The 72,089-nt window shown below is 31.6% G+C and overlaps 2 protein-coding genes across 2 annotated transcripts; one reads left to right on the forward strand and one right to left on the reverse strand.

Annotated features, from left to right (window-relative positions):
• Nucleotides 1-14,963: 14,963 nt before the first annotated feature.
• On the reverse strand, nt 14,964-22,081 carry LOC126886944 (protein C19orf12 homolog). The gene is made up of 3 exons (XM_050654116.1): nt 21,941-22,081; nt 21,053-21,247; nt 14,964-15,357 (listed from the first exon to the last, which is right to left on the reverse strand). Exons 2-3 carry the CDS (start codon nt 21,216-21,218, stop codon nt 15,095-15,097), a joined length of 429 nt encoding a protein of 142 aa, XP_050510073.1. The 5' UTR covers nt 21,219-21,247; nt 21,941-22,081; the 3' UTR covers nt 14,964-15,094.
• Nucleotides 22,082-22,513: 432 nt separating this feature from the next.
• On the forward strand, nt 22,514-55,982 carry LOC126886945 (retinol dehydrogenase 13-like). The gene is made up of 6 exons (XM_050654117.1): nt 22,514-22,845; nt 22,907-23,078; nt 27,691-27,945; nt 43,931-44,099; nt 47,455-47,662; nt 55,822-55,982. The coding sequence occupies exons 1-6, from the start codon at nt 22,754-22,756 to the stop codon at nt 55,913-55,915; spliced, it is 990 nt and encodes a 329-aa protein (XP_050510074.1). The 5' UTR covers nt 22,514-22,753; the 3' UTR covers nt 55,916-55,982.
• Nucleotides 55,983-72,089: the final 16,107 nt, after the last annotated feature.

Here is a 72,089-nt window from a genome sequence, read left to right on the forward strand (position 1 = left end):
CTTCCTTGTGCATTTTCTTCAGTCGTATCGATCGACAAAAATTTAGATACTACTTCCTGCGGTGATGTAAAGTTACCTGCTTCCAGTATTAGCTTAGCTTTCTCTGCATTAGCGTTTCGTTTCATTGTTGTTACTACGGCTTCCGTCGTATATTTCTTTGCTAAGTCAAGTGGCATTCCTTCCGCTATGTATGCTACTTTTAATTGTTCTGCTAACTCTTCCACTTCAGATGCGTACACTGCTGCATCTCTATGCCCTTGCCTTTTTTTGGCTAATTTGGCTATTAAATTCTTCGGATTATCACCTTTTAATTCTTTCTTTAGTACTTCAGCTATCCGTGGAATCGTATCTTCTGTGGTTATTGGGTTCCTAGCCTTATTGGTGAGTCGCGTTTTTATTAGCGTTACAGCTGTGTCTTCATGACCTTCTGCCAATTTTCCAAGTAGTTCTAATGCGTCTAAAAATGGTTGTAATTTCCCTGCGCTTCCATCGAACTCGTTGGGCAATATCTTGCTTGCGATATTCAAAAATTCATTGATTGTCAAAGCCATGTTTAATATTGTTATATCTTGTTTTATGTCACCTTTTTCCTCTTTTATTTCGTCGTTAATTATTTCTTCTTCTCCTTCCTCGTCGCTTTTTCCTTCTTCTATTTCCTCATCGCTTTGTTCCTCTTCAACTTCCTTGTCGATTGGTTGATGTATTGAACTTGGAACCACTGTTCTCACATTTACTGCTTGAAATGATCGTATAACTTTGTCTCTGATTTTTCCAAAATATTTGTTGCACGATTCCCTTTGTTTGTCCGAAAGTGCTTCCCAGTTTTTCCTAGTCAATTGTGTGAACTTGTTATAAGCTTTAATTAGCTGTGTCGTCACTTCTTCCTTTATGTTCTTAGATTTCGGAACTTTTTTCTTTAAGACTCTTCTGCTTTGCCTGTCTATTTCTTGTGCAATTTCCTCAACTATTTTGACAAAATCTTCCCAAGTAACTTTGTTGCTACTCATTTATACATAATTTTTTTTCTTTTTTCCAGCTTCTGCACTTCTTAGCGAAAATATAAATTCGATAGTCTTACGGTGTATATAGATATGTAGTATATAGATATATAGTAAAAATATAGAGATAAAATAATAAGTCAATATATGGTAAAAATATGTAAAAATTGCAGTAGTAATAAAAATTCAAAAATAAATAACGTTATATTAACCCTTGTAAATAAGTAGTTAGAATAATAATTTAAATGTATTGTGCATATAGCGTATATTTGTTATATCGTATATTTATTTTGATAGGTATATTTACGATAGCAAATATTAAGATCATAAAAAATTGCAAAAATGTACTAAAAATCAGTAGTCAAATAATAAATGAATAAAAGTCAGCAAGGATAAGGTATACGTTGATAAATATGTAAAAAAAATCATATAAAATTGTATCATTGCGTCCTATAATAACTTAATATGAGGGTAAAAAAAATCTTTTTATATTGATAAATATTGGTAATAGAATAGAATAATTAAGTAAAAATAGGTAAACTTGAAACATATATTAATGTAATTAAGGTAGCACATAATGTTTATACTTTATACTTTATATTAATCAGGAAATACCATAAAAATAGCTAATATGGACTTACCACTTTTACGCGTCTTTGTTCGTATCACAAGTCCTCGCTGCACGTTCCATAGCATTGTCCATTTTCCATTGTCCCACGATGTTCCATCTCCATACTATTCCATTTTCAGCTCCGCGTCGGCCTGATGTCTCCATCCATTTTACATATACCACACTGTTGTCTAAGGTGGTCTAGGTGCCTGAACATTGACGTGTTTCTTCATACCTGTCCTGTTTACCAGTCCTGAGTTCTTCCCTGGTTCTGGATCGCCATATGACAGCCCTGGGCACTAAGGCTATCTTCTCCCGGTGAGGGTGGTTATCCCTTATCCGAGGGGTGGAATAATTGATACGCTTACTTGTTGAGTTGGTTTATTTACACTCGCATTAGTATAAGCTGGTAGCACCGCACCCAAAGAACATCTCGTGTAGAAAAGAGACACTATCCTTAATGTGGAAATATTACGTCTGATCACCAAAATAGAATGACGAATGTCTAATAATAATAAAGAATTCCCTTGTTATAGTTTAACTGTTTATATATTTAGAAATGCTTATTCAGCATCGACCATGAAAAGTGTTTATAATTGACTCTGCAATTATTAGTGAATCGTGATCTTGGCTAACAATATTTATATAATCGAATGAAGGTTGTAATATTGTTATGATGACATAAATAACTGAAAGTAATTATCGTAGATAATTACAGGGTGTTTTTAAGATATATCTACTGAGTACAGATGAATTCTTGTACAAAAGTCTACAACTGGAAAACATATGTATGTAGTTTTATTTTCTTATAAATTAATAAATCTATTAAAACAAAACAAAAGCAAGTTTGACATTTAATAATGCGTTAGTTAGATGGCTCTATACTCGAGTTACTTGGGAACAAAAAAAGAATGAAGAAAATTGCTCCATGGGATGCATTTTTTTAACGTATACCTACCGATTTTGAACTTTGAGATTACATTTTCTCCAACCTAATTTTTGATCGAAATTTCGCTATTTTTGTCAATTTTCACTCGTAATATCGATAGTTTTTATTATAATATATGTTATGAGTATTTTAAAGATATGAACATTGGTTTTGGAAAGAGGACAAAATTAAAAAGGTGATAGTTCGACAATTATAATCCTATTATTTATATCTTTGCCGTAAATATCGGTCAACTTTCACCGGTTGTACCGGTCACTTTCCAATACCATTTTCATAATTAATTTAATTTAATATTTCCCGAGATATTCTATTTGTTTATAAGCCAAAAAATTGTTTAAAATTTTAAAATATTCCTGAGGCCGCTTAAATAGTCCAATTTTATTTCTGTAAAGTACATTAGATAGGTACAGTGTCTCTTTATACAAAAATCATAGTTCTTCTTATGTATCATAATTATTGTGGTTGTTATAGCGACCGTAAATTTTTAATTAACAATTCAATTGTTGCTAAACTGTTTATTCAATTTCCATCGGCTTCTGGAATTATAATCTATATGAAAACAGCTTTTACCAAGCAAGGGCGGATTCAGGACCGATTTTCGGGAGGGGCCATGAACATTTTTTGGGGAGAGGTACCGGGTAATTTTTAAAAATTAGGGTTACAATGGTGAGTTTTAAGGCACTTTTCACACACTTTTACCGTGTATGAGAAGTGCCTTAAAATTCACCATTCCTGCCGTAGTACCAATTCCTACACATTTCTTCGGATCCAAGTGCAGTTTTTTGAACAAGTTTAATACTATTTTCCCAATGCTTCTCCTGTCTGTTCTCTGTTCTTTCCCTCTTTCTTGATTTTCACTAATTATTTTTAGGTTCTCATAAGCGTCAATGAACTTGACAAAGTCTTCACGAATGTTGTTATTGTGTATGTATCTCAAATTTAGAGAAAGCTGTTGCACGTGGAATACGTCGGTAGTTTCGTCAAATATGACAGACAGTAGGTACTTTAATATAATAATTTTCACTTTGAACCTGATTCATTATTTGTTCAATTATTTCTTCACCACAACATGTTATTAATTGCTTTTGACTGGCGCTACTAATGTATGTTGCTTCGGAAGATGCTGTGGATAGGTGTTATTTAAGAGTCTTATCTCCTAATGCGATTTTAAACCTTAACAATAACAGAAGCAGAAGGCCATCATCACGATGGTATCTTAGAGGTATATTTAGGACCCTACTATTAGTCGTAGTCTTTCTTTATTTTTTTGTATCTCTTTAGACCTCTGAGAGTCTATCTGGTTAATGACTGACTTTTGAGGGTTGCGATAACTTTGTAGAACATCCAGCTCAACCTGAACGCACTCCTTGTGGTATGTTGTTCTTTCATGGGTTTGTATGGCTCCGTCTTTCCTCATGAGTTTGGTGAAAGATGTTAAAGGTTTTGTGACAAGGCTTTGGGCTGTCATCCCTTTATTGTGACCATACTTTTCATTAGAAAAATAAAACACAATACTTGTAAAACAATTCCTTTTGACTGTGCGAAAATACTAACCAACTCCTTTGTTCTAAGTGCAAGTGACTTTTTTATTCTTTGTGTGTATAGAATATGGAAATTGATACGATTTTGATGACTGTAAAGGTCGTTCTAACAATTGGCATAATATATTTTTTTAAATTCTCGGAGGGGGCCATGGCCCCCTTCCTGGATCCGCCCTTGTTACCAAGTTATTTAACTTTTGATGAACAATTATTTATCTAAAATTTTAGTTGAAAATTAAAGATTTTGTTGGAAAAACCCGCATTTTCCGGGGAAAATTTTCGTCGAATTAAATCGTGAAAAACACGTCTCTATGCAGAATTTAATTGCGGTGAATTTTTATTTGAGCGTTTTTGGTGTAAAGTTAAAATCTTTCGAGTTATAGAGCAAAAATTGAAAAAAAAACACTATTTTCGGGCGCCATTTTGTTTATAAAAAAGAGCTTTGCATACCTATATCTGGACCTCGGAGGTAAACTACACTATTAGTCCAGGGTAATAAGGTTTTTTCCATGACACTCGAGCAGCCAGGGTACTGAAGCGTTTTTTCGACAGGTAATACCTATGAGAACAAATTGTGACTATTTCCTGCGTAGGATCTGGCGGCCATTTTTATTTATAAACAATTTAATGTCGAAAAACGGCACTTTTTCCGATTTTTTTCAAATCAATGGAAAACAGTGCACCTTCTGGTTACATTAGAACAAAAATCTTCGAGAGCATAAAAAAACCTTTAAAATGACGTATTACAAAGGTTGATACACTTATTTATTGTTAATATAATTGAGAAAAAAGGTCTAAATTTCAAAAAAATTAATTTTGCAATAACTATTGTAAAAATTAGTGTACAACTTTGAATTTTTTGTCAAATGAGGGTTAATTAGTGCTTAACACGTGACAAAAATTTCAAAGCGATTCATTTAATTGTTTATATTTTATTCAAATTGTTTATCCCAGAGAGCTTTTTTTTGCAATAACATAAGTCAGAAAAACAGAATGTTAGAACCACTCTGCAGGTGTCAAATGTAAGAGCATAAGCTAAACTTTCAAACCTGTTTAAAAAATGTTAATAAAGAGTGCACTTATTAGTAATAAATAATTATGAAAAATTCTCGTTAATTTTTCCTTATAAACAATTTGAATAACTTTCTTGTTATGGCCGGTACAAACATTTTTTTTGCACATTCTAAAAGATGGCATTTTTATACGAACTTAGGAAAAAATAAGTTAGCCTAGGTCAATTAGGGCCAAAGTTAGCAACATTTTTTTAAAAATCCACAGCTAATTTGTTTATGATAAATAAGAATCGAAAATAGCGCTCTTCCACTTTTAAAGACACGAAGTATTCAGAAAAAATTTTGGATTTATTTGCTCTTTAAGGGAGTCGTCAATAAAGCTTCAAAAATGAAGTAGAAGCATAAAATCCGTGCGACCTAAAATTGAAATATCAACTTCAAAATCCTACAATTTTTTGTAACTTGGGAACCAACCAATGGATTTTAATGTTTTTTTTAATTTGTATGTACTTTTAGCGTACTTTACAAATATGGAGTCTGTTGATTTATAAATTATTTAATAAACAATTTAATTTGTTTAAAAAATTTTTTTCAAAAAAAATTTTTTTACCGTATTTTAGGTGAACAACTACAATGTTATGTATGTAATCATTGATAAAAAATTGTAATAAATATATTATTACTACACTCACCGGCACAAAATTCGGCCACCCAAAATTTTTGATTAAGTTTAATAGTTTATAACTTTATTATTTGTGCTCCGATTTTTAAGATTCTTACACCAATTTGTAGATACATATATTGATATCGTTTCGTATTTTTCCGGTAACAAAAAAATTTGCTTGCGTGGCATTATACAGGGGTGAATGGAAGCGTTGTATTTTATACTAATTTTAAAAAATTCTGTGGAAAAACGGAAGGGCTCATTTTGTGTCATAGTCCTGTCATATTATCCCAGAGACATCACTAAAATTTTGTTTTTTGAATTATCCGAATATCTCTTTTCGTGTAAGAGCTGTACCATTTTTTGTAAATAAAAACACTGATTGACTCATAAAATAGAGGTTGGATTGATAAGATTAGAATGGCCCGCATGCAGCCCAGATCTCAATCCTGTTAAGCATTTATGGGATGAATTAAAAAGAGCTATTCGCCGTTATCCCAGGCCTCCAGAAAATTTGGTACAGTTATGGCCTTGGTAGAGGAATATCGGACTATTCCCCAGGTAATATTATTTTTTATTCATATAAATATAAAATCTAAGACATAACAATGATTTGATAAACAATGAATCAAAAAAATTACTGCAACTGTAAGCAAACTTATAGAGTAAAAGTCACACTTTTATAGAAATTTTTCTTTTATTATAATAATATATACAGAGAGGGCTAAATTATGGAATAAATTCATTTTCTCTAAAATCGACGACTTTGAAGAAAAATCCCGAAACAGGTCGATTTTTATTTTTAAATTACAATTTTTTTGGCATATATTTTATACTAGTGTCGTCATTAATCTGAGCTTGATGACGTAATCGATGATTTTTTTAAATGGGAATAGGGGTCATGTGACACCTCATTTGAAAGGGTGTTCAATTGTCTATTCAGTAATATAAACAATTATATCCTTATTTATACAGGTTGACCAAAATAATAATTTTTGGATTAAATTAATTGACGCAAAAAGAAGAATGTATGTAATTTATTTAACTCAAAATACATTGTACTGCTGCCAGTAGATAAAAAAAATTATTTCACAAATAAACATTTCTTTTCGCTTAAATTAAATCACAGACAACCTCTTTGCAGTTTTAACATTTAATTTGAGCGAAAATCAATGTTTATTTGCCAACTAAACATTTTTTTCAATTTTCTGACAGCGACAGAAAGTATTTTGAGATAAATAAACTGTATACATTCTTCTTTTTTCGTCAATTAATTTAATTCAAAAATTATTTTTTTGGCTACCCTGTATAAATAATGATATTGATGTTTATATTACTGAATAGAGAATTGAACACCCTTTCAAATGGGGTGTCACACGACCCCTATTCCTATTTAAAAAAATCATAGATTACGTCATCACGCTCTGGTGGATGACGTCACTAATATGAAATATATGCCAAAACATTGTAATTTAAAAATAAAAATCGACCTGTTTCGGGATTTGTTCACAATCCTCCATTTTAGAGAAAATAAATTTTTTCCATAATTTAGCCCCTCCCTGTATATATTATAATATACTCATAACAATTTTTTATCAATTATTATATACATAACATTACTTGGTAGTAGTGCACCTAAAACACGGTAAAAATTAAATAAATTGTTTTTTTTTTGTTTAAATAAATTAAATTGGTTATTATAATTTATATCAACTGACTCCATACTTGTAAAGTACGCTAAAAGTACATACAAATTAAAAAAACATTAAAATCCATTGGTTGGTTCCCAAGATACAAAAAGCTGTAGGATTTTGAAGTTATTATTTCAATTTTAGGTCGCATGGATTTACATACTTCATTTCTAAAGCTTTATTGACGACTTCCTTGAAAAGCAAATAGAGCAAAACAATTTTTATGAATACTTCATGTCTTTAAAAGTGAAAAAGCGCTATTTTCGATCCTTATTTTTTATAAACAAATTAGCTGTAAATTTTTAAAAAAATGTTGCTAACTTTGGCCCTAATTGACCTAGGCTAAATTATTTTTTATTAAAGTTCGTGTAAAAATACCATCTTGTAGAATATATAAAAAAATGTTTGTGCCGACCATAACAAAAAAGCTATTCAAATTGTTTATAAGGAAAAATTGACGAGACTTTTGCATAATTATTTATTACTAATAAATGCACTTTTTATTAACTTTTTTTAAACAAGTTTGAAAGTTTAGCTTATGATCTTTTATTTGCCACCTGCAGAATGGTTCTAACATTCTGTTTTTCTGACTTATTTTATTGCAAAAAAAAGCTCTCTGGGATAAACAATTTGAATAAAATATAAACAATTGAATAAATCGCTTCGAAATTTTTGTCACATATTACGCACTACAGAACCCTCATTTGACAAAAATTTCAAAGCTGTACATTAATTTTTACAATAGTTATTGCAAAATTAATTTTTTTGCAATTTAGACCTTTTTTCTCAATTATATTAACAATAAATAAGTTTATAGGTCTGGATCCCGCGTACGAAAAAAAAGTTGATTAATAGCAAGCTGAAAATTTGTTAATAGATTAAGGGTGTCTAGTCGGACAAACTTTGATATATGGGAACACTGAAACAGGGGCAGTTTTAATTGTGGAACAGGTTAAAAATTTGGAACGGTCATACCACGAAAACGGCAAATTTATTTTGTCCGACAAAATAGACTTAAACTCTCCGAACAGAGATTAAACTCTCATGCAAAAATCAGACTGCTATTTATCACCTGTCATTTGACATATTCTACATGTTCCACTCATTAAAACGCCCATTTGGTGATAAATAGCAGTCTGATTTTTGCATGAGAGTTTAATCTCTGTTCGGAGAGTTTAAGTCTGTTCTGTCGGACAAAATACATGTGCCGTTTTCGTGGTCTGACCGTTCCAAATTTTTAACCTGTTCCACAATTAAAACTTCCCCTGTTCCAGTGTTCCCATATATCAAAGTTTGTTCGACTAGACACCCTTAAGCTATTAACAAATTTTCAGCTTGCTATTAATCAACTTTTTTTTCATACGCGGGATCCAGACCTATTATCAATCTGTGTAATACGTCATTTTAAAGATTTTTCCATGCTCACGAAGATGTTTGTACTAATGTAACCACAAGGTACACTGTTTTCCATTGATTTGAGAAAAAACGGAAAAAATGCCGTTTTTCGACATTAAATTGTTTATAAATAAAAATGGCCGCCAGATCCTACGCAGGAAATAGTTACAATTTGTTCTCATATGTATTACCTGTCGAAAAAACGCTTCAGTACCCTGGCTGCTCGAGTGTCACGAACAGGGTATATTTTTGCCTTATTACCCTGGCCTATATGTCGACATGGCGTTGTTTTGTTTTTATTCTTTTAACTCACTCAGCTCTCCAATAGCTTTCTAGAGGTATACTACACTTGGTACAAATCACCACGAAAACGAAATTACCAAAAAAATAAAACACTATGTTCAAATAATTTGAGAGGTAAAAAGCGCCATGTAAACTGGGTGCTTTTACCTCACAGTTACTAACTGAGTGTTGATCGCAAACAACACTATGTTGACTTAGTGCACTGAGCACCTAGCGACAAACGGGTCATAAGTAACTGTTCTTCTTAACAGAAATAAATCTCTTTGTTTTTATCTATTCTTTTTTATAGTTACCTAGTTGTTTTCATAAAAATCGTGGTTATTAATACATTGTAATAAAAAATCAACAAATATTGTGTACTTTCTCTTAAAAATTGGTGTTTCTATTTCGAATGGTATTATGCTAATTATACACATAGTTTTAAAAGTTATGCATCACTTAAAATTATGCTAAATTAAAAAAAATATAAAAGAAACAGAAATAACAACAAGTATTATTAAATATGTATTATTATTTTGTTGAGCCACAATATGTCAACAACAAATTGCCAACATTGTTGTTATTTCTGTTTTCTTTCAAGAGTCAATAAGTACATATATTGGTTCATTAATAATAATGTTTTATTTGTGATACAATATAGACAATTAAATAGACAACCAAACAACATACCTTGTGTCTGGTACATACATAAAACCTATTTAGTATTACAATGTTATTACCTCATAATAACAATTTTTTTAATCTTTTTTAGTGCGTCTAATAATTTGGCCAGAGACTGTATACTACGGAAAAACAGAATCTCTTCAGATTGTTATCAGATGTTGATGTTAGCGTTTAGTGAATCGTTTTCAAGAATTCTTCAACTTACTTTTATTTTTCTTTTTATAATACAAATCACTATATACAATCATAATTTTACAACACTATATTTTTCGGCAAACTTTTGTAAATTTAAACCAGACTTTTCAATTTCTCAGCTATTATATTTTTATTATGTTTTTTTAGCGACAAATGTTTCTTATTTTATGACATCCTTCCTTCGTGTTACCCACCACCGACCGTAATAAATTATTATGCAGGTTATTTTTAATCTCATTTTAGATAAATACGATAAGTAATAAAATAGTATTGGGTATTTCGCAATATTGGGTATTATCAACAAGTACCCATAAAAAATATTTTGGCCGATATTAACTGGTAAAGTTCTATGAAGTGGGTTTTAAAAATAATGAGATTATTTGGCCGCGTCCGTATTATATAAATGGCCGTTAGTACAGGTTGCCGATTTTGACAGGTGGCCGTTAACACAGGTTTTACTGTAATAACATTTAACACAATTAAAAATTTGTTTCATGAGAAGTACCTAGCTAATTTTTTTGGGCTTAAATACCTTCAAATTCAATAAATATTTTATAAATATAGATCAAACCTATCAGCGGTAAACTGCACTATGTCACTGTAAATTACCATTAATTACAGTAATTAGGGCAAATTTTAACGTTTTATTAGTTGGATTGCATAAAGTAGTTATATGTTATGATTAAAATACGATCGCATTGTCTTTCAGAGCGAAAGGTACCTAATTATGGGATATATAAGATTTTTAAAACATTCAGAGGTAAACTGCACTATGTCACTGTAAATTACCATTAATTACAGTAATTAGGGAAAATTTTAACGTTTTATTAGTTGGGTTGTATAAACTAGTTATATGTTATGATTAAAATATGATCACATTATCTTTCAGAGTGAAAGATACCTAATTATGGGATATATAAGATTTTTAAAATATTCAAACTGCTCTACTGAAAAGTTGCTTAAAATGACATAGTGTAGTTTACCTTCGAGGTCCAGATATTATTAATATATACAATCATAACATTCGATTCCAGCAATAAAATTGCTGGCAAATAAGTTTTCCTTGTATTTTGGTACGTAGGCACGTTGTGTGAAATTTTCAGATTTATATGGTTTTTACCTAGGTACTTTCTGGGAATAACATACAACAGATAAGATTATCACAATTAGTTAGTAATCTTTCTTGGATCACTGCAAAACAGTATTATCATAATCAATAATATTGCAACGGAAAAATATTTTTGTATAAGTTATATAGGAAGATAGTTGATTCTATATCATACATTAAATAAAAAATAGTATAAAATCGTTTCTGTAAAAAGTAAATCGTTTTGGGTATTTTTATACAGGGTTTCTCTCTTGTGATATTATATACGAAAATACTATTCTATAAGCTTACTTAAACCATTTTAAAATATGTGTTAGATTTTACAAATAATGTTTAAAATATATCAATAAAAAGTGGATTATCAAAAAGTAGTGAGGCAAAAAAGTTTTATTAACCCGCCATTACACGCGCTATGAGGGAATCCCTCACCATATTTGTTTATAAGCAATGAAATTGTGTAAACTAATACGATAACCTTAAGCACCCAGGAATGCCTTAAGCATGGTTCATGAGAGGGTATGAAAAAGTTATAGAATATTTCAGGCGGCCAGTGTGCTGTGTGATAGTTGAAAGAAGACACATCCCTCTTCAAGTGAGGGAATTCCTCACTGCGCGTGCAATCACGGTGAAATCACGTTTTTGTTATCTCAAAGAAACTTTTAGGTTTTTATTTAATATTTAGGTTGGTTTAATTAAAATATTATTGTTTGGATTAGGTTAGGAACAGTGGCACACCGAGGGGGGGTTTGGGGGTTAAAATCCCACCCAGAGCATATAGAAATATATATAAAAGAAGGTAGGAAAGTGTAACTTGTCTTTCACAAATCATACAAAAAACTTTCGGTGCCCAAGCAAACCCCCCTCCCCTCAGAGGAAAATTCTAGGTTCGCCACTGGTTAAGAACCCATTTTTAAATTTACCTATTCCAATTGGGAAATAAGCCACAATATTTAACTTGAAAAATTGATTTTATTGACGTTTCGAATTCCACCTCGGACTTCGTTATCAAAATATAAAATATTAATAGTTAATTACATAAATGCCACAAAGCAATAGCTTCAGAACAGTTGTAAATTTTAATTTGTATTTTTAGTAAAATGAATTCGCGTAAAGAACGTTAATTTCTTCAGTGGCTTGCTAAAATTGAAAATTAAGAAAACTTGCTTTTGATCTATATTATTTTTACTTTTGTTTTGTTAAATTAATAAAAAAAATTGGTTTACGAGACTTTCTATAATATGTGAGTACAACCCATTTTATATTTATACATGTTGACATTCATTCTTTCTCGAAATAAGTCGAATTTATGTAGGTGAGGGCGACGCTCATACGCGTGCAACCATGTCACAATAGAAGACGCGTGTAACGGCGGGTTAACTAATGGTACCGACGGTACCTACCATAATAATAATTTAATTGGAACATAAATATTTGGTGGGCTTTAAGGGAACCAAACCCTCAAAAAATTTTTAAGGGGTGTATAAATTTTCCTTTTATTTTTTTAAAATGTTCCTGCCATCAAAATGCCACATTTATTCTCAATAAAAATATTTTCGATATAATGGAAAAAAATCGATTTTTTCTTATCGAAGCTTAGGTTGACTCGAACTATTAAATTAAAATAAAACTTCTTTATTATTCCTCTGTCTAACGAAGAATACTCATGAATGGGTGGTCCACTTTCTTATACTTTCTATTTTCTTATGTCTTTTCTGTTTCTTGAAGTAAAGGTTCACAAACACTATATGTACGAACACACAATGCAATTCTTCTTCTTCCTGTACCATGTCCTTTCAGAACGTTGGTTACCATCATAGCTATCTTAATTTTATTCACTGCCACCCTAAATAGCATGCTTGTATCAACACCGTATACCAATCTTGCAAGTTCTTCAACGATGAGGTTCTTCTTCGTCCTGAACTGCGTTTGCCTGCTATTTTTCCTTGCATGATATTTTGTAGCAACCTATATTTGGGACCTCTCATTACATTTCCGAAATACTCGAGCTTTCTCTGCTTGATGCTTTTTATGATCTCAGTAGTCTTGCTGAGACGTTCTAGTATTGTGGAGTTTCAAATCTTCTCCACCCAGGAAACTTTTAAAATTCTTCAATAGCACTACATTTCGAAAGCCTCAAGGCGATTTAGATCGATTTTATTCACAGTCCAGGACTCGACACCATAAAGTAAGACCGAGAACACGTAGCAGCGAAGTAGGCGGATCCTCAATGCCAATTTTAGGTCTCTGTTACATAACACCTTGGACATCCTTGTAAAAGTGGCTCTAGCCTGCTCTATCCTAGATCTAATTTCGCCGTGACTTTCTGTGTTACAATTTAATTGCTGTCCAAGGTAAACGATTTTATCAACTTGCTCAAGTTTGTTATTATTTACATATATAGACGGTTTTATATGCTGTTGTTTACTTATTACGAGTATTTTGGTTTTCCGTATTTTCATATCCAGACCTGCTTCCCTACAACTCTCAACAACACTGTCAAGTAGTGTTTGCAGATCTTCTTGACTAGAAGCTAGGAGTACTGTATCGTCCGCATATCGCATAATTGATGACTTCACCGTTCACAAGTATTCCTTCTTGTTTTTCAGAAAGTGCTTTTCTGAAAATTCTTTCGGAGTAAACGTTGAAAAGCAGGGGTGACAATAGGCATCCCTGCCGTACTCCACAGTGCAATAAACACTATTAAATCTGAGGTCAGTAGAAGTTTTTCTTCTTATTTTATAATCAAGAATTCTATCTGGTCTTTCAATAATCTTGTTCCGTCCCTCTCCACATATTTTTTCTTCTATATATAATTATTAATTTATATCCTAAGTTTTTATCATTAGGTATTCATTTTTATTTTGTTTAACCATGTGTGTATGCTTTAATTAAATACCAATACGGTCCTGTAGGCCCTACCCGAAGCTCAGGGCACTTAAGACAGAGCTTGGCTTGCCATGCAAAACGCGCATTCTTCAGATATGTATAGACTTTCAGTGTGAAACGACACAGTGTTATATAGTTCAGAAACCACACAAGTGCCAGAAAACAGCCAATCCAGCCTAGTCGACTAGGAAGAAGAAGACGAACGACGAGCGAAAAAGATACCGTACATATATCATACACACAATTAAATTAATTTATTAGTTTTGCTTTTAACTCTTTTCAAAATATCAAATAACACCAGCACCTATAAATAAATGTAAATGTCTTATTTCTAATTATTTGAATCTATAGGTACAAGTCTTGTATCAGTTTGTTGGTCTGTTTTATGATATTGTCCCAAAAATAGATTACAACCGGTTCCACTATGTATACCTAAACATTTTTAGTTATTCTTCTTTTCTTGATGTGAGAATGGTTCTATCATAAGCATAAATTTCCAACGGATTTATTCTTCTAAGTTTAATATCTGTGATATGTTGCTATTATTATGATTATATCATCCAGGTAAACTATTATTTATACACTGTTCGAATTTAACACTGCTGTGCTTGACAACTTTTAGGCCTGCATCCCGCGTACTAAAAAAAAGTTGATTAACAGCAAGCTGAAAATTTGTTAATAGCTTAACAGTGTCTAGTCGGACACACTTTGATGTATGGAAAGACTGGAACAGGTTAAAAATTTGGGATGTCATACTACGAAAGTGTCCCATATATTTTGTCAGACAGAACTTCCAATTGATTTGTTACCTTTTCATTAAACTCTCATGCAAAAATCAGACTGATATTTATCACCAACTGGGCATTTTAATAAGTGTGACACGTGGAACATGTCAAATGACAGGAATTATGTTAGGTGATAAATAGCAGTAAAAGTAAAACAGAAACTAAAAGTTTCATTGTATATTTATTTCAAAAATTAAATATTTGAGCTATTTATAAAAATATCTACAGTTTTCTCAGTCCACCACATAATAAATAATCTCAATTTTACAAATTTACAAAATATATAACAAACATCATTGAACCATACTTAGATTTAGCTCCTTCAACAAAAATACTCCCAATTCTTTAATAACCAACTCTTTTACAGAACCAGTGGATAGGACTAGAGTTAGTAAAGCAACACAATCTTGAGGCTTGATTCTGGAAAGAACTGCAGACATGTTTGAAATGAGTATTGCCTGTTGTCTGGGAGATAAGTCGTTTCTTATAATATCTGCTACTGATCTAAATTTATTTTTAGCACAAACTGCTGCTGTTGCAGATCCTAGGGTTCCACCTAAAAAATTATGCTATTTTAGAATCATCATTCATAATGGTAGGGGAGCCCAAGCAGGGATTTTTGCAGTTACTCAAGCAAGTCAGATTATAACATGGGGAGAAACCTTATATTATACCCTCTAAATGCACCTCTACCATATTATTGGCTCTTAATTCAGGGGAGTTCGTTAAGGGGGGAGGGGGGGGGCAAAAAAAAACTATCCTTAGAAAAACTCGAAATCGTCAGATTAAAATAAAGTATGTTAAGTATATGCAAAATAGTGTATATTTCAAAAATCTGATTTGAGGTTTGTAATGGTAATATATATAATATATAATATAATGTAAGGAAATGGGTGAGTCACAAAGTTTCACAAAAAAGCGAATATTTCGCGAAATGAACATCAGATTGAAAAACTAAAAAATATGTTTTCAATATTTTTCAAAAATTTATCGAATGATACCAAACACGACCCCCCACGGACGGGGTGGGGATAAATTTAAAATTTTAAATACGAACCCCGCAAAACGCGAAATAAACATCAGATCGGAAAACTGCAAAATACATGTATTCAATATTTTTGAAAAATCTATCGAATGGCATCAAACACGACCCCCCACATAGGTGGGGTGGGGGTTACTTTAAAATCTTAAATAGGAACTCCCAATTTTTATTATAGATAGATTTGGATTCTTTACGTAAAAATGAGCAACTTTTATTCGAAACATTTTTCTGAATTATGGATAGATGGCATTATAATCGAAAATAACGATTGTAGGAAATGAAAAATTAAATTAAAAAATGGAAAATCCCCCACTTTATGGAAAACTGAACTTAGCTTTTTTTGGTTTTAGGACCTACTCTTCACAACCCAATAGGTCCCCATAAAGCTCGAGTAACTGCAAATTTAGCATACTTTCCTCCCCTACTATAAATAATAAATGAGTTACTATTTATGAATGAATGAAAGTACAGTTAAAATAAACAACATAGGGCCGGTTGTTCGAACGCTAATCAACAATGATCACTATCAAATATTTAATTACTGTCACCAAAACTGTCAATGTCAACTTTTATTGGGTTGCTGAAAACATAATTGATTAAAATTATGAGATTAGTTAATCAATTAACATAACAATTATTAACATTATTTATGAAGTAATTTCATAATTGTAATCAATTATGTTTTTAGCAACCCAAACAAAGTTGACATTGACAGTTGGTGAGAGTAATTAAATATTTGATAATGATCATTGTTGATTAGCGTTCGAACAACCGGCCCATAGTATGGGATCTAAATCTTAGTTGATCTTCACCGATTTTCTTTCCGGATGAAACATTTTTTTTATTAAATTTCATACATAGACAAATATGACTCACATGGGGTGCCTTTCAAAATCTTGTCTTAGCTATCCTTAACCCTTAAACGCCCAACAATATGTAGATTCCATGTATGCCCAAGGGTGGGTAAAAAATGTCCACCTCGAAAATTGCTAATATATTTATTGAGAGTTGTTACAAATGTTGGAAATGGTAGGGGAGCCCAAGCGGGGATTTTTGCAGTTACTTGAGCAAGTTAGATTATTACATGACATTATTATAATGACATACAATAAATGTCATTAGAATATAAATATTTTTCCCTTAATCCACGACGATGTGCTGGCCAAATATCCAAGTAGGTGGAGGCCAATAAACTAAAGAAGGAGAAGAAGAATATACCTAAATATAACCATAATCATAACTATACAGTGAGCACGTAAAGGTTGGAATAAATTCATTTCCTCGAGAATGGACGATTTTGGAAAAAAATCCCGAAACAGGTCAATTTTTATTTTTAAATTACGACTTTTTGGCATATATATCATACCAGTGACGTCACCCATCTGGGAGTGATGACGTCATCGATGATTTTTTTAAATGAGAATAGGGGTCATGTGATAGCTCATTTAAAAGGTAATTCAATTCTCTATTCAGTAATATAAACATTAACATAATTATTTATACAGGGTGTCCAAAAAAATTTTTTTTGGATTAAATTTTATTGAAATAAAAAGAAGAATGTATGTAATTTATTTATTTCAAAATACATTTTACTGCTCTCAGAAAACAGAAAAAAATGTATATTTGAAAAATATTCATTGCTTTTCGCTTAAATTAAATGTTCAAATTGTCACGAAGACTGGTGGGTAGCTGCTTTAATATTGAATTTAGCAAAAAACAATATTTATTTGCCAAAAACACATTTTTTCCTGTTTTCTGATAGCAGTAAAATGTATTTTAAATTAAATAAATTACACACATTCTTCTTTTTATGTCAACAAATTTAATTAAAAAAAAAATTTTTTTGGGCACCCTGTATAAATAATTATGTTAATGTTTATATTACTGAATAAAGAATTGAATTACCTTTGAAATGAGCTATCACACGACCCCTATTTTCATTTAAAAAAATCATCGATGACGTCATCACGCCCAGATGGGTGACGTCACTAGTATGATATATATGCCAAAAAGTCGTAATTTAAAAATAAAAATTGACCTGTTTCGGGATTTTTTTCCAAAATCGTCCGTTCTTGAGAAAATGAATTTATTCCAACTTTACGTGCTCACTGTATAATAAAACTATGGAGACCTGTAAGAAGGAGTGGAAACGCAATGCATCGTTTGTGGGCTAACTTTTCAACCTCTAATTCAACTTTCAGCAATCGCCGCTAGAGGCGCAAGTGTTCGAATAGGTGCTACAAATACATTAGCTCTTATGGACTTATTTAATATTTAACTCATTTTATTTTTGTTTTTAGCGTAATTAGACATTAATTTATTGGTGGATTGTAGCTGAATATGTTTTATGCCAAAAACAAATTATTTTAACCTTATAACATATAGACGTGTGGTAAAAAGTGTATTCTTTTTATACCATTGTAGATGGAGATGTGACATCAAATTTAAATTTGTCATTACTTTAATATGTAGGACAGCTTATTTTGAAGCGGAAATATTTTGTCACATTATCTAACTGCCACATTTTTATACCAATGGTATTTCAACTGCAAATTAATTTTTTAATATCTTTGTAACTGATATCAAAAAGTTTGTTAGTTGAAAAAATTGACTTAACTGTACGTAATTGTTTTTAAAAAGTTTAAAAAGTTATTTAAATAATTTGAAGTTTATTGATCAATTTTTTTTTAATTATTCTTTTTATCAAAATTGAAACTGCTTTTTCTTTTGAATACTATCATTTATCTATATTCTGAAAGCTTACCTATCAGATGTTTAAATTTAGTTAATAAAAATATATGTCTATAAACTATGCAGACGATAGTCTGACTTTTATAAAATTAATGTTAATTTTTGTGAAATATTTTGTCTCAAAAAATGCATTGTTTCGACAGAAAAACTTTCCAAGATCCTCCTACTATTATCACTATAATTTTCAGGTTAAAATAAAAACCAATAATAGGGACAAATTTTATTTACACCGAAGGAAATAACATACAAACGAATAGGTATAATCCATGAACGTTATAAATAACATAAAGACAAATATTTATAAAAAGTCTTTATTAACTTCATTAAGTTCCCTTTTGAATTTTTTATCGGAACGATAACTCGATATAAATCCCGGTACGAAGCAAGTTCTTTTAGTGTAAGCTTTCTTGGCACTCATATTTAAATAATATTAACCACCAAAACCAATAATCTTATATTAACTACGAATAATTAATTATTTTCGAAATTTTCACATTCACTCCAATGCAAAAGTAGCATCTATCTCTACGCCACCGCCGCCCTAGCGAGAAACCAAGCAAACAGGCAAAATCGTGTACAAAAATTTCAAGGTCGTCCTATCTCGATTCCTCTCCTCTGTGTAGGTCTCCATAAATAAAACTATGTGACATCATGGGTCGTTTGAACTATGTTATACCGCAGAAGACTTTAAATTTGTATTTCTAAGTTATTATAAGTTTTTAAAGCATGAAATTTTAGAAATCTCATTTTTAAACAAAACTGAAAATAACAAAGTTTCTTTTGAATGAAATATTTGAAATTAAAAATCACACCAAATTTTCTCTTTTTTTTTTGGCGCTCAGTACAGTGGAACCTCGATAACTCGGATTAATCGGGACCGCGACCGATCCGGGTTATCGAAAATCCGAGATAGCCGGAGAATATGGTAAAAATTAATAAAATACGGTATACTTACAGATAAACTCCGTTAGAATTGAAATAACATGAAATATATTTATAAATATGCACAGTACCTACTCATTAAAATTACTAAAAAAAACACCAAACCCAAACGTAAGCAAATGGAAGCGAACAATACAAGACACACAATACTAAAGACCATTGTTTATAAAAGAATTTTTTAAATAGTCTTTCCTAAACAATGCTGACAGTTTGAAATAAAAAGGAATAGATACTACAGACAGGTGGCTGTTGTTTCTGCGGTGTGTGCTATGAGTCATTTTTAATATCGTATAGTTCAAATTACACACATAAGTACACATTATCTCTCAAATATTATATTATATACATTTTTATTGTTGAAGGGTTTGTCTGATAATTAACTATTTTGATTGGAAATAAGCCACAATTAAATTGAAAAATACAAAATATTGAAAATCAAAATGTTTATCTGATGAAAATCGGTCCGGGTTAGCCGGACTTCCGGGTTATCGGGGGCCGACTTATCGGGGTTCCACTGTAATAACGTAATTTTTCATTCTGCGTTTGCATTTTTTAAAAATACTTAAGTATTAGTTTTCTCAGGATTCGAAAAAAATTAATGCATTTAAAAAGCATTGGAGCCGAAATTCTCTAATTGTCAATATAGAAATTTAATCTAAATTTCAGGGTTTATTTTATTATTTATCTGCAGTGTCTTCCCACATTTTAAGATTAGTTAGGTTGAGATAAAAATGTTATGTTATAAAAGTGTGCACTGATAAATTGTTTATATTTTAGAAACATAAATATCATTGCAAAAATAGAAATGACAACTCTGATAATGGAAAAAAAACAAAGTTCACAAAAACTTGTTTTCTTTAAATGTGTTTTTAAATGAGTAATAGTAATACAGTAGAACATCAATAATCCGGATTAGTTGGGACCGGACCCCATCCGGATTATCAAATTATCCGGAATATCGAAATTACATAAAAAAAGCCAGTATACACATTAAAGTACAACAAACGTTTTAAAATTGTATGTTTTCTCTTGTACAGTAAAGTGTCTAAAAATAGAGGTGAAATTAATCAAAACATTTTTTTTATGTTTAAACACTGTATTGTAATTAATTTATAATAGCAGCATGTGTACAGTAAAAAACATCAGACATTATTTGGGCTTTTAAAAAATGTGTAAAAAAATTTTTGAACTGCGGTAGAGGTTCGTTTTTCGCACCTAAGTTCTTAATTTATTTTAAAGGAATCAGATATTTTTGCTAGATACAAATCCGGATTATTGACGGTCCGGATTTTTAACGTCCGGATTATCGACGTTCTACTGTACCTACATACTTCACTGTCAGGATAGTTATTCATTATTAAAATTAGTAATTGATAATTTGATAACAAGACTCCCTATTGCACTGATTAGATTTAAAAATTACACCAATAAGTGCACAAATTCCACAATCCACTCTAATATTAATATATATTTCAAAATATACATTAACCTAAGGACACATTGATATATCACTTACCTATTGCTATTCCAATTGGACCTCCTAATAAAGCACCTGCTAGAGCTCCAAAACCAGCTAGCAATCCAGCTTTTATTGACTCCTGTACAGTAACTTTAAGCTGTTCTTGTTCAGCAAGAACATGACACATTTCTACAATTTCTCTATCATTGAAAATACCTGCCATGATTACAGATTGTGACTTCCAGCAATCGGCTGTAAGTATGTAAAAAGTTTATATTATATATTACCTATAAAAATGCAAGTACTGTTTTATCTTTTATAAATCTGTGTGTTTTACTTGTTGATTTCTGGGAATACCATAGAACTTTAGAATTAACAATATAACAATCAGAATCAGAGACGATAAACTACATAGTACATAGACAGAATCGTTTTTCTTTGCTTCCTATTTCAGTGTTGCCAATGCAAAAATAAAAATTATCCGAATGTTGTGAGTCAAATATCCGAAATTATCCGATTCTAATTAAATGGCATAATTGACATTGACAGTTGACATTTGTACATTGGTCGATGACCTTGACTTGACACAATGTCATATCCAATATGGCGACGAGCAGGTTTTTATGTTTTATTATGGAATATTATGTTATTAATTAACTATTAAAATTATTAATTATTCATATATTTATATAATACAATATAATTTTATAATTATATATTTTATATGGAACAGAGTATACTACAAAAGAGTTGCTCCGCCATATTGGATAGTGCGTTTTTGTCAATGGAATCGAGCCCATGCCCATCTACTTAACCGTATGTCATATCCCCTGTCCCCCATATCACTGTAGATGACAAATAATGGCAATGACAAGAAAACGTATTTGTATGTTGTAAGGTTAATAGAAATCTATTTATTGAAATAAAAAGCGTAACAAATAATACCTTGAATTATCCGAAATTATCCAAAAAATTGTTCAATCCGAAAATTATCCGATGGTCCATGAAATTATCCGAAAATCGGATAATTATCCGGACATTGGCAACACATTCTATTTTTACTTTTTTACTTTCTTTCTCTCTGTTGCATCATTTTTTGTCATTTGTCAAGTTGTTTGTCAAAATGTGTTGTGGTCAACGAACTGTCAACACTGATGGAATCGCCATGAAGCAAATTTAATGGCGCCAGGATGAGATACAAGATAATCAGGTAAAGGAGGGAAGATAATCGCCAGACAGTGCTCAGGTACGTTTAGTTGTAGCCAATTTTACCTGACAAATTCTCTGTCTCTCTCATGTCTCTCTAGAAGTGCTAGAACCTCTCTCTTGTATGTTGGTGCCTATCTCGCTTCACTGTTGGAATGGGACGGGGCCATTCCATCAGTGTTGACGTTGACAGTTCGTTGGTTGTGGTGTGGTCAGTTATTTGTTTTGACACAACTTCAGACACAACAAATGCTGCCAACACTGCCAACAGCCAACAGTTTAATTTGATTTTCCTTTATTTTGATTTGTTTTTCTTCTAATTTTTTTTATCAAAATAAAATTATTATATCATTCATAAAATAATGTTATTATAATATAATGTTTTTACGTGGGCGTTTATTTTCTGCCTATGTAACTAAACAAATTTAAAACGGTAACAGAACAGAAGATTCTTGTTGAATGAAGTTGACATAACCATAACCTCAAAGCGGGTAACATTTTTGTTTTTAAACATTTTAAATTTATGAATTTGGGTATAAATCATACTAAAATATGATCATCAAAAGCATATCTAAAAAAATTCCTACTACAGTTGTTGTAGGTTCAGCCCTCGCTGGTGGTTTCGGATTAGCCTGCTTAATTAAGTATTTATTACAGATTTTTCAATTTCTTATTGTTTATTTTAAAACTGGCTATGCATTTTAGGGAATATGTTGGTGGTTTTAAATATCAAGGAAGAGATACGTCTGACGCAGAAGGTAAAGTAATTATTATAACGGGGGCTAATACGGGAATAGGAAAGGAAACAGCATGGGAACTGGCAAGAAGAAATGCAAAAGTGTATATGGCTTGCAGGGATATGGCTAGGTGTGAAGCAGTAAGTTTTTAGTTGCTTTACGTATTACTTACTCGGTGGTACTACAACCCTTTGTGGGTTTTAGCTGACTCGAAAACATGCCTCCACTCTTCTCTGTCTTGAGCTATCTCCATCCAGTTCTCCACAATCATAGTTTTTAGGTTTCCTGCTATATTGTCTCACCATCGGAGTTGAGGGTGACCATGTGTAGTGATGTGGACTGGGAATATTCCCAGTGGGAAGGAATTTAAAAAATGGGAATATTCTCTCTGTCATTATATCTTCCCAAAAAGTGAAAATTTATTAAAAATGCTGCTTATTTTCAACCTTTTAGCTGTTTTTTAGGATGTATGTGTCTCAGTGTTTCAATAAAATTGTACTTTTAAGTGTTGGCATCTGAACAAATATAGGTAATAAACTTCCCAAAAATCAATATATTTATACAAATAAATTTACTACCTAAATGATTTTATTAAATTACGTTTGAAGTTATTTTACCAAAACCTGGCGAGTACTTCTCACTTTACCCAGGTAATCCTAGAATTACCCCTTTACCCACATATATATATATATATATATATATATATATATATATATATATATATATATATATATATATATATATATATATATATAAAATGATGTTGGATAATCGAGTACAAATATAAAAATAAATAAGCAAAATCATTGGCTAATACTCGTAAAGTGAATGTGAATTTAGTTGGAAATATATAAAATGATGAAGGGTCATCATTCCATACATTTCTGTGCAACTATATACACCGGTGTTGCCAAGGAGGTAAAGCAACCTGAAGAAATTTGCCAAGGAGGTAAAGCTACCTGAGGAAATTAGTATTAAATTATTTTTATATTTGTACTCGATTATCCAACATCATTTTATTTAATAATGTTATGGCTTTTCATTTCCTCAGGTAGCTTTACCTCCTTGGCAATGTTAGTTGTAGCCTTGCGACTGCGGGTCTTCTAACAACCTGACCAAAATTGGTAACCTTGCTCCTGTAGTAATCCTTTTACAAGTTAACAAACAACTTTTTTAACTTGCTACACTATACTGACGAAGCCCAAATAGGCCGAAACACCGGTGTATATAGTTGCACAGAAATGTATGGAATGATGACCCTTCATCATTTTATATATTTCCAACTAAATTCACATTCACTTTACGAGTATTAGCCAATGATTTTGCTTATTTATATATATATATAGTATTTTTACTACAAAAGCGATATTACGTAGGTCAAAATTTTTGACGTAAGAGAACTGTCAAAACATTAGAATGTGACTTTTCATTATTGCCATGTTTATAATAAACATGGCAATAATGAAAAGTCACATTCTAATCTTTTGACAGTTCTCTTACGTCAACAATTTTGACCTACGTAATATCGCTTTTGTAGTAAAAATACTATACATTGTAAAGTGTAATTTGGGAGGGCTCCTTGTAACATTCAACTTGTCTTGGTTTGTTTATTTCTATGCTCTGTTTTTAAACCAGGAGGAGTAATTCAAATTTACCACACCATAAAGCTTGTTTGTAATTGGTCCAACCCCAGGCAAGTTTACTCCTCTGTTTTGACAATTTTTGACACTATTGCATTTCATAGATTAAGTTATCATCGATTTTTTGTGTTTTCTGTGTTATTCCTTTAATTTTTAGATTTTTAATCTGCTTTCATATAAAAAGCAGTTGTTTTTAGAACTCTTTAGCAACATATTAGTATAAAGTATGATCAGCCAAAAAAGAAGATGTATTTGGTGATTTTTCTAGTGACCTTCTTGGATGTGAATCTGTCTTTACTCCTCCTGGTTTAAAAACAAAGCATAGTGCATCTCTTTTGTGATTATAGTATACACTGTGAGCTCGTACGTAGAGGGGATATTTAAAAGTTCGTTAGCGCCAGTAGTGACAAGTCAGTGAAATTTTTGTGGAAAATTGACATAAATGTCAAAGTGATTAATTTAAAACATTGCAATTAAAAACATTAAGAGGAAAAAATATTAGTTGGTCAAAGCTTAAATATACTTACGTTTTAAATACTGAATTTTTACTGAAGTTTTTTTAATATTTCATAATATATAATTACAAATTAATCTATTAATCTAAGTGCCATCTACACAATAATTGTGAAAGTATCCGAAGTAAGAACCTAATATTTCATCAATAGAATGTCAAAATGATTAACAAAATCTTATAGGCGAGCAGCAGTGTTGATGCCCCCTTAATTCCTTTATTTTGCCTTTTTTTATGACGTGGCAACGTGGTTAGTTTATACCAATATATTCACATATCATCATACAAAAAGCAGAGTCGCATACCGGCAGTCGGCAAAGGCACACATTCGCACAAAAAAGGTTCGTTATAGCATACGCGTTAAAACCCCACGGACAGGTCATATGGGTGAAACAATCCCTTAGCGTGCATCATAATCTCTTCAAAGTGTCAAGTGTCGTGGCGTGTTTTTATCAAAACTTTTGGACAGTTCAAGTATACGGACTTATCCTATATTTTGCTGTTTAGTTTTAGTGTCTTAGATAATAAAGTCGATATCTCTTCACACGTTTTAATCATTTAACCAGCATCTTATCGAAGTTATTTATCGCGTTGACTTCACTCAAATTCATACGGGTCTCGATCCGTTTTCAAGCAGCAACCCCTAAAATCCCGTTATACCGACCACGAAAATCAACTTTAAGGTGAATGACCAATGTTGGTGATTCTTTATGTTTTCGAGGTCGCTGAATCTGAATATGAAGTTTATTTTTATCTAGAGTTGGTGGAAAATGTTCAAAAATAAAATTTTATGCAAAAATGCGAAAAATCAATTTTGATGATTTTTCATATTTACCTCGCTGTATCTTTGGTCGCGGTAAATATTTCCTTTTAAAAATTTTACTGTGTCATCTCTGATGTATTTAGATAACAACGAGCTTTGTCCAAAACGTTGAAACAAATTAATAGAGGAGTTGCTATTTTTTAAACATTTTGTCGTCAGGTTTCTTTAGTTTCATGTTTACTTAAAGAAGTTGAGTGACAAATTTTTTAGTTTATAGTTTTAACCAACACAGCAATAAAATATACTTAATTCATTTAGAAGTTTTCTGGAAAATTTTAAGTCATATTATTCAATAGGAAAAAAGTTATGTGACTTTATAGACGAGCGACACACCCCAAAAAATGCTTATTTCTCGAGATACTGTGAGGTGTGATGACCACCGTGTGGTGAATGACTAATTTTGGTCATATTGTATATTTTTGAAGGTGCTGAATACGAGAATTAGGTTTATTTTGAATTTTACGTGGGGGAACATTGGCAAAATAGCAATTTTGGCCTAAAAATAAAAAGAATGAAGTCACATTTTTCTGCCTTCTCGCTATAACTCTGTTGCATTTTAATATTTTTTTCTGAAATCTTGATAGTATAATTCCTTACCTTTCTGAAGACAACGGTACCTGTTTCAATCTTTCTGACTTATTTTAATAAAGGTTATGAATTGTTTGAAGCAAAAGCTGCAGATTCCTGAATTTCAAAGTTTGATCGCAAAAGTTAAGTGAAAAAATTTGAAATTTAGCCTTTTATTCAAATTTATGTGAAAATATAGGGTACAAAGAATAAACTGTTTTATAGAAAAAAGGAAATGGCACAACTTTTAATTTGAAGAAAAACGTGATTCCCTTTTTTTTTATTTTTAATTTAAAATTGCGATTTTGACAATGTTACCCCATATAAAAATATAAAATTCAAAATAAACCTCATTTTCGTTTTCAACACCATCAAAAACATAAAGTAAGACCAAAATTAGCTATTCATTACACCGTGATCAGTATCGCGAGAAATAAGGTTTTTTTGGGGGTGGGGGAACTCGTCTATAAAGTCACATAACTTTTTTCCTATTGCATATTAATTTTGACTTGAAATTTTCCATAAAACTTCTTCATGAATTATGTTATATTGCTGTGTTGGTTAAAATTATCAACTTTATTAAGTAAACATTAAACTAACGAAATCTGATGACAAAATGCTTAATAATTAGCAACTCCTCTATTAATGTGTTTCAACATTTTGGACAAAGCTCGTTGTTATCTAAATACATCAGAGATGACACAGTAAAATTTTTAAAAGGAAATATTTACTGCGACCAAAGATACAGCAAGGTAAATATTTATAAAAAATCATCAAAATTGATTTTTCGCATTTTTGCATAAAATTTAATTTTTGAACATGTTCCACTAATTATAGATAAAAATCAACTTCATATTCGGATTCAGCGACCTCGAAAATATAAAGAATGACCAAAAGTCATTCACCTATCATGGTCACTTTTTCAATTTGTAAGCCACAAATTAGGGGTGTGCAGCTCGCCTGTTAAAAAAATCGATTACAATTTAATTACTTTTTTGCGTTGTAAATGTTACGCGATAAAAATTAATTAATAAATTTAAAAATTTCCTGCGAAAGTAATCCGCTAGTTAGCGATGTCAGCGAAGCTCGGAGCGTATAGTTCACTTCTCACATTCAAACCAAACTGAGTGCTTTTTATAGTGAACTATTTTGCCCAATAAATACTAATAGACTGTGCTATGGATATGTGATAAAATTTCATTAGTTTTTAGGCTAGAGAAGAAATAGTTTTGGACACAAAAAACAAATATGTTTATTGTCGCAGTTGTGATCTAGCATCATTGGAATCTATCAGGGAGTTTGTAAAAAACTTCAAATCAAAAGAACAAAAATTGGATGTATTAATCAATAACGCTGGTGTTATGAGAACTCCCAACTCGAAAACAAAAGATGGATTTGAGATGCAGTTAGGAGTGAATCACATGGGTCATTTTCTTTTGACCAATTTATTATTGGATATGCTAAAGGTTGGTTGTATACTGTGATTCACAATAGGGAACTTGCACATTTTTTTTATTACATAATATGTTCAGTTTTGTATAAAAATGAGATTTCCAAAATTTCACGCTTCAAAAACTCATAATAACTTAGAAGTACAAATTTAAAGTCTTCTTTATCTTCAAATAGTTCAAACGACCCGTGACGTCACAGAGTTTAACTATGTGGTTCCGTTTATGGTTATATTTACGTATATTCTTCTTCTTCTTCTTTAGTTTATTGGCCTCCACCTACTTAAGTATTTGGCCAACTCGCCGTCGGGGAATAAAGGAAAGATATTTATATTCTAATGACATTTATCTACGACTGATACATAATATATGTATTATACTTGTGTTGTTTGCAATATAATGCCATATAATAATCCCTTAGGGATTAATAATGCGGGATTAATAGCTATTAATCCCTCTGGCACAACAATCACAAAATTCACCACGGAAACAAAATAATCAACCTCAAAAAGTGTCACTGTCAAACGAATAGTATATTTGACAGTTTGTGTTGAGATGGACGAAAATGAAGAATCTTTTAATTGTACACCACCAGAAATTGTAGAACTAGCTACAGCAACAGCATCTACCTTAATACCTTATGTAAATATTTGTATTAAAAACTCTACTAAAGTTAATGATGATTCTCAACCAATTCAGTTTATTAATTGCACTATTACTAATTTTAATGTTTTTAACAAATAAAGTTGTTCATTAAAAATCTTAAATTAATTAATTTGTCGTAGATAAAGTAGAGTATACTACTCGCAATAATGGCTCTCATTCCCTCGGAATGTTACTCCCTCGCCGCTAACGCGGCTCGGTTCGTAAATATTCCTCGGGAATAATAGCCATCATTATTGACTCGTGGTATAATCTACTATTATCGTATGTCGTTGTAATAATATATACCAGTTTGTTGAGATTGGAGTTTGATACAGTTTTTGAAGGAAAGGAAAGAAGGGTTACCATTGAAAATAAAACCATTTTGTAAAAGTACAAATTTTCTATGAATAGTTCAAACGATCAAAAACACTTTTAACGTCACATAACTGTATTTTTTACTGACGTTTAGAATGTCTAATTTAAAATTATATATACAACTGGTGTAGAATGTAAACATACAACCCCGTGACGTCACGACGCGTTTTGGGGTGGCTGGTATAAGTTGAATTTTTATTCGTCTTTAGAGGCCAAACGAAAGACAAACAAAACTTTTTTATCTTTGATACAAGTTCTAAATTATGTTCTGTTGTGATTTATACCATTTTTTTCGAATTTAAAATTTTATGCAAGTTCCCTATTGATAACTTTTTTTTTCAATATTCCACAAAATGTATTACAAATTAATGTCACTACAGCTGTTTCAGTTTGTGTTTTCAGCTCAAATGATGTACACTGCGCATCAGAGAAAACGGACACTTCACAAAATGGGTCATTTTTGATGTCTCAAATTTCCCAAATCTGTTGTCCGATTTAAGTGATTTTTTTAATATGTTATAGCCTTATTCTTTAACAATATCGCTGTTATAATATTGTTGCTAGACAGGTAAATTGTCATTCTAGGTATACCGAGAGTACCAATCAAACTGTGTTTTTGAAGTTATACTTCTTTAGACAAGAGGGTGAATTTTTACATTCCTGTCGCATGCGCACACCGACAGTATGTTGTTAGTTGCTAAATCATCCAAGTTATGTATGTATCAGCGCAACTAAGGTTTGAAAATAATATATTAGTGTTTTTAGTAAATATATTTATTATAATTTTTGTGTCTTTGGATTTGTCTTCCTTGGGAGTAAGATAATAAAATATCTATTATAACATTTTAATACCTCACTTGATCTATTTGTCACCGTCGTTTGTAATTACGTCCCAGAAGCCGTAAAAACTCAACCCTGATGGGTTATTGGTAGAGCATTCGACTACATAACGAGAAGGTCCCGGGTTCAAATCTTGACACGGAAGATTGTTATCCTTTTTTTTAATTTTTGGTTTTTTAATAAAAAAATTTTGAAAGTGGTAATATCAAAATTAGTTTATTAATTAAATAAAATACAAATAAACTTTTAAGTATATTTATTTCGTTGAAATCATATAATAGAAGTATAACTTCTTACGTGCTTACAAAGTACACACACATTCTTTTTTTTTTTCAAAATTCGCAACACCCTGTGGAATATTCTAGCATTTATTAAAGTAAACCAACTACAGCCTCAGGTTTTCTTAACATTCTATTTTTTTATTCGTACACCTATGTTGGATAAAAAAGGAGTTAGGTACTTTAACAACTAGCCATGTTCCTCATGAATACAGGGTGTTTTTTTGGGGCATTTCTGCATGGAAAAATAATGACCGTTTGCTTTATAAACACATCAATATGTCCTCAAATGCTTCGCTTCCGAGATACGGGATGTTGCATTTTTTCTTACAAACTGACGATTTATTTATTGCTATAAACCGGTTGTGATATACAAATGAAATTTGGTAGGTTTTAAGAGATAGTTATTGCTCATTTTTTGAAATGCAATTAAGAATTTTATATTCTCCATTGGCGTGCATACGGGTCATATTACCTGTATGGACGCCCATGGTGAATATAAAATTCTTAATTGTATCTATGTCAGAAATGCGCAATAACTATCTCTTAAAACTTACCAAATTTCATTTGTATATCTCAACCGGTTTTAGAGAAATTAAAAAACCGCCAGTTTGTAACAAAAAATTCAACTTCCCTTATCTCGTAAACGAAGCATCTGCGGATATATGTTTATAAAGCAAACGGTCATTATTTTTTCATGTAGAGTTACCCCTTACAGTTCGTCGCACTTATTTAGAAACACCCTGTATTGATGAAGAACATGGCTAGTTGTTAAAGTACCTAACTTTTTTATTATTCAACATAAGCGAATGAATCAAGAAACAGAATGTTAAGAAAACCTGAGGCTATAGTTAGGTTTTAATTTCAGTATTTAATAAATGCTAGAATATTCCACAGAATGTGGTGAACTTTCAGAAGAAAACACAGTTTGATTGGTACACCTGGTAAACAAAGACAATTTACCTATCTAGCAACAATATTATAACAGCGAGATTGTTAAAGAATAAGTCTATAACATATTAAAAAAATTACTTAAATCGGACAACATGTTTTAGTAATTCGCTACATCAAAAATGAACCATTTTGTGGGGTGCTCGTTGCCCCTGACGTGCAGTGTATTTATATACTATGAGTCTACACTTTATAGTTTTTAACTGAACAAGTTGAGATGGGGAGAGCTGTGTGTCTCAATTTGGTCATTCAAGTTTATAGAATTATATCTGTATTTTTTATCAGAATTATATCTGTTTTTTTTTAATTCATTAATTTTTATAGATTCTAATTAATATAGCTAAGGCCTTTATTTTGAATATGGTCATTCACCGTATTGGTCATGAACCGATATCATAAAATATTGGTCATTAACCCTTTCCGTGAGAATGACGTCAAAATACGCTTCTTAAGTCACAGGCGCATCACGTCTTTCGACGCCATCTGCACGGGCGCCTAAATTACTTTAGTATATCGTCAGCCTCAAGTGAACTACCTGTGTAGGATCATTTGCACAGAAGGGTTAAAAGAGTGATTATGATCTATAAGGTGAAATGCATACATGGAATCTGTTTTTATATTATTGAAAGACTTTTGTGTTCTGCTATACATTTTTTAAAGCTTTTATCAGTTTGACCAATGTAAGTTTTTGGGCAGTCACCACATGTAAGTTTGTATATACACCACTGCGTAAGTGCTCTTTCTTTTGGTTCTTGTTATACACGAACGGGACACCCTCAAAAGCGCTTAGTTTTCGAGGTACTGATACACGGAGGGGTGAATGGCTAATTTTATTCATACTTTATATTTTCGAGGGTGCTGAAAACGAAAATGAAGTTTATTTTGAATTTTATGTGGGGGAACATTGTCAAAATTGCAATTTTAACCTAAAAATAAAAAAAAATTAAATCACGTTTTTTTTGCGTTTACCTCGCTACAACTCTGTTACCTTTTAATATTTTTTCTGAAATTCTTACAGTATATAGCACTAACATTTCTGAAGACAACGGTACCTGCTTTAAGCTTTAATTCTTATTCCGATAAAGGTTATGAATTTTTCAAAGGAAAAGGTGCGGATTTGTGCATTGCAAAGTTTAATCGCAAAAGTTGAGTGACGAAGTTTAAAATTTAGCTTCTTAATCACGTTTATGTTAAAGTAGAGAGTACAAAGAAGTTTTCTGGAAAATTTTAGATCAAAATGTTTTATAGAAAAAAAAATAGTGCAACTTTTATTGTCGACATTAAAAAACCCCAGTATAACGGTTATTTTTCGAGATACTGACCATGGGTGGTGAATGGCTAATTTTAGTCTTGGATTATGTTTCTGACGGTGCTGAAAACGAAAATGAAATTTATTTTAAATTTTAGGTGGGGGAATATTCTCAAAGTCGCAATTTTACCATAAAAGTAAAAAAAGTGAAATCACGTTTTTTGTGTTTAACTCACTACAACTCTGGTCGATTTTAATATTTTTTCTAAGGATTGTACACTATACGTTGCTCACTTTTTTAACGGTATCTGTTTTAAGATTTTATTCTTCTTCTAGTAAAAGTTATGAATTTTTTAAAGTACAAGGTGCAGATTCGTGAATTGCAAAGTTTAATGGCAAAAGTTGAGAGGCAAAATTTTAAATTTATCTTATTAATCACGTTTATGTTAAAACACAGAGTACAATGAAGTTTTCTGGAAAGTTTTAGTTACAAATGTTTAACAGAAAAAAAAATGGCGCAACTTTTAATATAGACGTTATACATCCCCAAAATAACGTTTATTTTTCGACACTGACCATGGTAGGTGAATGGCTAACTTTGGTCTTATTTTATGTTTTCGATGGCGCTGACAATGACAAAGAGGTTTATTTTGAATTTTATGTGAGGGAACATTGTCAAAATCACAATTTTAACTTAAAAATGAAAAAAAAAGTGAAGTAACGAATGTTTACGTTTAACTCGCTACAACTATGTTCCATTTTAGTATTTTTTTCTAAAATTTCTACAGCATATATTTCTTACCTTTGTGAAGACTATGAAAGTAACTATAGTCTTTCACTCTTTTCTTTATAAAAGTTATGAATTTTTAAAAATAAAAGATGCAGATTCGTGAATTGCTGAGTTAAATCGCAAAATTTAAGTGACAAAATTTAAAATTTATCTATTTGATAACGTTTATGTTAAATCATAGAGTTCAAAGAAGTTTTATGGGGAGTTTTAGGTCTAGATGTGTTATAGAAAAAATATGGTGCAACTTTTAATTTTAAGAAAAACGTTTAACTTTTTTTATTTTTAGGGCAAAATTGTGATTTTGACAATATTCTCCCACCTAAAATTCAAAATAAACTTGATTTTCGTTTTCAGCACCATCAAAAACATAAAGTAAAACCAAAATTAGCCATTCACCACTAATGATCAGTATCTCGAAAAATTAGCGATATTTTGGGGATTTATAACGTAGATGTTAAACGTTGCACCATTTGTTTTCTATAAAACATTTTGATCCAAAACTTTCCAGAAAACTTCTTTGTACTCATGTTTTATTTTGAATTTGATTTAAAATCTATATTTCAAATTTTGTCAGTCAAATTTTGCGATTAAACTTTGCAATTCACGAATCTGCACCTTGTACTTTAAAAGATTCATAACTTTTACTAGAATAAGACTAAAAGCTTTAAACAGAAACCATTGTCTTTAAAAAAGTGAGCAATATATAGTGTACAAACTTAAGAAAAAAATATTAAAACGGACCAGAGTTGTAGCGAGCTAAACGCAAAAAAACGTGATTTAATTTTGTTTTATTTTTAGGGTACAATTGCAATTTTGACAATATTCCCCCACCTAAAATTTAAAATACATTTTATTTTCGTTTTCATTACGGTCAAAAACATAATCTAAGACCAAAATTAGCCATTCACCATCCATGGTCAGTATCTCGAAAACTAAGCGTTATATTGGAGATTTCTAATGTCGACATTAAAAGTTGCACTATTTTTTTTTTTCTATAAAACATTTTGATCTAAATCTTACCATAAAACTTCTTTGTACTCTCTACTTTAACATAAACGTGATTAAGAAGCTAAATTTTAAACTTCGTCACACAGCTTTTGCGATTAAACTTTGCAATGCACAAATCCGCACCTTTTCCTTAGAAAAATTCATAACCATTATCAGGTTAAGAATAAAAGCTTAAAACAGGTAAATCAGAAATGTTAGAGCCATATATTGTAAAAATTTTAGAAAAAAATATTAAAATGGAACAAAGTTGTAGCGAGGTAAACGCAAAAAAGCGTGATTTCATTTTTTTTTATTTTTAGGTTAAAATTGCGATTTTGACAATGTTCCCCCACATAAAATTCAAAATAAACTTCATTTTCGTTTTCAGTACCCTCGAAAATATAAAGTATGAATAAAATTAGCCATTCACCTCTCCGTGGTCAGTACCTGGTCATTTTAGTGGTATCTCCCACTCACCTATTATTGTGGTAGGGGAGCAAAGTATGCTAAATGTGCAGTCACTCGAGCGTTATGGGGACCTATTGGGTTGTGAAGAGTAGGTCCTAAAACCAAAAAAAATTAAGTAAAGTTTTCCATTTTAGTGGGCGCTTGCCATTTTTTAATTTAATTTTCTATTTCCAACAATCGTTTTTTCCGATTATAACGCCATCTATCCATAATTCGAAAAAATGTTTCGAATAAAAGTTACTTATTTTTACGTAAGGAATCCAAATCTGCAATAAAAAGATGGGGGCTCCTATTTAAGATTTTAAAGTACCCCCCACCTCCGTGGGGGGTCGTGTTTAGTGCCATTTGATAGATTTTTCAAAAATATTGAATAAGTGTATTTTACAGTTTTTCGATCTGATGTTCATTTCGCGAAATATTGCGGGATTCGTATTTAAAATATTAAATTTACCCCCCACCCCTCTCCGTGGGAAGTCATGTTTGGTATCATTCGATAGATTTTTAAAAAATATTGAGAACATATTTTTTAGTTTTTCGATCTGTCATTCATTTCGCGAAATATTCGCTTTTTTCTTGTGAAATTTTGGGACTCCCCCATTTCCTTACGCCAGTCTCAAATCGTCAGATTTTTGAAATATACACTCTTTTGCATGTACTTAACTTACCTTATCTTAATCTGACAATTTCGAGTTTTTTTAAAGATAGATTTTTTTTTCGGGCCCCCCTTAACGAACTCCCCTGTGTTAAGAGCCAATATATGGTAGAGGTACATTTGCAGGGTACTAGGTTTCTCCCATATGATAATCTGACGCGCTCGAGTAACTGCAAAAATCCCCGCTTGGGCTCCCCTACCATTCTTAATATATTTGCACAAGTTGTTTGTTGTGAATGCTGGCTTTATTTCTTTCTTTTCTATGTGTGTGGATAGTTTAGTTAGTTGATATCTTGCCTCTATATGTAATCAAGCAGAACATACGAGTTTTTTCTCTAATGGTGGAAAGACTAATTTCAAGGGTTTCTTGCAGTTTCTGGTTAAAAATTTTTTTATTGATTTTTCGGCGGTTTCATTTTTTACTGCTATTTGCTTAATGATATTCAATTCTACCTCAAAGTTATTTTTTGACATGGGAATTTCTGTTTATCTATTTAACATTCTGTGCTAGGCTGACAATTTATGTTGTGTAAGATTGGATGATGAATTGTGTATAGTTTTGTCAGTATGAGTAGGTTTATGAAATACAGAGAACTTATGTTTGTTTTTCAGAACTTATGGTAGGGGAGCCCAAGCGGGGATTTTTGCAGTTACTCGAGCGCGTCAGATTATCATATGGAGAGAAACCTGGTACCCTGCAGATGCACCTCTACCATATATTGGCTCTTAACACAGGGGAGTTCGTTAAGGGGGGCCCGAAAAAAAATCTATCCTTAAAAAAACTCGAAATTGTCAGATTAAGATAAGGTAAGTTAAGTACATGCAAAAGAGTGTATATTTCAAAAATCTGACGATTTGAGCCAGGCGTAAGGAAATGGGTGAGTCCCAAAGTTTCACAAGAAAAAAGTGAATATTTCGCGAAATGAATAACAGATCGAAAAACTAAAAAATATATGCTCAATATTTTTTAAAAATCTATCGAATGATACCAAACACGACTTCCCACAGAGAGGGGTAGGGGGTAAATTAAATATTTTAAATACGAATCCCGCGATATTTCGCGAAATGAACATCAAATCGAAAAACTGTAAAATACACTTATTTAATATTTTTAAAAAATCTATCGAATGACACCAAACAAGACCCCCACGGAGGCGGGGTGGGGGGTTACTTTAAAATCTTAAATAGGAGCCCCCATTTTTATTGCAGATTTGGATTCCTTACGAAAAAATAAGTAACTTTTATTCGGAACATTTTTTCAAATTATGCATAGATGGCGTTATAATCGGAAAAAACGATTGTTGGAAATGGAAAATTAAATTAAAAAATGGCAAGCGCCCACTAAAATGGAAAATGTTACTTAACTTTTTTTGGTTTTAGGACCTACTCTTCACAACCCAATAGGTCTCCAAAGCGCTCGAGTGACTGCACATTTAGCATACTTTGCTCCCCTACCATTATGTTCTGATGATTTTTAAATCTAGAAAATTTGTATGTTCTGTTTGTATTGTAAATTCAATGCGCCTGTGGAGTAAATTAATGTAAGATAGGAATTGGTTTACTTGCCTGTTAGTTACTGTAACGCATACAGTATATTGTCTGTTTGAAACTGTTTTGAAATCTTTGTTTTTAGAGGATCCATAAAAATATCTGATAGTAATGGGCTTGATTGCCTATTATTATGCGAGAGTGACTTTTCTGATTTATTTTTATATTTACTTTTTTTAGATACTAACTTATATTTATTTAAATAAAAAGACTTAGGTACTTTATATTATTTTATTTACAACACTTTATAGACCTGGATACCGCGTACCAAAAAGAGTTGATTAATAGCAAGCTGAAAATTTGTTAATAGTTTAACGGTGTATAGTCGGACAAACTTTGATGTATGGGAGCACTGGAACAGGGGAAGTTAAACGTTCCATGTATTTTGTCGGACAGAACTTCCAATTGATCTGTTACCATTTCATTAAACTCTCATGCAAAAATCAGACTGTCATTTATCACCAACTGGGCATTTTAATGAGTCCAACACGAAGAACATGTCAAATGACAGGAATTATATTGGTGATAAATAGCAGTCTGATTTTTACATGAGAATTTAATGAAACGGTAACAAATTAATTGGAAGTTCTGTCCGACAAAATACATGGAGCGTTTTCGTAATCTGACGTTCCAAATTTTTAAACTGTTCCACAATTAAAACTTCCCCTTTTCCAGTGTTCCCGTACATCAAAGTTTGTCCGACTAGACACCGTTAAGCTATTATCAAATTTTCAGCTTGCTATTATTCAACTTTTTTTGGTAAGCGGGATCTAGGCCTATTAATATTTACAAAACAATTGATACAAAAAAGACAAGAATAGAATAGAATAGAAATATGCTTTATTGTCATGAAAAATTGTACAATTTTATCGACAAAGCTTACAAAAAGTCAAGAAAACAAAACAATAAAAATTCAATTTACTAAAATTACATAAATCGTCAGTATAAATTAAAACAAAATAATAATAATGAAGTTAAACAGTTAACCAATAGCAAAATTTAAAAATTTAAATAAAATGCAAATTGCATAGTCTACCTAGTAATTAAGTTTAAAAGTTAAGCTGCTGCATATGACACCCAAATATAGATGAAAAATAATAATAAAAATAACTACTTGTGCAAAGGGTACTGTAATTTCTTTGTTTAAGAAAATCTTCTACTGCATAATATGGTCTTTCGGATAGGTAGGCTTTTGTCAGTTTACGGAATTTGGGGAAAGATGCTGCAGATTTAAGTTCTAGAGGGAGATGGTTGTAAAGTCTTTTTGCGGAATATAAAATAGATTTCTTTACTAACTCAGATGACGGGGTCGGTAAATAGACGTCAAAGGTAGAATTTCTCGTGAAGTAGTCATGATTAGGTCTTGGTGGAAAGACATGTAGATGTTTACGAATTAAGCAAACAGTTTCTAAAATATATAAAGATGGAAGGGTTAAAATTCTCTGATCTTTGAAGTAACTTCTACAATGTGTTGTTCTTCTGAGGCCAAACAGATATCTTATTGCTCTTTTTTGTAATTTTAAAATAACATCGAATTGGGCAGCTGTACCAGAACCCCAAAAAGGAAGACCATAACGAAGATGTGACTCGAACAAAGAAAAATATGTTATTTTGGAAGATGCTAAATTGAGTTCATTCGAAACAGATCTTATAGCATAGCAAGCTGAAGATAGTTTCTTCCTTAACAAATTAATATGGAGCGACCATTTAAGGTTGCTGTCTAAAAAAATACCAAGAAATTTTACAGACTCAACAGTACTGATCTGGCTGCTATTAAGAGGTAAGGGTTGAAGAGCTCCTTTATAAGATAATGCTACTGTTTTATCTACGTTAAACGAGAGTAAATTAGAGTCAGACCAGGTTTTTATTGTAAGTAGATCAGAAGTTATAGTAGCATGAAGAGTTGCAATATTTGAGTTGCTCTAAGTGATACTGGTATCATCAGCAAAAAGAAAGATTTTTCCATCGATTTTTAAACCAGTGATGTCATTAATAAAGATAAGGAAAAGTAGAGGACCCAATACTGATCCTTGAGGTACCCTACATACAGTGTTTTTGAGACTAGAGTCTGTATCATTTGTTCTAACCAGTTGTTTCCTATCATCTAAGTAAGATTGGAACCAATTCAAAGAAATACCTCGAATTCCGTAGAAATTTAGTTTCTTTATCAAGATGTTGTGATTTACACAATCAAAAGCTTTGGCGTAGTCACAAAAAACGGTGGTAGTGTGAAGATTATTGTTCAGTGCTTGATAAACCTCATGTAGTACAGAAAACATGGCATCAGTGGTGCATTTATTATTTAAAAAGCCGAACTGATTTTGTGATAAAATGTTGTTGTCAACGAGAAGGGACATAAGTCGGGCTTTTATGAGTCTCTCAATAATTTTGGAGAGTACCGGTAGTAGTGCAATAAGTCTATAATTGCAGGTATTATATATTTCACCACCTTTATGAAAAGGAATAATGATGAGAGTCTTTAGGCACTCTGGAAATTTGCCTTTCGCAAAAGAATCATTAATCAGTGAGATGAGGACTTCCAACACATTTTCTGGGAGATTAGAAAAAATTTTTATCGATAGACCATCAGTACTACAGGAAGATTTGCTTTTGATACTATTGATTGCTTGGATCAGTTCAGATTTATCGACTGGTTTTATAAAGAATGAATTCGAGACCTTTCTTGAACTAGGGAGATAGCAAATGGGATCTTTTTGTGGCAAAATACTTGATGTAATATTTTTACTCACATTAACAAAGTATTCATTTAGATTTTCAGGGTTTGGAAGGGACCATGTTTGAGCAGTGTAAGTTTTATTTCGAAGATCCTTTATTATGGACCAAGTTTCTTTTGCAACACTTTTAGAGCTTCCCAGACGGTTTTGGAAGTAGACTTTTTTAGCTGATTTTATTAGGTTGCCCTGTACTTGGTGACATATTCAGTGATAGAGACGTTGGTAGTAAATTTCTTGATGTAGAGTAGTGAACGCATATTCTTGGAAGATATTTGGATACCTTTAGTAGTCCAGGGTTTGCGATGTTTTTTCTTAATTAGAATTAAAGGAAATGCTTTATTGAAGATACAGACAAGCTTATCTAAAAAATCACTGAAATTATTATCAACGTCCATAGCAGGAAAGCGCCACTCAAAGGTTAAGCATAAATTTTGGAAATTACGAAAGTTCCGGGTAGAAAAAATCCTGCCTAAACGTCGGGTTTTCGAGGAGGGTTTGCTAAAGATATTAAACCTCGTATAAACTGCTTCATGATCAGATAGTCCAGCATTAATAATTGTAGAGTGGACATCAAGGGGTGAGAAATCTGAGACAGTATAATCAATTATGGTAGATGAAATTTTTGTAATCCTTGTAGGAGAATCAACGTGCAGTGTTAGACCATACGATTTAAATATGTTGATCAAGGATATTTGTGTAGCACAAGCAGCAGCATAATCAATGTTAAAGTCCCCGCATAAAATTTTTCTACTTTTATGGGGTAGGTCAGGTGATCTATAAATGCAAATAATATAAAGATTGAGACTTCAAGCCAGTACACTGTAACCGCAACTAGGGGGGGGGAAATCCCAATTCCTCTAGGAACAAGAACAATTCATCAGTTTTGTATCTTATAGAACGAATATTAATCAGAACCGTGCTAAAGCTGTTATCACTAAAACAATTTGAGGATTCTAGTCCCTCAGAACACGTCGTGATGTTTAAAAATTTCGTTTTGGAGAGACAGCGGAGTAGTAATTTCGGTGACATTCCCTTGATTTTTGCAGGTGTATAATCCTTTCAGAAGTGAGAAAAGACCTAAAAGCAGCAAGATCAGCTTCCACCTCATCTGGACCAATTCCATAGGCATTGTTAAATTCTAGCAGAATTTGTCGTAGATCTTCAGTTTTAGTAGGAAGTCCCTCGGAAGCCAAAAATAGTTTAACGCTTGTGTTGGTAAATCCATCATAAAACACTGAGGCAGGTTGGTCGTGTAGATAAGCAAGATGAAGTTTAATGGATTTTAAGATATCCGGTTCCCTTAATCTGGCTAGAAGATATCGACTATTCGAGTTATTGGTTAATCTAACTCTTGGTAGGGTCAAATGATCCAGATTTATCGATGGTTCTAAAGTATCCTTCTTAATGAAATTTATAGGCGAATGTAACGGATTCTTAGATTTACAAACTTCGATGGCCTGCTTGTCTGTACGTATGTTTGTGTTTTCTACTTCATCTTTGTCCTTTCGTGAATTGGTAATTGGATTTTCCAAGGTGACAGGACTTCTGAGATTCTTCGGATTCTTATGTGACTCAGATGAAAGCGTTGGTTCAGAATAGGAAGGTTCTATAGAGACCATTTAACGTTAACACCAGGTGGCCAAATTTCCTTATTAAATAAAAGTTAATCGATGTTTTAGATTTTATACCTATTTTGAAGACCGAAGAGCCAGTTGTTGTGTCGGCATCTTTAAGAAGTGCGTAACATCTAATATATTCCTTAATGCCAAGCTTTTCTTTAATATAGTGAACGACTTGTATAGTGGTGTACGTTTGGTTCAAGTTACTAATACAAAGTGACATTTGCCGTCTGTAATTTTTGGCTTTTGCTCTCGACTTGGTTCGAAATGTCGGGGCACTTCAGTTTGGGTACTTGCGGTGGCATAAGATGTATTTTTCTTCAATATCTCTTTTTTAGTTGGTAAAGTAGATAGATTTTTAGTAAGACTGCTCATTTGATTTGAAATTTCACCGATATTTGAAGAGAGCCTTTCTAATCCCAACTTAATCTGTTTTAATTTGTGTCTTGGATTTCAACCTTATAGTCTCATCTGAAGAGCCGACAAAAACTGACGATATATTAAAAATGGCGTGTTCCATCTGCCTTACAGATTTTAAAACCTTTTCAGGATTCAGTAGGTTGTTTAGTTTGTGGATCTCGTCAATTTTTCTCGACAAAAAAATAACTAAAGCGCATCTAATTTATTTATAACTACAATTTATTTGTACAAGTGCAAAAAACCCGCCCCGTTAAATTGCAGGACGTTCAAATGATAACTGAACTCCTTATTCCAAAAATCCTGTTATTTTTACAATACCCAATGCATCTCAATTATTCCTGAACGAATAGAACACAAACAACTTTTTCAGGCAAAAAGAATTCTCCAAAATAAAAAAGAATACTTACAACTTTATCCAACAGTTCGAAAAACATAGAAGGGTTTAGAATACGGAATAAATTAACTACAGGGTGCTACAGGTAAACAAACCGATTTCTGAAACTTGTTTAATATACCTTTGGGAATTTAGGCCATCCAGGAAAGTCCTGCACTGTTATTTGTAAATTTTTGATTATTAAATTCAAAGAATTCCTGATTTAAATAAATTACAAGAATATGTAAAATTTCAGACGTAATAATTGGATTTGTACCTAATATTATGGTCTAAAAGGTTTTTTACTAGAACAAAAGTTTATGTAAGAGGAATATGTACTAGGAAAAAGACTTTTTACGATTAAATGAAATTAATCTGGAGTGGTTGGGTAATTGAACATATTGTATTTTATTGTATTTATAGTTCTATTGTGTTCTTCACGATAAATTAAGTTGAAAATTTAGTTTATTCTAAAATGAAAGCTTTTTTTGAAATTTTATATGACAGAGCCGTATAAATAGAAACAACGGGTCTTATTGGGTGGTTAAGTGTCTATAGTTCAATAAAAGAGTATAATTTAGGAGGCTACGGGTTCATAATATTGAGGTATTTATGTTTTTTTGAATTTAATATTGATTTTGAATTTTCTAGAGCCAGTTTAATTTATTTGTTTCTAAAAGTCAAACAATTAGGCATGCACGTCATAGATTTAATGACGCATAACCCGACCGGTACAAACTTGAAGGCAAACAACTTCAATAAATTTTTCCTCATATTAGTTTTTTCGCTTTCAAGTTTAGCAGCAAAGCGCTGTTGCCAAATAAAAAAACCCATCTATTTACTACAGCAGCTACCGGCTTCGCTGTTTCTCTTTGTCTTTAAGAGTGTGAAACAAAGGTAACTATCTGTAATATAATTGTCAAAATCATGTTGTCCAATAGAAGGTTATGTAAGATTTTTGTTTGTTTATTTTTTCTTCTTTTATGGCCTTTGGGAGCTGTGCCCATTTAGCCAGCAACATTTCTTAAAATTAACGCCTAAGTGAACCTACCATGCAACAAAACTATTACGAACCTAATCGCCCAATAAAGGATATAGAAGGGAAAGTGAAGTTGGTTAAAAAATAAACTCGTTAAAATATAAACTAAAGAAATAAAATATAATTTGACATTATATTTAACCTCCAATATTGTGACAGACGTCAGTTACCATTTACCATCTCACCAAATATAATAATGACGTCATATATACTCGCCACTAATTCTAGCCAATGAAATGATCGCTGCAATAGGAATGACATGTCAAGAAAATCTGATTTTTCCCTATATATTTTTTCAAATTGAAAATATGGCTAGAAGGGGAAAATTGCGTGAGGGCTAGTGTTACCTTTTCTGTTTTTGTAAACACCATGTTGTTTCTATTGATTGATTTTTAATTGAAATAGCTATTTGGTTCTCTTTGTAACAGGACTTTATAATTTAAATACACATAAAATATCAGTAATAGATTTTGCAATGACATTTTTTTTTCTATATTATTGGCAGTTTTTTTAACTCTACTTCACATTCTACACCTAAATATGTATTCTAGTTTCTTTATTATTATGTTGAGGCAAGTCTTTAAATCCTTTCTCTAAAAGTTGTATCTATATAAAATAATTTAATTATTTATATGGGAAATAAGCCACAATTAAAATGAAAAAAATAATTTTATTAACGTTTCGACGCCCAAATCGGGTGCCGTTGTCAAAATACAAAATATTATTATTATTATCAGTAATATTTTGTATTTTGACAACGGCACCCGATTTGGGCGTCGAAACGTTAATAAAATTATTTTTTTCATTTTAATTGTGGCTTATTTCCCATATAAATAATTAATCATAAAAATGCCACAAGGAAATAGCTTCAGAACAACATAAAATAATTTAATTTGCAACTGTAAAAAACCTAATATTCATTATACAAAAGTCTTCAAACTTTAAAACTTCAAATATTTTTTTCTCTTTATTATAAACAAAAGAAAAATACTTGCAATATGTTTTGGTATAATTAATTACCATGATATTTTTAGCAATCAGCCCCCAGCAGGATAATAAATGTGTCCAGTGTAGCTCACAAAAGAGGTGAAATAAATAAAGAAGATTTAAACAGTGATAAAAGTTATGATCCATCCAACGCTTATGCCCAAAGCAAACTAGCGAATATATTATTTACAAATGAACTTGCAAAAAGATTAGAAGGTGTGTATAAAATTCTGTATTTTTGATTCCAAATGCGTTAAGTATCATTATTATCATCATTCAGACCAGACTTCTTAGTTTATTCTGTGGATATAGCTTAATGTTTCTACAGTTGTAAAGACTGTACAGTTCCATTTCATATTTGAGGCCCTCAGAGCAAAAGTGGCCTAAGCCACAAATTGAGCATTTTTAGATTAATATGTCAATAAAAGCAGCAACATTAAATTTTAGGATTAACAGGGGATTAACACAACCTTGGCTAGATGGTGCTACATAATTTGAAAACATAATAAACATAATTGAAATACGAATCCAAAGATAACATTCATCTCAAAACATCGTTTTTGGGCTTAGGCCACTGTTGATCTGATAGCCTCATTTTATATTTCTATAGTTATAACAAATCATTTGATTTTCTTCCCGTATTGTCATTTCTCCACATAACACACATATTAGAGATAAAGATAATCAAACACTAACAACAGAAAAGGAAATAGCAAGATGATGGATGGAGTATTTCACCGACTTGTTTAACCGCAATGTGAATTCATTAGAAAATATTGAGAAAGAAGAAAACCCGGAACTGTTAGATATTGATGTCTCCAACTTGAGCTGAGAGGACATAATAGAGAGTGTAAAACAACTCAAAAAGGAAAAGGCAGCCGGTCCAGATGATATTGTAGGTGAACTGTTTAAGGCCGCACCTACATTGGATCCGTTTTTCTCCGATCCGATCCGACAGGCGGCATCTACATTGGATCCGTATTTCTCCGATCAGATCAGATCCAATATAGACCGATTTTCCGGCGAGGGTGCCTACATTGGTTCCGTAAACTTCCGACCACGACCACCGACCACCGACAATGATGAAGATGTGTTAATGTGTTGGCTGTTGTTGGAAAACAACGTTCTTAAAAGACGTAGAAAAAACGTAGATGGATACATAAATTTAATAGACAGATATTCAGGAGAATTTACTATAAACAAAAATCTACATAACTATCCTGATAAATTTAAGATCCTATTTCCTATTTTTTCGTCACAAGAATGTAAAATAATTCATGAGAAAAGAAAAAATACATTGATTTATTACAAACTAGCCTTGTGTTGGCCCGTATTAAAAAATATTCTCATATAAAAAGATATAGTAACACATAATAGGTAGTATAATAATTATACTTCCGGTTTTATCACAAATTGAGCAGTAATAAACTTCGGTTCTCTTTGTAAGGTTTTATCCAATATCATTTTGGCAATTTCAAAGATACTTAGTACCCGTTAGAATTTTATAACCAAAGTGAAATTAACCATCCCAATAAAACTATTTACCTAGAGGGACAGAATAGGAAACAATAATTATTGTTTCCTATTCTGTGCTAGAGGTATTAAATTTTATACCTATAAATAAAGAGATTTTGTAACCCTTATATTCAAGACAACATTGTAGACATCTTGTAGAGACACATATTACAAAATTAAATATTAAGATTTGGAACCTATTTATTGTTGATTTATTTCATGAAATAGTTAAAACAAAAAATTAAAGTAGTTATAATGCAAAAACCGGAATGAAACCAAACACTTCTCGATCTGAATAGGAGAAGCTACTCCCGACGTCGGCCGATATCGTATCTGATCGGATCGGAGAAAAACGGATCCAATGTAGGCACCGCCATTTAATACTATGGGTTTATTTTTTAATCCGACGTCGGATCTGATCTGATCTGATCGGATCGGAGAAAAACGAATCCAATGTAGGTGCGGCCTAAAGTAAACACTGAAGAAATGACACATTTACTGTATTAACTATTTGAAAATATTTGGAGTCAGCAGAAAATCCCAAGAAAATGGACAGAAAGCATTATAATCACTATCCCGAAAAAAAGCGACACCTCAAAGTTCGAGAACTGGAGATCTATAACCCTCTTATATGTTGTGAGTAAAATAATGACCCGTATATAGAATGAAAAACAAAGTGGACCAAAAATTAAGACCAAATCAAGCTGGCTTTTGAGCAAATAAGTCAAGTATAGACCAGATCTGCACGCTCAGAAGGATCGTCGAGCAGTCGGTGGAATGGCAAAGTAAACTATATTCAAACTTTAGTTTAGGAAGCAGTTCGATATCCTACACAGAGAAAAATTGTGGGAAATAGTAGAAAGTTATGGGATACCGGACAAATTGTTAATAATGATAAAGTTGTTTTATGAAAACACCACAGCAAAAGTATTATACGACGGGAATTTAACAGAACCAATCGACATTAACAGCGGTGTAAAACAGGGTTGTATACTGTCTCCCACTCTGTTTATTATTGTCATGGACTGGCTCATGAGAAAAAGTAGCAACAGTAAAACTGGGATACACTGGAATACCTTTGACCAATTAAAAGATCTTTAATACGCAGATGGTGTATTCCTATTTTCAGCAAAGAGACAGAGCATGTAGAAAAAAAGTGAGAAATTAGCCAAAGAAGGTAAAAAATTGGGTATGGAGATAACACGAATAAAACTGAACTAATGAAGATTAACACGCCGAGAGAAATGGGCAGACAAATAGAAAACCAAGAGCCGAAATCAGTGGAAAGAGTCAGTTATCTAGAAAGCATACTGAACACGACAGGATGAGCAGAGGAGGATATTCAAACACCAATTCGCAAAGCACAGATAGCACATTATGTTAACTAGTATGGAAATCTAATGAGATAAAAGTGGACATCAAAGTAAAAACATTCAATAGTAATATAAAGGCAGTTCTATTATACGGATCACAAACTTGGAGAATAACAAAACACAAAACTGGAAAGATTCAATCATTCATTAATAAATGCTTAAGAAAAATTCTAAGAATATTTTTGCTCAACCGGATCACAAACTCAAACTTATGGAAAAAAAACTAAACAAGAATCAATACATAAAGAAATAAGAAAGAGAAGATGAAAATAGTTTGGCCATACTCTGCGTAAACCGGGCACGGACATAATAAAACAAGCATTCCAACTTCCAGGAAAACGGAAACGGGAGGCCGATAAATACATGGAAGAAAACAATTATTAAAGAAGCAGAAAACGTCGGCATAGCCTGGAAAGAAGTCAGAGAAAAAGAACAAGATCGTCAAGAATGGAGAGTGACATTAGATGCCCTGTTCCAGTGGGAACGCAGGGAATAAGTAAGTAAGTAATTGTCATTTTTAATTTTGATTCTCCTAAATATTCACACTTCACACAACAATATTTTATTATCATGTGTACAGTGTACACGTGTACACCCATAGTCAAAAAATATAAGTTTTATTTTAATCTATTTCACTTTTCATTTCCATACAACTTGAACATTAAAATTTAATTTTTTTCCAGGAACTGGTGTTACTGCAAACAGTGTTCATCCAGGAATTGTAGATACAGAACTTACCAGACATATGAGTTTCTTTAGCAGCTGGATCTCGTCGATATTGCTCAAACCTTTGATGTGGCCTTTTATAAAGAGTCCAAAACAAGGAGCGCAAACACCAATATATCTTGCTATAGATACGAGACTTGCAAAAACCACTGGTAAATATTTTAGGTGAGTATGATAAAGTCCAAATATTTGAGTCCCATAGAGTCTGTAGTTTAATAGTTTAAAGTTCAGAGTAAAGGTGTAATTTGATTCTATATCCTGGAGTTTAAATTGTATCTTTTGCTTTAATATACAGGGTGTAACAAAAAGGCAGGTCATAAACTATATCACATATTCTGTGACCAAAAATAGTTCGATTGAACCTAACTTACCTTAGTACAAATGTGCACACATAAAATTACAGCCCTTTGCAGTTACAAAATGAAAATATATTTTTTCCAATATATCGAAAGCTATAGAGATTCTTTATTGAAAATAAACATGTGGTATTCTTATCGCATGAACATCTTAAAAACATTATGTTTTTCCCTTAACTCTCCCCCCAAACTTTTGTGTACGTTCCAATTAAATTATTATTTTGTGGTACCATTAGTTATACACAATGCTTTTAAAACTTTTTTACCTTAGTACTTTTTCGATACGCCAGTTTCTATCGAGATATTTTAAATATTTACGGGGGTGTCGTTGTCAAAATACAAAAAATATTAATGAATTAAACAAAAAATGTTGTTGCTTAGTATAGTCGGTTCGCTAAACTCAGACACAACTGGCTAGTGATTTTAGTTGGTAAGTTTTTTGTTTTTGGCCAATTTTGCCAAAATTGACAAAATTACTAATTAATTAGAAATTATCAACTATTTAGTAATTATTTTTTTTGCCAATTTTACCAAATTGGCAAAATTACTTACTAAAATCACTAGCCAGTTGTGTCTGAGTTTAGCGAACCGACTATAAAAAATTCTTCTAATAATTTATTTAATCTGACTCATTTATATCGGCAATTCAGACATGTATTATACATTTTAAAGTAGAAGACCTTAAAATGATATTGCCAATAGTGATGAGTTGCGTTCCTGGGACGACTTTACTAAAAGATAGTTCATTCGATTACATGAAATTAATCCCAACTCAAGAATATCCGCCACAAAAAATCATAGCATGTGATCTGTCTTTAAAAAGACAACCAAATGCAACGGTGGCAGTAAAATTCTCGGAGAATACATATATATATATATATATATATATATATATATATATATATATATATATATATATACAGGGTGTCCCGAAAAGAATGGTCATAAATTATACCACACATTCTGGGGTCAAAAATAGTTGGATTGAACCTAACTTACCTTAGTACAAATGTGCTCACAAAAAAAGTTACAGCCCTTTGAAGTTACAAAATGAAAATCGATTTTTTTCAATATATCGAAAACTATTAGAGATTTTTTATTGAAAATGGACATGTATAATTCTTATGTCAGGAACATCTTAAAACAAAATTATAGTGAAATTTGTCCACCCCATAAAAAATTTATGGGGATTTTGTTCCCTTAAACCGCCCCAAACTTTTGTGTACGTTCCAATTAATTCATTATTGTGGTACCATTAGTTAAACACAACGTTTTTAAAACTTTTTTGCCTCTTAGTATTTTTTCTATAAGCCAGTTTTTATTGAGATGCGGCTTCTTTTTCAATATATTTACGTAAAAATTTTATGGGGGTTTTGTTCCTTTAAACCCCCCTAATGTTTGTGTACGTTCCAATTAAACTATTATTGTGGTACCATTAGTTAAACACAGTGTTTTTAAAACTTTTGTCTCTTAGTCTTTTGTTCATAAGTCATCTTTTATCGAGATGTAGCTTCTTTTTCAAAATATACCTAAAAATGTAAATTATAAATAAATTTTCAGATTATTAACAGGTCTCTATAACCGTACTTAACCATATACAAATATGTGGTGGATTCGACAAATATTCAAAATATCTCGATAAACACTGGCTTATCGAAAAAGTACTAAGAGGCAAAAAAGTTTTAAAAATAATGTGTTTAACTAATAGTGCCACAATAAAAATTTAATTGGACCGTACACAAAAGTTTGGGGGGTTTAAGGGAACAAAACCCCCATAAAATTTGTATGGGGTGCACAAATTTTACTTAATTCTTTTTTTAAGATATTGCTGTCGTAAAAATGCCACATGTCAATTTTCAATAAAAAATCTCTGAGAGTTTTCGATATATGAAAAAAAATCGATTTTCATTTTGTAACTTCAAAGGGCTGTAACTTTTTTTGTGTGCACTATTGTATATAGGTAAGTGAGGTTCAATCAACCTATTTTTGACCCCAGAATCTGTGGTATAATTTATGACCAATCTTTTCGGGACACCCTGTATATATATATATATATATATATATATATATATATATATATATATATATATATATATATATATATATATATATATATATACTATGGAATCTCTAGCGCGAGAATTTTAAAGCCACCGTTGCATTTGGTTGTCTTTTTAAAGACAGATCACATGCTATGATTTTTTGTGGCGGATATTCTTGAGTTGAGCTTGATTTCATGTAATCGAATGGGCTATCTTTTAGTAAAGTCGTCCCAGGAACGCAACTTATCAATATTGGCAATATCATTTTAAAGTCTTCTACTTTAAAATGTATAATGCATGTCTGAATTGACGATATAAATGAGTCAGATTAAATAAATTATTAGAAGAATTTTTTACTAAGCAACAACATTTTTGTTTAATTCATTAATATTTTTTGTATTTTGACACCGACACCCGACTTGGGCGTCGAAACGTTAATAAAATCATTTTTTTTTGGTAAAATTCTGGCTTATTTCCCATTGAAAATAGTTGACATATGAGATGTAACACATAATAATATTATTATTATACAGCGTGGGCCAAAGAAAACAGTCCACCTCGATATTTGACAGTAGTTATTAGATTTTAAGGAAATGCCGAAACAGGTCGATTTTTGATCTAAGGGGGACACATTTTTACGGGGCATATATCTGTCATTTGTCAACCCCCTCCCTTCCACTTCCCCCACCCCTTATTTTTAAATAGGGAATAGGTGTCGTGTGATAGCTAATTTAAAAGGTTATTTAATTCTCTATTCAGTAATATTAACATTGACATACTTATTTATATAGGGTGTCCAAGAAAAACTATTTTGAATCAAATTAATTGATACAAAAAGAAGAATGTATGTCATTTATTTAACTCAAAATACATTCTACTTCTGACAGAAAACAGAAAAAAATGTTTATTTGATATATAAAAATTGTTTGTTGCTTAAATTCAATATTCAACCTAATAAGAGACAGATGGGTGGCAGCTTGAACACTATTCCCTATTTAAAAATAAGAGGTCGGGGAAGTGGAAGAGAGGGGGTTGACAAATGACAGATGTATGTACCGTAAAAATGTGTCCCCATTAGATCAAAAATCGACCTGTTTCGGCATTTCCTTAAAATCTAATAACTACTGCCAAATATCGAGGTGGACTGTTTTCTTTGGGCCACACTGTATTTAATAACATTATAATTTCCTTGTTTGTATTTATAAATGCATTACCCATATTATGATAAATAAAGACGGTTTATTTGTTTTTAATAACTACTTATATTTCTTCAACTACTTTTAGACACATCTTAGTATCTCATTTTAAACACTTTTTGACTTCCACCGATTGGCTTCTCAGGCATCGATTTGTCAAATCCACCACATGCATATGGTTAAAAGTACGATTATAGAGACCTGGTAATAATATGAAAATTTATTTATAATTTACGTTTTTAGGTAGATATATTTTGAAACATATTAAAAAGAAGCCACATCTTGATAAAAGGTGGGATATCAAAACATACCAAGAGGCTAAAAAGCTTTAAAAACACTGTGTTTAACTAATGGTGACACAATAATAGTTTAATTATTGGAACGTACACAAACATTTACTAAGAGGCAAAAAAGTTTTAAAAATATTTTGTTTATCTAATGGTACAACAATAATAATTTAATATGAACGTACACAAAGTTTGGAGCGGTTTAGGGAACAAAACCCCATACAATTTTTATGGGGTGTACAAATTTCACTGTTATTTATTTTAAGATGTTCCTGCCATAAGAATGCAATATGTCAATTTTCAATAAAAAAAATTGAAGGCACTCGTGGGAGTGCCGACAGAAGTGAAAACTTCTTATAGTATATAAATTACGAGCTCAATGCTTTTACCCCATCCTAAAAGAAGTGCTATACCTATATCATATACGATATACGCGATGCGTATGCCCTATGCTATTTATGTATACATACACATAATTTATATATTATATACACCGTTTTTTTAGGCGTCAACGCCCTTCCGGTAGGGATCTGTGAAGGAGTGTCACCGAGCCGCAAGCCCTTATCCCTTGCCGTACTCCTCCATAGGCCGATCAGACACCAGCTTATTCCATACCAAGTCGTAGATTCCTTTTAGAATTTTAGACTACGACGTCAGCCTTTTTATTTTTCTATTCACCGGGCTGGAGCTCGAACCTTGATCGCCTCGACCGCATATCCACTATAGATTTGTCAATCGTGCGCCTCAGTCCGCTTGGCTAATCTGATCAACTGGCTAATCTAATCGGCCTGGCTAATCTAATTTATACATGTACAAAATTTATTTCAGCGAAGTGATGACGGTCGCAAATTCAATACTTTTTCCCCATCCAAGAAGTGCACAACGTCTCTAAAGAAATTTTCAATTCAAAAATTTATTTCGTCGAAGCGATAACGGTCGCTAATTTAATAATTTTCCCCATCCAAAAAGTGCACAACGTCCCTCAAAAAGTTTTCACTTCAAATATTTATTTCGTCGAAGCGATGATAGTCGCTAATTTATTACTTTTTTTACATCGAAAAAGTGCACAACGTCCCTAAATAAGTTTCACTTCAAATATTTATTTCGTCGAAGCGATTATGGCCCTAATTCAATACTTTTCCTCCATACAAAAAGTGCACAACGTCCCTCAAAAAGTTTTCACTTTAAAAATGTATTTCGTCGAAGCGATGAAGGTTCGCTAATATAATATTTTCCCCATTCAGAAAGTGCACAACGTCCCTCAAGAATCCACTTCAAAAATTGATTTCATCGAAGCGATGACGGTCGCTAATTCAATACTTTTGTCCATCGAAAAAGTGCACAACGTCCCTAAAAAAGTTTCAATTCAAAAATTTATTTCGTCGAAGCGATAACGGTCGCTAATTTAATAATTTTCCCCATCCAAAAAGTGCACAACGTCCCTCAAAAAGTTTTCACTTCAAATATTTATTTCGTCGAAGCCATGATAGTCGCTAATTTATTACTTTTTTACATCGAAAAAGTGCACAACGTCCCTAAATAAGTTTCACTTCAAATATTTATTTCGTCGAAGCGATTACGGCCCTAATTCAATACTTTTCCCCCATTCAAAATGTGCACAACGTCCCTAAAGAAGTTTCACTTCAAATATTTATTTCGTCGAAGCGATGACGGTCCCTTATTTAGTAATTTATCCCCATCCAAAAAGTGCACAACGTCCCTAAAGAAATTTTTGACTTCAAAATTTAATATCTGACTTCAATTTAATATTTTTCCCCATCCAAAAAGTGCACAACGTCCCTCAAGAAGTTTCCACTTCAAAAATTGATTTCATCGAAACGACGACGATCGCTAATTTAATACTTTTTTTCATCGAAAAAGTGCACAACGTTCCTAAAGAAGTTTCACTTCAAATATTTATTTCGTCGAAGCGATGACGGTCCCTAATTCAATACTTTTCCCCATCCAAAAAGTGCACGTCCCTCAAGATTACAAATTTATTTCACTGAAGCGATGACGGTCGCGATGCCGGTCGATAATTTATAACTTTTTTCCATCCAAAAAGAGCACAACGTCCCTAAAGTTTTCACTTCAAATGTTTATTTCGTCGAAGTGATGACTGTCGCTTATTTATTACTTTCTCCCCATCCAAATTTAATAATTTTTCCCCATCCAAAAAGTGCACAACGTCCCTAAAGAAGTTTTCACTTTAAAAATTTATTTTGCCGAAGCGATGACGGTCGCGATGACGTTCGCTAATTCAATACCTTTTCCCTATCTAAAAAGTGCACAACGTCTCTAAAGAAATTTTCACTTCAAAAATTTATTTCGTCGAAACAATGACAGTCGCTAATTTAATACTTTTTCCCCATCCAAAAAGTGCACAACGACCGTCAAGAAGTTTTCACTTCAAAAATGTTTTTCTTCGAGTCGACGAGGGTCGCAATTACGGTCGCCAATTTAATACTTTTTCCCATCCGAAAAGTGCACAACGTTCCTAAAGAAGTTTTAACTTCAATACATATACGTACAAAATTTATTTCGCCGAAGAGATGACGGTCGCGAAATAAATATTTTTTCCCTATCGAAAAATAGATTTTACATTTATTTTAAATTTAAATACTTCTATACAATTTATGTATAGATACACATAATATGGATACGTACAAAATTTATTTCGTCGAAGAGATGACGGTCGCTATGACGGTCGCGAAATAAATCTTTTTTCACCATCCTAAAATAGGTTTTAAATTTATTTTAAATTTAAATACTTCTATACAATTCATATGTACATTCTAATATAAACTGCGCGTCATAGAAAACGGACACCCTAAAAAATGGGTCATTTTTGATGTGGCATATCTCCTAAACCTGTTGTCCGATGTAAGTGATTTTTTGAATATGTTATAGCCCTATTCTTTGTCAATATCCCTGTATTAATATTTTTGCAAAACAGGTAAATTTACATTGTATACCGGGTGTACGAATCAAACTGTGTTTTTTTCTCAAAGTTCGCAACACCCTGTGGCATATTCTAGCATTTATAAAATACTGAAATTAAAACCCAACTATAGCCTCAGGTTTTCTTAACATTATGTTTTTTGATTCATTCGTTTATGATGGATAATACAAAAGTTATGTACTTTAACAACTAGGCATGCTCTTTATCAGTACAGGGTGTTTCTAAAGAAGTACGACAAACTTTAAGGGGTAATTCTGCATGAAAACATAATGACCGGTTGCTTTATAAACATATGTCCGCAAATGCTTCGTTTCCGACATACAGGATGTTGAATTTTTTCTTAAAAACTGACGATTTATTTATTGCCCTAAAACCGGTTGAGATATGCAAATGAAATTTGGTGGGTTTTAAGACGTAATTTTTGAACATTTTTTGATATACAATTAAGAATTTTTTATTCACCATTGGCGTACATACGAATAATATGATCGGTCATATTACCCGTATGCGCTCCAATAGTGAATATAAAATTCTTAGTTGAATGTCAAAAAATGCCCAATAACCATCTCTTAAAACCTACAAAACTTCATTTGCATATCTCAACCGGTTTTAAAGCAATAAATAAATCATCAGTTTGTAAGAAAAAATTTAACATCCCGTATCTCGGAAACGAAGCTTTTGCGGATATATGATTATAAAGCAAACTGTCATTATTTTTAATGCAGAATTACCCCTTAAAGTTTGTCGAACTTATTTAGTCCCTGAAACACTTTAGACTTATTATACTGATAAAGAACATGGCTAGTTGTTAAAGTCCATAACTTTTGTATTATCCAACATAAGCGAATGAATCAAAAAACACAATGTTAAGAAAACCTGAGGCTATAGTTGAATTTTAATTTCAGTATTTTATAAATGCTAGAATAATCCACAGGGTGTTGCGAACTTTGAGAAAAAAACACAGTTTGATTCGTACACCCGGTATACAATGAAAATTTACCTGTTTTGCAAAAATATTAATACAGGGATATTGACAAAGAATAGGGCTATAACATATTCAAAAAATCATTTAAATCGGACAACAGGTTCAGGAGATACGCGACATCAAAAATGACCCATTTTTTAGGGTGCCCGTTTTCTATGACGCGCAGTTTATATAGTATAAGTGATGACGGTCGCAATGACGGTCGCGATGACGGTCGCGAATTCAATGCTTTTTCCCCTATCCAAAAATCGCACAACGTCCCTAAAGAAGTTTTCACTTCAAAAATTTATAATAGTTTTCGATATATTGAAAAAATTTAATTTCATTTTGTTTAAACTTCAAAGGGCTGTAAATTTTTTTATGTGCACATTTTTGTCCTAAGGTAAATTAGGTTCAATCGAAGTATTTTTGTAATATGTTATTTAATGTATGACCTGCCATTTTTACACCCTGTATTAACATATTGGCTATTGATTATATATTTTTATATTTTTAGTAACTATGAAGAAACTAGCACGAGTGAGAAAGCAAAAGATGAAGCTACCGCCAGATGGCTTTGGCTAACCAGTGAAAAGTGGACCAGGTTATAATTAGCAACTATTGTTTTAAATATGTCCAATAAGAACTAATATTTTAATAAAATTATTTTAATTTGAACTTCCATTTTTATGCTTCCTTCTAATCTAACAGTGTCGATTATGAATGTTATGGACTTTCCAGGGACGGTATTGTTCTTTTGAAGTGAATAGGTCTTATCGCTTGGTATGATGTTTTGCACTGGCCCGAAATAATATTTAGCGTGACGCTAAATATCGAGAGGCGTTCAGTAACCTTGCGGTATATGGTAATATACAGTATGCGGTAAAATAAACAGTACTTGAATGAATATTAAAACGTTCTTTATTATTAAACGCTTTGCTTTAGTTCAATCGTTTGGGTCAAATCTTTAGACGTTAATTTGACTGCCTTTTCTTCAATGCAAATGAATGAAAATTTGCAGACATGCATTCGCTGGAACAATACATGAATAGTCAATAAAATTGTTTTATGGTTATTAATTGTTTAAATAAAAAAAAAACGATTTTAATGGAAAATGCTTAAATTCTCTTGTTTTTTACAATGTAGAAACTTGAAACTTTTACAGATTGTAGCTAATTATATGAACTATACATAATTTCACTTTTTACGTTAATTGTTTACGTTATGTTTCATAAATATCCTCGACACCTAATGGTAAAAGAGGCAACCGATTATGTATGTATGTATGTATGTATGTTTCATAAATAAACAATAAAGTTTCAAATTTTTTGCCAATTCCGACTACTTTTCATGTTTGTACATCATGTTTTATGTGAGTTTTTATTGAATCTTACCCCAACGTGGCGAAAAGGGTTTAATTATTACCTTTTTCCTAATTGGACATAGGTGAATATTTTAGGACCACACGCGTATGTCCTGAAGCAGAGAAATCTTGTCCTTTGATATTAACAAACTAGTGAATTTTTAGGGCAACTGGTTCTACGATTTATTTGGTCTGGTTTTATAGTTACTAATAAACACTAATAAAGGGTTGTGTAAACGAGAAATAAAAGTGTTAAGAGACGAAACATTTATTAACAACAATGAGTTTGACAAATACGCAGCTTAACTATAAATTGTCTTAATAGCGAAAGAGAGAGAGAGAGAGAGAGAGAGAGAGAGAGAGAGAGAGAGAGAGAGAGAGTCTTTTAATCTAATTATTGCGGAGAACGTATTTTCACGGCAAAAAGAGGAACACACACTAACACCTCGCCTTAGAGGCTGCTGGCGAGAGACTGCTAAAATTCTATTCAAAATTACTGTATTAATATCTTACGACAATTTTTCTGCCTGAAAAGGGGCTTCACACATGTCTTTCTTCTTTGGCAAATCGACCTGCCTTTTACCCCGAAGACGATAAATAGCAAACATATGTCCGTTTTCAATACGATACGAAACAAAAGTTCAAAACTCTAATTAAAAAATTCGTGTTTTTAACGTAGTCTTAGAAAAACCACCGTTAGAGACGTTTCGTGCTACAATTAACATTAGAATTAGTAATTCGCGAGAAATTAACAGGGTCTTCACCGTGCAGTAGTAAAGCATTAGAAGATATGGAAATACTGCGAAAACTGTAATAGGTGTAAATAATGATTTTGATTTAAGAAATGTATGAAGAAATTACAGAAAATGTACAATGTACGTATCAAATGCAAAAAATGTGTCTATCATATACATCCTTTTTTTTAACATGACGATGTATTTTAATGTTTGAAAAGTGTACGACTAAAAAGTACAAAATAAAAAAATATGAAAAAAAAATTTAAGAAACGCTTTTTTTTAGTTACGAGTGACTAAAATTAAAGATATAAAAAAATCAACTAAAAAGCAACAAATAAAAAAATCAAACTCGTAGGATTATTCGAAAAAACTTAGATGGATTAAATATACAAAGATCTCACACATTCATTAAAAAATTGAAAAAATCTAATACATTCGTTAAAGAAAAGCGTAGGGCGCGTCTTCATCGAATAAACGGTTTGATGATGATACCTACTTTTTTACTTTTCGCGATTTAGTTTTTTTTACAATTTTTTACTTTTTATTTGTTGCTTAGTTGATTTTTTTATATTTTTAATTTTAGTCACTCGTAAGTAAAAAAGCGTTTCTTAAAAAAAAATTTTATTTTTATATTTGGTATACATTATATAGCCCTGTAAACACTATTCACAATAACTTTCCCGATATAACAGATGTTCAAGATGCCCTCCGTTCAGTTCCAAGCATTTTTCGCAGCGTTCACGAAAGTTCTCAATCATGTCTCACATGTCTGATCGAAGGCTGTTGAATGACACGAAAAAGATCTTGAATTTTAGTGCGCAATTCCGGAATATCAGACGGTGGATCGGTATGAACAAGACCATGTCCTACAACAACAAGCAGAGGAAGAAGAAGTTTGGATCGTATTTTATGGACCAACCTTGAATAAGTTCATCTTGATTTGTTAGAGTTCTACGTCACTTCTGCAGAAGATAGGTAAGTAGGGTATTGGTTATGTTAAAACAAGTTTTATTATAAGGCATATATGTCAAAATAAGTAAACGAATGTTAGACTAAATTACTGAACTAATATTATAAATTTATAAATCTGTATTTATTAGTTATAGGGGAGTGCAATTAGAACGAAAACATGCATTGTTTCGGAAAAATTCAAACAAGCTTATATTTTTCTAAAACTTTTTTTGTTAGTTTATATACATGTTAAAGTAAAAAGTTCTACCCGCGGATTTGGCCGCTAATTGTTTATTAATTGTTTAAACAATAACAATTGTTTTGTATTAATAATTTTAAAAATATCGTTAAATTCATCATTTTAGTTTGATCAAATAAGTTTCTATTTTGTTTTTTATTATACCGAATCCGAATATGGCATTGCAATTTGAAAATTCTTATACAGAAGCTCTTATACAGTATGTCTGCGTAGCTAGGAACCACATGGAAAACTTTTTTATTCTCAATTTTACGAAAAAAAGGTATTCTTCATAAAATGCTCTGGATAGTCAAAAATCTAAAACTCAACCATCAGATATCAAATTTTATCAATTTTATACGAGTTATGTCAAAAATATGAATTTCGTTAAAGAGTAAAGTACCTTTATATTTCAGAATATCAAAAAACGCTATTATGAAAAGTTGTTTGAAATTAAAAACTATGTTTAAATATACAATTACATTATTCTAATCGAAAATTTTTTTTTCAATTTTTTTCTCAAATTACGGATACTCGTCATTTTATTACAATTATAATAACTATTTTATTATCACTTTTACGAAAAAAAGTTATTCTTCATAAAATGCTCTCCCTGGTCTAAAATCTAAGATACATCCATCAGATATTAAACTTTTTTAATTTTATACGAGGTATGTAAAAAATATGAATTTTTCTTAAGAGTTAATTGCCTTTATTATTCACAATATTTTAATTAGAAGAATGTAATTGAACACTTAAACAAATTTTTTAATTCCAAACAACTTTTCTTAATAATAATTTTCGATATTTTGAAATTTAACGATACTTTACTCTTGAGTGAAATTCATATTTTTTGACATACGTCGTATAAAATTCATTAAATTTGATATTTGATGATTCCATCTTAGATTATATACGATTCAGAGTATTTTATAAAGAATAACTTTTTTTCGTAAAACTGATAATAAAAAAGTTATCAATAGGTTCCAAGTTACGCAGACATACTGTATAAGAGCTAAAAAAATTTTTTTGCTGAACATTTATTATTGTTTAAGTTTATTATTAAATGTATTTTAGGTAAGTTTTACAGAAAAAAGTTTTGATCACTTTATGTAAACATTTTTTTAGCTGGTAATATTTGGTTTTTGTATTACATTTTTGTTATCTTTCTTAATTTTTTCAAAAAGAAATAGTTTATTTCATTTCTAAAGTAAAATAATTTAGTGCATTTTAAGGATCTCATCCTAAACTTAAAAAAGGCATTTATAAAACTGTAATAGATCTGTTCAAACTTGAGTAATACCGTCTTAAAGTGGTGGTAATTCTATAAAACTACGAAGATTTCAAAAATTACATTTTTTAAGACGTCATATCATTTGAATTAAATTTTTGAGATTTTTTTTTATGAAACATCATTTAGTACGATGCTTGAAAGGTAAGTTGTGCAAAATTGAGGGTTTTATAAGAAAAATTGTATTAGTTACACATTTTTAAATCATTATTAAACAAAATTCATGTAAGGCTCATTTTCCGCCCCCACCGTACTTATGCCCATACATTTTATTTCTTTTTATTATAACCATAAGATAGCTTAATTATTCTTCTTTTAGGTTCAATTTGTAAAATTTCATTTGATCCATTAGTTAAAGAATTACATTAAAATAACTCAACCGTGCACTTCGCCGTACGCTAGTTTACAGTGCGCCAATGTTTGTGAGAAGGGTGACTTTAGCGTTATAAATAAAAAATTATAGAAGGTACAGATTTAATTTTAGAAAATTCTTTATAAAAGGTTTTTTTTGTAAAATTTTCTGAATTTTTCAATGGTCAAGTCAGTTTTGTTCTAAAATTTATATTTTCGGAGTTACCTATTTAAGAAAAACATCAAACTTCGTAGTTCATTTGTTTAATAAAAAATGAAGCACCCACTTCTCATGGTAGGGGAGCAAAGTATGCTAAATGTGCAGTCACTCGAGCGCTTTGGGGACCTATTGGGTTGTGAAGAGTAGGCCCTAAAACCAAAAAAAGTTAAGTAAGGTTTTCCATTTTAGTGGGCGCTTGCCATTTTTTAATTTAATTTTCCATTTCCAACAATCGTTATTTCCGATTATAACGCAATCTATCCATAATTCGAAAACATGTTTTGAATAAAAGTTACTTATTTTTACGTAAGGACTCCAAATCTGCAATAAAAAATGAGGGTTCCTATTTAAGATTTTAAAGTAACCCCCCACCCCACATCCATGGGGGGTCGTGTTTGGTGATATTCGATAGATTTTAAAAAAATATTGAATAAATGTATTTTACAGTTTTTCGATCTGATGTTCATTTCGCGAAATATCGCTGGATTCGTATTTAAAATATTAAATTTACTCCTCACCCCTCACTGTGGGAAGTCGTGTTTGGTATCATTCGATAGATTTTTAAAAAATATTGAGCACATATTTTTTAGTTTTTCGATCTGTCATTCATTTCGCGAAATATTCGCTTTTTTCTTGTGAAATTTTGGGACTCGCCCATTTCCTTACGCCCGGCTCAAATCGTCAGATTTTTGAAATATACACTCTTTTGCATGTACTTAACTTACCTTATCTTAATCTGACAATTTCAAGTTTTTTTAAGGATAGATTTTTTTTTCGGGCCCCCCTTAACGAACTCCCCTGTGTTAAGAGCCAATATATGGTAGAGGTACATCTGCAGGGTACCAGGTTTCTCCCCATATGCTAATCTGACGCGCTCGAGTAACTGCAAAAATACCCGCTTGGGCTCCCCTACCATCAAGTAGAACTTTTTGATATGTTGTTTATTAAACATTTCTTAATGAAATTACAAAAAGTTCTATCTTGTTTGATTTTTTCCGAAGTGAAATCTATATGCACTCCCCTATTTGTAGTGCTGGCTGTGCATTATAGCCCAGTAAATGACCGTTTTGGAGTGTAAATTTTCAGGGTTAACTCCGAATTGCATGAAATGGATTCAGGTTCTACTTACCGTCCACTTCAAAGTTGAACTTGTGCTGCTGGTTGCTTTTACTTGGGGGGTGACAGTCACTCCTTCTCGGGGGTGAAAAAACGCGCGTTTAAAATAAATCCGTTATAGAGTTTTTTAAGCAATTTAATACCTTTCGACTTATTTGCGATTGAAAATGTTTAATTTTCGACAGAAAAAACACGTTTTCGTGCGGTTTTTCGCATATAACTCAAAAAGTAAATATTTTTTCGAAAAAAATATTCTTAGCAAAAATGTAGCTTATAAAAAAAACGAAAAAAATTGTGTATTAACGAAGTCTATGAACCCAGTAAAAGCAAAGTTGTAGGCTCATGAAAAGTACGTTCCTATTTGTCAAATTCCAAATCGAATATTTCAACTTGAAATAATCAAAAAATAAGCCATTTACCGGAAAAACTTTTTAAAAGTTTTTAAAGTGTTTAAAAAAACTTTATTTTTATTTTTTATAAAAGATTTTGGGATCAAAACAAAATCAGTTACGCTCAAAATAAAGTTGGTCCCTTTTTTTTTATAAAAATATCGTGAAAATCTCCCCCTATTTAGCACCCTAAAGAAAATTAATCGTTGCCGCTTCACCATTTACTTTATATGTATGTGTATTGTTTATACGATCTGTAAGTTTGACCAGTTCAAAGTGCTTATTTAAAAAATTGGTTTTAAAGTAAAAAAAATTGTTCTTAAAAATTTTGAAAAAATATGCTTTTTTTTTTCAAAATAACTTAAATCAGAGGTCGGCAACATTTTTAATGTAAAGAGTGAAATACTAAATTAAAAATTCATGGCGGGCGCCAACTATTTTTTTACCTACCAAATATATTAATATAAACGTATAAAAAATATACGTTTTGAATTTCTTGTCCAAATTACAAATAGCTTAAGGGCACATTAAAATTTATTGAAGGGCGCAGTGGCGCCCGCGGGCGCCGCGTTGCCGACCTCTGACTTAAATAGTATTAGTGATACGAAAAATCTCGAAAGGGATAAAAAATTTAGGTATTGCTTTTATAAATATGCTAGTTTTATTCCGTTTTTCTGTAAGACAAAAATTGGTTAAGATATGGCTGTTCAAAATTTGCATACACTCGTGATTAGTGACTCGTTCTAGCCCTTTTAACTATAACCCTTTCAAAAATATGCACCTTAAACCGGTGAAACTTACATATCATATAAAAAATACATAAGTAAAGTAAATTTTTGGTAAACTAACAACGATTAATTTCATTTGGGGTGCTAAATAGGGGGAGATTTTCACGATTTTTTTTACAAAAAACAATGGGCCGACTTTATTTTGAACGTAACTCGCTATGTTTGATGCTAGAAACTTTTATAAAAATAAAAATAAAGCATTTTTTGTTGAACACTTTAAAAAAGTTTGTAGCGGTTCGTCACGTTACGAAAGTATTTTTGAACTCTTTAATTATTTTTATCAATATTTTCCCTTAATCTATTTTAATTTCTCTAATTTTCTCGTAATTCACTATTTATAATTATTTTCTTTTATATTTAAAAATTTCTTGCAATGATGCCACACCTAATTATGTTGTGGTATCACTGGTGGGTTTGTAATATACGCCACCTAGTGAGAAATACGACTTCGTGAGTCTTAATTTTGAGGGACAGAGGAATTTCTCTTCTCGTAACTTTTGGTTTTGATATGGTCAACGAGTGGCATGTATGTGACAAATTTAGGTCAAATTTACAGGTTAAGACCTCGGTTCACTAAATGTATTCAGGAGTGGTTGGAAGAAACGAAGGAGTCAATCCAATGAGTTTTCCGCCATAGAATTATTGCAGTCACATGGTAACTACCGATATCTTTTTCTATTAATTTTTTTTAGCAACACCTGTCGTTACTCCATTTCATTGTGACATATAAATTCACTTTCTCCATTTCCAATTAAATCTTATGTGTAAAGGACCCAGTAGAAACCTTATGGGAAATGGCTCTCTGTCAAATGCTCTGAAACTTTGGGTTCTGGTAGTCCTTGATGTGTAGAAGAAAAGAGTCAATGGGCCCCTAGCTCCAAAAAATCATGGTTTTAAGATATAAGCCTCTGAAATTATATGTATAGTGAGGACATTTGAGTTGGAATAAATTCATTTTCTCGAGAATGGGCGATTTTGGAGATAAATCCCGAATCAGGTCGACTTTTATTTTTAAATTATAATTTTTTGGCATATACATCATACTAGTGACGTCATCCATCTGGGCGGGATGACGCAATCGATGATTTTTTTTTAAATGAGAATAGGGGTCGTGTGATAGCTCATTCGAAAGGTTATTCAATTCTCTATTCACTAGTATAAACATTAACATACTTATTTATACAGGGTGCCCAAAAATTTTTTTTAATTAAATTAATTGAGACAAAAAGAAGAATGTATATAATTTATTTAATTCGAAATACATTTTAATGTTGTCCAAAAACAGGAAAAATGTTTATTTGATAAATAAATATTGTTTTCGCTTAAATTCTTAATTAAATGCCACTCACCTGCCTCTTAGCAGTTTGAACATTTAATTTAACAGCATGGATCTTTTCTGACAGCAGTAAAATGTATTTTTCATTAAATAAATTACATATATTCTCCTTTTTATCTCAATTAGTTAAATACAAAAAAATTTTTTTTACCCTGTATAAATAATTATGTTAATGTTTATATTAGTGAATAGAGAATTGAATAACCCTCCGAATGAGCTATCACACGACCCCTATTCTCATTTAAAAAAATCATCGATTGCCTCATCACGTCCAGATGGATGACGTCACTAGTATGATATATAGGGTGAGGCAGATAAAGGGTCTATTAGAAATATCTCGAGAACTAAAGGCAACAGAATCATTAAAATTGGAATGAAGGGGTTTTGAAGAGTGGTCTATTTAATGAAAATATGTTCATCTATTTTTTACTTCCGGTTATACCGGAAGTTGCTTATAACTTCGTTTTTTTAAATGGGATACCCTGTATATTTTTACATTTTTGGATTTTTCTCGATGTCTCCTTTCTTAATACATGAGGTTTTATATTATTATACAGGGTAGTTTAAAAATAATTAAGTGTTTTTATTAATTTCGTAGCAATTTTCACACCCTGTAGAATTATAGTACTTTGACATCAAAAACTCTATTTACGTTCAGATGATTTTTAATATAGTCTACTATTGTTACCCTGAAAACTACACGGTATCGCCATATTTCCCGTTCATTTACTGAGCTACTATATTTCTGCAGCAGCATTATTACACTAAAGCTAAGATATTTTATTCCAATACCTAGTGTTTTCCTACGAGCTTCTTATTAAAAAAGCAAAACCTAATGTGCTAAATAAGCAAACTGCTGGAAAAAAATGCAAAAAAGATTATGCTAGAAAATGATATTACTGCATAGTAATATCATTAAAACTAAGAGACTGTCCAATTTTTTATGGCGAAATTTTAAGCCCCAAATTGTAATAATTCTATGTTTGCAGCACAAATTGGAAAAATGTGTAGGCTCCCTTGAATATCTAAAACAAAAAGTAAAATAATTGTAACATACATTTTTTTTCTTTCTCTATGGCCTTGGCATAGCCAATTAGCCATAAATTTTAGGTTATATTAAGTATAAAACGAAACAAAAAAGTATACAGGGTGTAACGAAAATACAGGTCATAAATTAAATCACATATTTTGAGACCAAAAATAGTTCGAATGAACCTAATTTACCTTAGTACAAATATGCACATAAAAAAAGTTACAGCCCTATGAAGTTACAAAATGAAAATCGATTTTTTCGAATATATCGAAAACTATTAGAGATTTTTTATTGAAAATGAACATGCGAAATTCTTATGGCAGGAACATCTTAAAAAAGAATTATAGTGAAATTTGTGCACCCTATAATAATTTTATGGGGGTTTTGTTCCCTTAAACCCCCCCAAACTTTTGTGTACGTTCCAATGAAATTATTATTGTGGTACCATTAGTTAAATTCAATATTTTTAAAACTTTTTTGCCTCTTAGTATTTTTTCGATAAGGCAGTTTTTATCGAGTTGCGGCTGCTTTTTTAATATGTTTACATCAAAATTTTATGGGGGTTTTGTTCCTTTAAACCCCCCAAATGTTTGTGTATGTTCCAATTAAGCTTTTACTGCGGTACCATTAGTTAAACACAGTGTTTTTAAAACTTTTTTGCCTCTTTGTATTTTTTCGAGAAGGCACTTTTTATCGAGATATTACTTCTTTTTTAATATGATTCAAAATATACCTAAAAATGTAAATCATAAATAAATTTTCATATTATTACCAAGTCTCCATAATCGTACTTAGCCATATACAAATATGTGGTGGATTTGACAAATATTCAAAATATCTCGATAAAAACTGACTTTTCGAAAAAGTACTAAGAGGCAAAAAATTTTTTGAAACATTGTGTTTAACTAATGGTACTATAATAATAATTAAATTGGAACGTACACAAAAGTTTGGGGGGGTTTAAAGGAACAAAACCCCCATAAAATTTTTATGGGGTGTCCAAATTTCACTATAATTTTTTCTTCAGATACTACTACTATTAGAATGCGACATGTCTATTTTCAATAAAAGATCTCTAACAGTTTTCGATATATTGGAAAAAATCGATTTTCATTTTGTAACTTCAAAGGGCTGTAACTTTTTTTGTGTGCACATTTGTACTAAGGTAAGTTAGGTTTAATCGAACTATTTTTGGTCCCAGAATATGTGACTACATTTATGACCTGTATTTTTGTTACACCCTGTATAGGTACCAAAATATATACAAGGTGTTTCATTGGGAAAGTAACATATTTGTGTTAACTGTAGAAAGGGGACAGTTAGGCTTACTTAGGATCTCAAAAATACCATACTTAATGGGTCTTACTTCATCAATAACAAAGTTACTGGATATTTTTCCTATTTTGCCATTTTCGTATTTGTTTCATAACTTTTTAACCACACTTAACAAAAAATTTTATATTTGGCACCTGAATATTCTTTGAGGTGTCCAACAATTAATTTTTTATCTTCTTCTTCAGCCTGTTTGCATCCACTCCTGAACAAAGGCCTTCCCATGAGTTCTCCATTCTTCTCTGTTTTGTGCTATTTGGTGCCAGTTTCTTTCCATTTTTGCTTTGTAATTATAAAAAATCCCGGTCTGGATTAAAAAATATTGGAAAAATGCTCCGACCCCAAAAAACCATCCAGTACATTAAATTTTTTAGAAATAGATTCTTCATTTAAAAAGAGAATGGAAAACTAAATTTAGTGGTATACTTTCAATTTTCGTTAAAATGTTTTTTCTGGTAAAATTTCGAATTTTTTTTTATTTAAATTTATGTGTCTCGGCAGCAATGGCCATTGACACAAACAATATTGGTTATACAATAATTAATTACAATAAGGACTTAAAACTAATTATTATAACAGTTAATTTCTAAATCTTAAATAACATTAGGTAAAAATTATGAAGAAAAAAAATTGGATATACAATCATTGGATACTGTAGAGACGTACAACTAATTATAAAATAGCTTCGGTCTTCTTGGGATACTTCGGACGTTGTTTCGTCATAGTAGCAGTTGCATATGAACTAGTAAGATTACTGGAAGAATTGGGTCCAGACATGGTGATGCTAACATTGGGGGAACATTGATTTAAATTGTTACTCATGTAGTCAAAAGTAACTTGAATTTGTTTATATTACGCTTTAGATGTCTGGAAATAAGTGATAACCTTGGATACATCACTGCAATACTGGTTGCCTAACCGTTGGCGTCCGTTAGGACGGGATAGCCACAGTGAAAAACTATTGACAGTTGGACACTGAATGGGTTTAAGTTGAAAGATTATTAAGTAAAACATCTCTTACTGACTGACGTTACAGCTTGTTCTTGATGATTAACACGTAACACAATTGTTATTAGTCACTATTTGAGCGAAAACTAATTTGAATAACTGGTATTTACAGTAATAATTACAAATTTCGGCACCAATTTACAGATCGATACATACACGTTCTGACGTTAGTTTGACAGTCAATTTCGAATTTGAATTCTGAAATTAAATGAATTGCGATAGTTCGAAGTAAAAAAAAAATTGAAATACGACTTACAACTTTTTAACGACACTGTAAATTTATTTTATATTTGGTACGCGAATATTCTTTAAGGTGTCCAATCAATTAATATATTTATAATTATAAAAAATCCAGACCCGCATTAAGAAATACCTATTGGAAAAATGCTCCGACACAAAAACAACCTGAACATTAACTTTTTTAAAAATGGATTCTGCACTTAAAAAAAGGAAGATGAAAAACTAAAGTTAGTGGTATACTTTGAATTTCCGGCAATAATATTTTCTGGTAAAGTTTTGAATTTGAATTCTGAAATTATGTGAATTGCGAGAGCTTCAAGTAGAAAAAATTGAAAAACGACTTAATTTTACCTGGAGATGAAACACACAGAATCGATTTTAATAGACGGATCACCCGAAATCCAAGGGTTGTAAACAGATGTTTATTCATGAATGAAGCGAAATTCACGAAAGATGTGGTATATGATTTCAGAGACTCACACGTTTGGGCAGAGCAAAATCCGTCTGCCACAAGGCAAAGTCGCTCGTACATTTTGTGAGGTAACACTGTTGAGATGTTTTTCATTTTATGCTTATTTTTTGTTGAACAATAATAAAGAGGTATGTTAATTTTCACCCTTTTTTGCAAAAATTCGTTGTTTTGACTTCTGAGTGATACCAAAAAGTCAAAAATCGTTAAAATTAAAGAAACTTGACAGCGTAACCTCGGGAAACTCATCATGATCAAATGATGAGTTCTGATGTTCACCGCAAAATCCGTTGTTTTTTGAAGTGTCTGTAAAAATTGTCCAACGTTGTCTTGTTTTCAATATTTTTCGTTTATTTTTTATGAATATTCTATGAATGGTACTGAATGTGTTTATTTGATTTAAAAATAGAATAATACCACCGTACTTTAAAAAAAATCACAAAAATGTGCTTGAAATGTTGATTTCAAACCCTACGCCCCCCCAAGGAGAGCTAATGACAAGAATTTGATAGGCTACCCATCCTCCTCCTAAGTGCCTTCTCTATTGAGGTTGGCGATCAATATGGCAAATTTTTCTCTGTTCTGGGCTTGATGGATTAAGTCATTCCCTGTTGTGTGGGTCCAATCCCTGATGTTTCGGAGCCAGGATTTTTTCTTTCTTCCTATACCCCTTTTACCTTCGATTTTGCCTTCTAATATTACCTGAAGCTGCTCAAATTCCCTATGGCGCATTATGTGTCCTAGATAATGTACTCCATTAAAATGTTACATTTTTTAAGCCGTACCTTGCATTTGTTAGAGGAGTCAATTTTATTTCTTTAATGTGTAGGGGGATCAGTAGAAGCTTAAGTTCAAGTTTTTGGGGTCGCCACCCTTGTGCCCCGGCCGCCATCTTGGAAATGGTGTGCAAAGAGGTTTCGCGCTATATCTCGTAAACTACCAACCCTACGGAAAATCTAATTAAACATAAAATGTAGCAAATTAAATTTTCTACAGTTTTATTTCTATTACTTTTTATCGTCAAGTGAACAACAAAAAAGATATAAACAAAAATATGTAAAAAATGTTTAACAAGATTCCTTTTGGAGATTATAACTTTTTTTCAGTTCATTTTAAAATAAAATAACATTATAGCAATTTTGTAGAGGGTTTTTCAGCGAACAATTTCCACTATACATTTGTTTAATTCTATTTATTTATATAGGTGATACAGCGCTCCAAACTTGACCAGATTCTCGAATGCTCATAGGGATATAATAAAAACAAAAGTTAGGCTTACTTTTCTATCTATATATATTTTTATTCATACAATTTATTATGATTTTAACATTCCTATGCTATTATTAATCTGTTTTTGACCTTTCTCCCCACTATAAAACTTATAACCCGAAGCATATATAGAAACGGCCCAAAAAGTTGTTTGAGGACAAATTCGCCGGTTCAGAAGAAGAATGACGCAACCGCATATTGCAAAATTTAGCTTATCGAAAATCCGAGTTAGCCGGAGAGCATGGTAAAAATTAATAAAATACGGTATACTTACAGATAAACTCCGTTATAATTGTCACACAGACACTGGTAAACCACGTTCGTATTCCACACAAAACCACACATACAAAGCGTCGTCAAGAGTCTCATTCTTAGCTTTATTAGCTTTGAACCGATTGTCCAAACTGTCTTTTGTTATCATTTTGAAAAAAAATTCTTCGATTTTAGTTCTATTTTTCTTCCAATCCGATACTGTAGATGTACCGACACCATTTAATGCTGCAAGATTCACCTTTATCAATTCTACTTAATGCTTCTAGTTTCTTTTCCATTGTCACTACAACATTTTTACGTTTTGTTGCCCTTATAGACAAAAAACACGCACACAAAATCTGAATAGATTTACGAAGGATTACAGAACGGAAGCGAACAATACGACTTTACTACACACAATACCGTCTCTGATGTTATGTTATTTAATAACAGTGATGACTAAGACCATTGTTAAAAAAAGAATTTTAGTAGTCTTTTCTAAACAATGCTAAGACAGTTTCAAATAAATAAAGGATAATACAGGTGCCTGTTGTTTTCGATAACACGACAATGAATGTGGTGTGCCATGAGTCATTTTTACTATGGTATATGTAGTTCAAATTACACAAATACCCATTATCTTTCAAATATTATATTACATAGAGTTGGCACAAAACCTCGTGAACCTTGAAAATGCGTATGTATACCCGAAATAAAATGAAGCCAAAAACATACGACTATTTTATTTGCTGCGAATTGCGCGACAGGGTCCCATCTGCACCCTGATATTTTTAGTAATGTCGGATTCAATCGTTTCGTTTGTATATTGACGTCACCAAATGAATGAATTAGGTTCACGAGATTTTGTAACAGCAATACATTTTTATTGTTGAAATGTTTGTCTGATAAAAATCGGTCCGGGTTAGCCGGAGTTCCGGGTTATCGGGGGCCGACTTATCGGGGTTCCACTGTATGATCAAAATTAGCCATTCACTACACCGTGGTCAGGATCTCGAGGTATAAGCGTTTTTTGGGGAGTGCCGCTTGTTTATGAAGTAACATAACTTTTTTCCTATTGTATATTTTGACTTAAAATTTTCCAAAAAACTTCTTCATGAATTATATTTTATTGTTGTGTTGGTTAAAATTATAAACTAAAAAGTTTGTCACTCAACTTTTTTAAGTAAACATGAAACTAACGAAATATGATGACAAAATGTTTAAAAACTAACAACTCCTTTTTTAATGTGTTTAAATATTTAGAACAAATCCCATTGTTATCTACATACTTCAGAGATTAAACAGAAAAATTTTCAAAAGGAAATATTTACAGCGACCAAAGATATAGCGAGGTAAATTTGAAAAATCATCAAAATTGATTTTCGGCATTTTTGTATAAAATTTGATTTTTGAACATGTTCCACCAAATCTAGATAAAAATAAACTTCACATTCGGATTCAGCTACCTCGAAAACATAAAAGTAGAGCAAAATTGGTCATTCACCTTAAATTTGATTTTCGTGGTCGGCATAAAGATTGCTGCCAATCGACTAATATATAGATAGAAAAGTATTTTTTTTTATTGTATTCCTATGAGAATTCGAGAATCTGGTCAAGATTGGAGCGCTGTAAAATCTAGATAATAAATAAAATTAAACAACTTTATAGCGAAAATTGTTCATTGAAAAATCCTCTACAAAATCTCTATGATGTTATTTTTATTGTGAAATGAACGGAAAAAAAGTTATAACTTCCAAAAGGAAACTTCTTACATAATTTTCTCATATTTTTATTTATAACTTTTTTGTTGGTCACTTGACGATAAAAAGTAATAGATATAAAATTGTAGAAAATTTAATTTGCTACATTTTATGTTTAATTAAATTTTCTGTAGGATTGCTAGTTTAGAAGATAGAGCGCGAGAACCCTTTGCACCCCTTTTTCCAATATGGCGGCCGGGGGACAAGGTTGGTGACCCCAAAAACTTGAACTTAAGCTTCTACTGAACCCTTCTACACATTAAAAAAATAAAATTGACTCCTCTAAGAAATGCAACCTAGATGTAACATTTTAATGGACTAATAACGTCTTTCTAATTTTGATTGTATTGACCAGATAAGGACGTATGTTCATTATTTCCAGTACTTCTTCATTTGTAGTTTTGCTGGTCCAGCTTATTCTTAGCATTCGGCGGTACATCCACATTTCGAATGAATTCAGTTTGCTGACGTCATACTGTTTTAATGTCCAGGTCTCACAGCCATATAGTAATAGAGACCACACATAACACTTTAGTGTTCTCAATCTTATTGTGACTGATAGCTTGGGGTTACAGAGCATTTTACGCATGTTCATGAAGCCAGATCTTGCTATTTCAATGCGTCTTCTAATTTCTTTTGAGT

This window comes from Diabrotica virgifera, chromosome 6 (genome assembly GCF_917563875.1).
Source record: "Diabrotica virgifera virgifera chromosome 6, PGI_DIABVI_V3a".
NCBI classification, from domain to species: domain Eukaryota; kingdom Metazoa; phylum Arthropoda; class Insecta; order Coleoptera; family Chrysomelidae; genus Diabrotica; species Diabrotica virgifera.

Bases quoted from the DNA above. Each gene is read 5' to 3' on its own strand.
- LOC126886944 (XM_050654116.1), bottom strand. From the start codon at position 21,218: ATGGCAGGTATTTTCAATGATAGAGAAATTGTAGAAATGTGTCATGTT. The intron at 15,358-21,052 runs GTAAGTGATATA...ATAATTTTTTAG, and splicing joins TCCAATTGGAATAGCAATAG to GTGGAACCCTAGGATCTGCA.
- LOC126886945 (XM_050654117.1), top strand. From the start codon at position 22,754: ATGATCATCAAAAGCATATCTAAAAAAATTCCTACTACAGTTGTTGTA. The intron at 23,079-27,690 runs GTAAGTTTTTAG...ATTAGTTTTTAG, and splicing joins ATATGGCTAGGTGTGAAGCA to GCTAGAGAAGAAATAGTTTT. The intron at 47,663-55,821 runs GTGAGTATGATA...TTATATTTTTAG, and splicing joins ACCACTGGTAAATATTTTAG to TAACTATGAAGAAACTAGCA.